This window comes from Balaenoptera ricei, chromosome 15 (genome assembly GCF_028023285.1).
Source record: "Balaenoptera ricei isolate mBalRic1 chromosome 15, mBalRic1.hap2, whole genome shotgun sequence".
NCBI classification, from domain to species: domain Eukaryota; kingdom Metazoa; phylum Chordata; class Mammalia; order Artiodactyla; family Balaenopteridae; genus Balaenoptera; species Balaenoptera ricei.
In genome coordinates, this window is record NC_082653.1 from 34051815 (window position 1) to 34123903 (window position 72089).

Here is a 72089-nt window from a genome sequence, read left to right on the forward strand (position 1 = left end):
AAAAACAGTGGGTGCCTAATAAATGTTAATGGGGGTAATTAACAGCTTATCAGTTGCTCTTCAGGTACTCACATTTCTTGCCATCTGACCTGTATTACATAAGGCCAAGAAAAATCTGTAATTTATTTTACAAAAATTAATATTAGCCCAGAGGCAACATTCTATTTCTAGTAAAGATATCAGATGTAATTGGATCCTTTCTAGCACTAGTTAAATAGAGTCCAAAATCAGGACCATTTAGAACAACATGAATTTTAATAATCAGATTTTTAGGACACGCTTCTTAGTATTTACTATTGCTATTGTAATATTTACAATCAATGCTTTATTTTTTTAAATTAATTTTTATTGGAGTATAGTTGATTTACAATGTTGTGCCAGTTTCTGCTGCACAGCAAAGTGAACCAGTCACACATATACATATAAGCCACTCTTTTTTAGATTCTTTTCCCATATAGGTCACCACACAGCACTGAGTAGAGTTCCCTGTGCCACAGAGTAGGTTCCTATTAGTCATCCACCTTATATATAGTAGTGTGCATATGTCCGTCCCAATCTCCCAATTCACTCCCCCTTGCCCTTTTCCCCCCTGGCAACCATGAGTTGGCCCCCTATGTCTGTGACTCTCTCTCTTGTCCTGCAAACAAGTTCACCTGTACCATTTTCTTAGATTCCACATACAAGCAATATCATATGATATTTGTCTTTCTCTGATTTATTTCACTCAGCATGACAATCTCCAACAACAAATGCTTTAAAACAAAATGTACACGCCCTACTTTTTCTTCAAAAGTTTATACATATTAAAAAAGAATATATTTTTGGCTTTTCCATATACAACCAATAAATGAATGATTACCCATTAAGATCTGGTTCATATGAGGAAATTCCCTGGCGGTCCAGTGGTTAGGGCTCCTAGCTTCCACTGCAGGGGGCCTGGGTTCGATCCCTGGTCAGGGAATTAAGATACCGCAAGCCGTGCAGCGCGGCCAAAAAAAAAAAAAGATCTGCTTCATATGAGAGAGGGGACCAAGATGGCAACATAGAAGGGTCCTGAACTCCCTCATCCCTCATTTGGATACACCAAATGTACAGCTACACACAGAGCAATCCCCTCTGAGAGAAATCCAGAAACTAGCTGAGTGATTCCTACACATCAGACAGATGAGAAAAGCCACATCAAATCCAGTAAGAGAGGCTGAGACACTCTCCACTTCATCCTTGGCACGGCACTGTACAGTTGAGAGGGAAATGCCAACCCCAACTCCCAGCCTCTCCCTGAGGAGCACAGGGTTTGGACCACAACATAGCACCCCAACATTTAAGAGTCCCACTCAAGGAACGAACGGGCCTCCTAAAGACCTAGCTCTGAAAGCCAAGGCGGTTTAGGTCCGTGAGACCCACAGGACTGTAGCAAACAAAGTAGCAGTTCTTAATGGCAACCAAACACTTGCTGCTGTGGCCACCCCCCGGGGCTCAGTGCAGAAGTAGCAGAGAACAACACCCATCTCCCAGCCTTTCCCTGAGGGTGTGACTACACACTTTACAAGGTGCTGCTTGAGCGCTAGGCTTCTAATTTAGCACACATTTAGGGACTGGCTGTGATCCAGGGCCACGGGAGTCTATGAGCACTTTCCCTACTTTCCACCTCTGGTTTGCCCCAACATTATCCGATTGCCAACCTCTCCGGAAGGAGCTTGTACACATGTCTGGCACCCCAGCTGCCACCCAAGGAATAGAACCCCAAATCTAATAGCCAATGAGAACTGCATTCACGAGTCCCACAGGACTTTAGCAAAGAAGTTTTTATATGGGTGCAGGAGCACCCCCTGAAGCTATACATCTGGGTTCAGTGTAGAGGGAGCAGGCAAAATTGCTCACCTCCCAGTTTCTCCCTGGAAAGGGCATAACTACATACTTTCCCAGCTGCTGCCTGAGGATCCACTTCTAATCAGCCTGCATCTAGGTGTGACAGCAATCCTCCCCTTTGGGATATTGATGGGTCTTGGCACACCCTCAATTACTGGGAGCCACTAAGAACAAAGTCAGGGGTAATTAAGAGCTTATCAGTTGCTCTTCAAGCAGCTTGGAGATCAGAAAGTCTTGAGAGACAACCAAGAGCTCAGACTGGGCTAATCGATGAGGTTTATCTCCTATATGAGACCATTCTGTCAAGACTGTGAGAGGTGGCTATTGTACCTAATGTGCAGGCACCAAGACTGAGAGTGAAGGAAAATAAACAGAGGAATATGTTCTAAACAAAAGAACAAGCAAAATCTCCAGAAACAGATCTTAATGAAAGAGATAAGTGATTTACCTGATAGAGTTCAAAATAATGGTCATAAAGATGCCCACCAAGGTCAGGAGAGCAATTCATAAATAAAGTGAGAACTTCAAAACAGATAGAAAATAAAAGTACCAAACAGAATAATTGAATAATGAATAATACAATAACTAAACTGAAAAATTCGACAGAGGAGTTCATAGCAGGCTCGATCAAACAGAAGAAAGGAGCAATGAACTCAAAGACAGGCCAGTGGATTTCATCCAGTCAGAGCAACAACAAGAAAAAAAGAATGAAAAAGAGTGAACATAGCTCAGGAGACCTGAGACACCATCAAGTGGACCAATATACACATTATAGAGGTCCCAGGAGAAGAGAGAGAGAAAGGAGCAGAAAGCTTATTCAAATAAATAATGGCTGAAAAGTTCCCTAACTTGGAGAAAAAAAAAAACAGACATCCAGATAAAGGAAACTCAAAGAGTACCAAATAAGATGAACCTATACTGACACACATTATGATTAAATTGTCAAAAGTTAAAGGCAAGGAGAGAGACTTAAAATCAACAAGAGAAAAGCAACTTGTTACCTACAAGAGAACCCCCATAAGACTACAAGTAGATTTTTCAGCAGAAACTTTACAGGCCAGAAACAAGTGGGATGATATATTCAAAGTGCTGAAAGAAAAAACTGCCAACCAAGAATACTATATGCAGCAAAGTTGTCCTTCAGAATTGAAGGACAGAATTTTCCAGACAAACAAAAGCTGAAGTTTATCACCACTAGATCAGCCTTACAAGAAATGCTAAAGGGAGTTTTTCAAGCTGAAATGAAAGCTACTAATAAGCTATTTAGTAACATGAGAACATATGAAAGTATAAAATTCACTGACAAAGGTAAAATATATAGTTAAATTCAGAATACGCTAATATTGTAATAGTGGTGGGTAAGTCACTCATAAAGACAAAAGTATTAAAAATAAGTATAACTACAATAATTTATTAATGGACACACACCATGAAAAAGACAAAACATCAAAAATACAAAATGTAGGGGGAGTGTAAAAACGTAGACTTTTTGTATGTGAATATATATCCAAAGAAAATGAAATCAGTATCTTGAAGAGATATTTGCACTCCCGTGTTCATTGCAGCATTATTCACAATAGACAAGATATGGAAACAACCTAAGTGTCCACCAACAGATGAATGGATAAAGATGTGGCATATATATACATTGGAATATTATTCAGCCATAAGAAAGAGGGAAATCCTGCCACTTGTGACAACATGGATAGACTTTGAGGGCATTATGCTAAGTGAAATAAGCCAAAGACAAATACTGTATGATGTCACTTACATGTGGAATCTGAAAAAATCAAACTCATAGAAACAAAGTAAAATGGTGATTGCCAGGGGCTGGGGGGTGGGGGAAATGGGGAGATACTGGTCACAAGGCACAAACTTTCAGTTATAAGATGAATACGTTCCAGCAATTTAATGTAGAGCATAGTGATTATAATTAACCACAATTATATACTTGAAAGTTGCTAAGAGAGTACATTTTTAATGTTCTCGCCCCCAACCCAAATGGTATGTCACAGGTGGAGGTGTTAGCTAATGCTATGGTGGTAAAAATTCTGCAATATATAACTGCATCAAATCAACACACTGAACACCTTAAATTCACACAATGTTATATGTCAATTACAACTCAATAAAACTTCATACAATTTTAATGTACCTCTATGCTAAAAAATCTTCTAACTGGCACCACCGTATATTTCCAAGTACCCTAATCCAATGGAGAAGTAAGATGGACATTACATAATGATTTTGTCTTTACTTTTTGATGGCCACTCATTAAAGTCCTATTTCACATAGCTCTCCTGGTGACTGGATGTCTAGTAGTCACAGAATTACCCACTCATCTGCTCCAAAGGTGGATATCCAGTTTATAAACAAGACACTCTTGATGTGTGTGTATACACAGAAGTGTTTCTCAAGGAGTGGGTCCCGGTCCAACAGCACTAGTGTCACCTGGAAACTTAGAAATACAAATTTCCTGCCCCATCGCAGACTTAATACTTAGAAACTCAGTGGAGCCCAGCAATCTGTGTTTTAATAAGCCCCCCAGGGGATTCTGGTGCACACTAAATTTTCAAACCACTGAATTAAATCATCAGTACTCAAAGATGAAGTAAATTACATGAATGAGAAAACATAACAAGTAAAGGTTAACTCTGAGTTAACCTGGTGCAAAAGTCCACAAGTCAATTCCAGGGGCAGCTATATGGGTGCACAGGGCCTTGGCAGTGCAGACCCCCACACTGAATGGAATGAGATGGGACTTGAAAACTGGTTGAGTTTCAAGTAGGAGATGGTTCTAACAACAGTGACCAGTGGAGACCAGCCACTACTGAATCTAGTCTGTGCATATATTGTGTTCTCTTTGACCAAACTTGACTGGTTGCATGTTGAGTGACAACTGTTTGCAAGGACACGTTCAGTGACGTGCCAATCCAGGCATGTTTTCTTACAAAGACCATGTGTCACAATCAGCTGAAAGCCAATGAATGCGGCATCACTGAGAGCATCATTCATGTAAGTCAGACGGATCATAGTAGGAAATGCTTTTATTCTTTAAAAGCAATTGTTTTAAGAAAAAGGAATCAGAACTGTAGTTGTTGGTAATCACACTGGCCATTTTTAGAATAGTACATGCTATTAGGAAAAAGCAATTTCTTTTTTTTCTTCTGAGATGCTCCTTGCTGGATGATCTGCATCTATTCTATAACAACATGAACAATACACACGATGAGCATGTTTAGTGAACAAGACTCAGACTCTCAATGGGCAAGAGCCGTGGCTTCCTCTAAACACTTTTCTTGGCTGCAGATAACCAAATAATTTAATTACACTGTTTCAGAGCTTAGAAAGGCTAACCACCTAGTCATGCCAGAGCTCAACAAACCAGCATTAATAATCACCAAAAAAAGGCACTTTAAAATACATTTGACAAGGAGTGACACTAATGCTATGAGGACTGGTCTAAGCCCTGCACTAAACTTTGTTACAGTTCATATGGACAGTGTGTTCTGTCTGTCTCCATGTGGATGTGTGTGCACATATAAATATATGTATGTATACGCATATACCAACATCCATATACATGTATCTATCTATCTCCATAAGTCTCTGGGGAGGGAAAAAAACATTTGTTTCCTTTAATGGTACACAAAAATTCTAGTCACTTTATTTGGAACAAAGAATGAGAGTACTGGCAAATTAATTCAAAAAAGTACCCTACAACACCTTTCTACTGACAAAAACAGCAGTAAAATAAATACTCAGAGCTTTTCTACGTCATCAACTATTAAAATAATAGAATATAAAATTTTTAAAAGTTTATTCCACTGGAGGGAAAAGGGTGGACATTTTTGGTACTGTAAGTCTCACACACATTCATATTGCTTAGGTTGAAGAGAACATAATGAACAGAGGAAATTTCTTCCACAAATTCCTTCGTTTCAGTACTCAAGTTTCACTGATGGTGTGTTATTCCACTTGGCTTAACATATAAACAAAGTTTTGTATAAATATATTTCTTTGATCTCTAAATTCTCAAGATATTTGCGCAGAGCACTAAAAGTACTTAAGAAGATTTTTGTGAAATAAACACAATTGGCTATATACCAGTCTACTGCTTACCCCAGGCTTGGGTATTCTGGCTCGAGGTTTTGACAGACGGAACCAATCTGTGTCAGAGGTGGACAAAAGGCTTACTTGTCCTTCCCACGAACAGGGGTATAGACATGTTCTCATTCTTAGGATATGAAAACACAATTAGTAATGGCATTTAAAGTTTACTTACTAACTGCATAATGTCTGAGAACAAAAATCAGAGCAATTTTTGAAAGGTTGAGTCAGACTCTGGGCACTTCCGTTTTTTAGCGGCTGGCTCTTCAGTCTTGTGTGATTCTAAAGTGCTGGTGCTGGATTTGAGACTGGGGTCTGCTTTAAGGTTGTCCATGGCAACAGTGAAGCCTGAGAGAAGGTACCCCCCACCTCCACTCATCAGTAGTTTGGGATGACTTCGATCTGGCAAAACCTAATCAAGACAGAAAGACAGACATTCATGTTTTCCTAAGCAGATAAAGCCATGTTAACAATACACATGCCAGAAATGAGAATTTAAACGACACAGATTCGCCTGAAGAGCGACCAATTTAATCAGACCAATTCCTAAGGAGGTCCATCTTTCACATGACAGTGCAGATAAAAGCGCAGAAATTCATTTAAGTGATTTTCTTTTGAAATATAAAACTGAAACCATTTCTCTTAAACCTGAAGCAAGTTTCTGGTGGTGAAAGGGCAACTGGTTTGTGTAGTGCTCTGGGTCTGGTTTTCTCCCTCTTTCTTCATGGTCAACAGTGGAGCTGGGTCCATGGAGAAGTAGCTACTGGACATATACCCAGAGCCTTCCTTCTCCAACACTCTATTAATTCTGTCAAAAATTCTTCTCTCCTGTTCCCAGAGCTAAATAAGATGACTACCATGAAGCACAGGGTTTCCCAGGTCTGCAGAGTGTCCTGGATTAAGTAAGATGTCCAGGAAGCAGGGCAGGGCCTGTGACAGCCATGGAGGTGCACCCCCAGATCTCTAAGAGGGAACTGGCTGTGAGCTGAAGCAACAGAAAGCCTCTAGCTGCTGCTTCTTTGAGATTCACACCCAGGAAGGCTATTCCAAGTTGATAACTGAGCATGGGTACCACAACTGGACCATTTCTGTCCAACACAGAACTCCTTTAATGGGCAATTTTTGCTCTGGGGTTCCTCGTCATCCTGGCTGAGACTTTCTCAGAGCAGCACTGCATGCCCTTCCTCCCCTCCCATCCTTCCTCCCACTTGTCACAGCCATCAGACCTGTATCACGGTCTGACAGCTCTCCCTGCCTAATCCCGCTCCCTCTTATCTTTCACAGGCATTTCTCTTACACTTTTAATTCTGTCTTCGCATATACATTACAGAGGACCTGAACTGACACGGAGCCCACCAGGAACTCTCAAACACTTGCTGCAAAGACATCCCAGCAGAAAGGAAAGGGTCACTTTCTTGTCAGCCTAGGGATTTTGCTATTATCAATTATTCCCTCTACAGTGATCTCAAACCACAGTCGTTTGCATTTTAAATGTCTCTGGACTCAGGTATCTGAGTAATAGACCATGACGTGAAAAAAGAAAAAAGGGTCAGGAAAGGTCAGGGCACTTTCTCTGAGTTACAGACGTGAGACTCTTTCATCTCTATAGATAGAAACAGGGAGATCCCTATTTAACAGCTTCTGGCACTACTGTGCAGAGCCAGCGACCCAGGAGAGCAGCTCCCAGGGACTGGCTGTGAGAACACATACCTGGTAATTTCTGAGCCAGGTTTCAGACAGCCTGAGATTGATGACCCCTCCTCTTTCCCGCAGTTTTGTGTAGCATTCCAACAGAGGCTAAAGGCATAAACAGAGTTTTGTTAATAATTATTTTGAGGGTGCAATTTGAGAAACAACATTCAGATGCAAGAATTCCTGTCCACTCTGTTTCAGTATTACCTCTTTATATTGACAGTAGACCACGAATGGCCTTGAAGGAGCCACAAAGTCCAGCAAAGACAGCAGCAGTGGAGTGGGATGGAAACGACTAGCTACAATTAAACTGCAAGGAAAATGTTAGACAAATTATTTCTCTATGTCCCCAAAGCAGAGCATAGGTTTTAAAATGCATTTAAAATATCACGTATTTATTTGCATGACTCACACAAGGAAGCACTTTAAATACAACATTCTAGAGATTCCAACAATAAAATCATGAGCTATTACTTTCTAGGAAACACAAACTGGATTATAAACTCTCGTGGTGCTTGGCAACTCTAAGTGGCCAACTTAGAGTTGGCAACTCTAATAACAGTCTTGATTTAAAAAAAAATCTGGAAGCAAATCCAACATTGTAATACTGGCTTTGCAGATACCTGAATCTGCCTTTCCTGTCAGGTTTTCCTTAGCCCATGCCCTTAGGCAGTATCACATCAACTGGAATGCCCCCCAACCTGCACCTAGCAGGACTACACAGCCCAATCTGATGTGCCATCATTGGAGAAATTTCAATTTCTTCTAAAACTCTGAAATCAGCATAATCAATTTCCCATCTCTGCCAGATGCAGCCTCCTTTCTTTAAAAACCCAAGACAGAATCATCATGTTTGCCCTCACTACAACCAAAATAGACAAGCAGACAGAGAACACTAATCTGCTTGAGGCAGAGCCCACGAGCACCAAGATGTCGCCTGTGTTCTTTCATCAACACACCCGTCTGCGTTTCTTTCACTCAGCAGAGCAGCAGCTTCTAAATGTCTTTTCTTCTGCTCTTCTTGTCTCCTCTGCTTTTCCTGAATCTTCAAGAAGAAAAATAAGATACCAACATACTGAGGTCATTCAGTCGGGTTTATGGAAACACTGGTCTGTCAAAACATTTTAACAATATTTATCAACTTGGACTAAGGCAACAGAAGGAGATCATTTATAAGGAAGCTGAAAACACATAAGAGAGCCCTTTGGTTATAAAACCACCATGCAGCCACCTATACAATGCTTCTGTATCCTAAAGCTCCATCCCAAAGATTAAATCACACGTGTGTACACTCAACACACACTTTTTCTCTGTCTGTTTTGATATCTGTTATCTTGGGAGCTGATGCTCCAAAGCCAAATCAAATCTCAGGGCTTACATGAAGTTAAATGAAGCCCTGAGGAAGATATTGAGGGTAGTGGGAACTCTTAACATTCTTACATAATCCTTTTTGTTTCCTCTCTCTTTAGGCTCTTTAGAGTCTGGATCTTGAGATACAATTTCCATTGTTTCTTGTTCTTCTGGGTGATTGCTCTCTGGGGCCTCTGGCATGCTGTCTTCGTTCTCTTGCTCTGAAGTCTGTTTTTCCTCCAGTGTACCATTACTTTCTTCAACCGAAGCACTGTCTTTTGGCTCTGAAGATAACATCTCAGCAGAAAATGTTCCATTTAAGAGACTGTCCACTTGGTTGAGGGGGAATTCATAAAGACCACTGAGGAAAGATTTTGGAAATCCAAAACATGCTGTTGCTGCCCGAACAGGTCCACCTCCAGGGTACAGCTGAATAATGGAGCCAAAACCTGAACAGACAAAAGAAACAAATATCTGCTCAATGGAGGCGGCTCTAGACTATGCAACCCTCGGGGTACTCCACAGTAAGGAGACTGAAGGTCTCTCTGCTTTACGCTGTTCAGAGGTTGAAGGTGATGCACCTCCTCTGGGGGTCCATCTGGAGTCCATGCATATTCCCAATGGGGGTAACATAATTCTAAACAGGTACACAGGAAGTCTTAAAGAAGTGTACCCCCCTTGACACTACAGTAAAACCCTGTGATCATACAAATTTTGTATGTCACATGATTGGTGATTGGTTCTCAGCATCCCCCAAGTCCAATCTTTTAACAGGGCAGTTAAAAGTTCTTATCTTCAATGGGGTCATAAAAAGGGCAGTTAAATCAGGCTGTGTTGTACTCTTCTAGTACAGAATACATCCCTAGTATTCTTCCCACCCTATACTCTCAATTCAGGCCAATAAAATGAGCACCAGCTATCCAAGAGTTTAACTGAAATCACGGTCCTGGAGGTCCTAGCCAGTCACAGGCTTCAGAACCATCTCCACTGACACAGAAGCTGGAAAGGACACTGCGTCGGGAGTGCCAGCACAGCTCAGGCTGGGAGATGTGGGCTACGGAGGAAGGTCCCAGAGACTGGAGCTGTGCAGGCACACCCAAGTCATTTCATTCGCTTCCAGTAACTCAACCTCACTTTCCATGAGTTTGAATATTTTAGACCCCTCGACTCAAATTATGGTAGGGTTTTAATGAACTTGAAAACCTTAAATCTTACCTCCCATTCGTTCCATCATTGCACCCAGCACCAAGCCTGCACATGTTTCCATCACAATCATTTTATTGCCAGCACGGATATTTCCCAATGTCAGCATCTGAGCTAGTGTATCGTATCTCATGTGGCTAAGGAAAAAAAATGATTCATTCATTTATAGCTAAGCAAAGTCTGCTATTTTAATCATAATTTTTCAAGTTTTGTTTGTTTCATAAAAATGATGTTGATAAGATTATTGATTGCTTTGGAGGCAATAGTAAAAAAGGACTTACAATTTATGAAGTAGGAGGACACTTTATGCAGATCAGCAAGATTTTCATTTTACTTAAAATCATGACTTTCTTAAAGATATACTTTCCCCCAATTATACTTTTGAAAGGAAACAAAGCGTACTTAATTTTTCCAGGTTCTCTTGCATAATACATAACTGAAAGAATGCGGGTGGATGGCTTCACAACAGTAATCATGGCTTCATATCTGGGGGAAGGAAAAACAGAACATCAGTTTTAAAAAGCTAGTTTAAAAATATTTTATTTTTAATAATATATTTCATAAATCTATAAAAAGATTTTATATTTTCATTTTTTTAAAAACAAAAATTACTTACTTCTTTTTCTTCTTTTTTATATATTTATCTTGAGCAAATTCTGTCTTGTCTCGGAATGTTGTACTATTTTCAATTAATTGCTGAACTATTTCCTATAAGAAAAGGAGCAAGCAGATTTCCTGAAACTTTATTTTCACAGCACAGATAACTTCAAAGGTTTCTTACCCCAGAATGTATCCAAAGGTCTGATTCTCCAGGCCCTTTTCCACAGAAGTCCAAATGGGTGAACTTTGTATTTTTATACTCTATCTAGAATTTGTATTAAAATGTAAGTACTTTAAACTCCATTTAAATCAAAGTAAAAGAACAGACATATACAATAAAGGGAGAAAAGAGGTAAAGAAAACTGTCAGGCCTGAAGACACTGGCTGAAAACATTAATGAAAATGAACAAAGTTAAGCTCTGAGATGCACTAAATTATCAAATTCCCTTTTGCTAACACTATTAGTAATGTCATTCACTTACATTCCTGCCTGTAAGAAACAAAATCTTTGATATACTGAATTGCAATATACACTTCAAGCTATTTTTAACAGAAGTGTACAGTATTTTTACATTTTACCTTAGAAGTCTGCTTTAAAATGCAAGCAATTTCCTAAAGACCAAATGAAAACAAAACAAAAAATCCTTTGAATTTTACCTCGCCTTTAATGCCTTTGTCCTTTAAAGCTTTTATGTCATCTTGAGTAAGTTTCTGAGATTTCCCATCATCAATTATATTTCGATTATCAGTGCCCGCTTCTTTGGTCTCTAAGGAAGAAAATTGCTCTATGACACGTATGATCTGAAATTATTTAAAAATCTTTCCTATTCTAAGTTCGTATCCACATCCAGCCCATCAGCCACTTAAATCTGGCCTTCCAGTTCCACTGCCCCCACCCCAATCCACTATCCTTTCTTGTCACGACTACTCCAAGCCACTCACTCATATTCTTGTTCCCGCTCTTGTCCCCTTACAATCTACCTGACACCAAAGTTCTCTTTTTAAAATGCAAATTGGCTCATCTATTCCAACGCACAAAACCACAGTGGTTTCCAGTAGCAATTCAAAGATGATCCGCAAGGTTGTATATGACCTGGCCTCTGGCTACCTTTCCAGGGCTCATTTCTCAACCCCTGTACTCAGCCACATTGCCCTTCTTTCTGTTCCTTAGACACAGCAGCATGGTCTCAATGCGGGGCTTTGGCACTTGCTGCTCCCTCTGTCTGGAACGCTCTTGTGACATCTCCAAGTGGGTGGATCCTTTCCATCACTCAGGGCTGAGCTCACCATCTCAGCCAAGTTTCACATCTTTCAATCAGCTTTCAGTACACCTCCCTGCTTTATCATCTGCACAGCACACATCACCACCTGAAATTATGCTGTTTGCTTATTTTTGGTGTCCCCCACTGCTAAATAAATTTTATGGGATAGTCTATCTAAGGAACTGCTGAAATTGCACTGCTTAATCATGTCTGGAACATATCTGGTGCTTAATAAAAACACGAATGTTGATTTAAAAGTATTTAATAAACTGGTTTGAACCAGAACTTCAATAGTGTTTTAATTATTTAATTTTAATAATTAAGTATTTTAATTTTATTAATAAAATATTTAAGCACATTTATTTTGATAAAAATTTAAGTATTTAATTTTAATTAGCAATAATACTAAAATTATGGGGTCGTTACTCTAACAGGCAAGGCACTGTTAAGAACTTCCTATGTGTCATATGATTGAACACTCACTACAGCTTGGGCATTAAACATGTTTATGGCCCTATTTTACCGATGAGAATATAAAACTTAGAGAAACTAAATAACTAGGTCAAGGTTACAACGTAAGTGATGAAGCTGGAACTTAAACCTAGTCAGTTGAATTCAAAGCCAGATCTCTTATCCTTACCCTATATGCTAACTACCTCAAGAGCTGGTAACTTCTAGACACCAACAGGGCTCCACACCCACTCTTACAATGAAGCTGCAAGGATTCATGGCATCAAATACCTGGCCCAAGGTCGAAGAGCTGGTTAATGACGGGCAGGAGTCAGAACCCAGGTATCTCAAAGCCAAAGGCAGACCCTAATTCATTCCACCAAGCTACAGTTCTTAGATTATGAGTTTAGATTTCTCTGGGGACAGCCTGGGCCAGCATTCTAGAATTAATTCGAGTTGACAGGTTTCTGAGTAGCCAGCTCAAGAGCATCTATTTCATACATCCTAAGTAGTACAGTGCACCTGAAGTAGGCTCTTCCTTCTTCTTCTTAGGCTGAAGACTTCCTCCACTGGTAACTTCAAATGTGGTTCCATAACTATGGCCAATGACGTTATCCAGATAGAACCACTGTTTTTCAAAAGTTACTTTTCTGGGGAAGAAATGCAATCAATTAGCTGAATCTCATTTGTATTCAGTACAGGAACGATTCGTTCAACCTAGGTTATTTCATAATCAGTCTCTCTAAAGGATGATCAGCAGCATTATCTCTGACCATGAACCGACAAATGAACTAGAGAGGATTGGGTTGGGGCCAGAAACACAAAACACTGCACAAAATTAATAAAGAAGCCACAAAAACACTGAATTTGGAATGAGAAACAAAGACAGAAGACATTCCTCTTCTGAGGCATTGGTCTGGCTCCAATTTGCACTGTTTGACAGGATGTCCAAACTCACAGACTTTGGATTTCCTGAGTAGCAAGATTGCCATGCCACTGAGACACACACTGTGACGCCTCTTGTAACTTACACAAGAAAATCTCAAAACTGAACAATCATTGGGATGACAGGGATTTAACAAATTCCCTGGCCTAACTGGCCATTTTCTTTGAAAATCATCCAGGAAAAGCAAATGATATATACATATGAACATTATTGACAATCTACACATTTGTAAACAGTGCCTAACACTGATGAGGCTCTACTGAGGCCCAGGCAATCTTAGCTTTTCCCATTACCCAGATTTTTGTCTTCTTACAATTTAAAAGGGAAATCCCACAAAAACAAAAAACTTTCCTTTCAAAAGACAAAAACTAACACCCACTGAGTGTCAATCAGGGGTTAGGTAGTATGTGCCAGGTGTTTCATACTTTTTGATTTAATTCTCAATTATGTAATCCTGGGACACAGCTCTTTCCAGATGAGCAAACTTGAAACTGAGGGAAAAGTGTCTTGCCCAAGATTCAGTTACACAGTAGGAGCTGGGATTCAAATCCAAGTCTGCCTGACCTAAAAGACTGGTTCTTTCCACTGCACCACACGGTCTATCCAGCAAAGAACAAATGGATCTCGGGAAGCCCTGCTTAGCTTCAGGACATGGCCCATATCAACAGAACTCTGAATTCTGAAAGATGTACACTGGTTAACTTTCTTTATGCCCCATCCTACACCTTCTCTTTCTTTCTCTGTGCCCCAAGAGGCCGACCATGACAGAATGCACAGACCACATCACACAGGCTCCCTTGCTGAAGGCTTCCCACAATTCTAGACCCTTGGATGCATCACCAGTCTCTACTGGTTCTCTAAACCTTGTCACATCTCTGTATGTGTATGTGTCACATCTTCATTAAGTCTCCTTAATTGAACCACCTGAGTGAATTTCTCCAAGGTCCTAAGTATCCAGGCAGGGCCAATTCTTGCTCTTTGCTGGGCCCTCAGTGATTAACACATAACAGACACTCTAAATATTTGCTGACATGAATCCCCTCAGAGAAGCTGAAACTCAGCTCAGCCCAGATGTGTACCCTCCCCTGCCTCATCCTTTGAGTAGCCCAGTGCTAGCAAAACACTGTGTCTGAGCTGGGTTGGGTTTACCCTCTGGCAGCTGGTCTGATATGCAAAGAAGGGTATGTCACTCAAACTGATTGGCCTGACAGGAGGTCACTGCCCTAGTCAGGAAAGTGGGACCCAGTCAGAAGGACATGGAGCCACACCTTCCTTGGAGAAGAGGGGGATGTGCAGAGTCTGCTCACAGAGGCAGGATTGCTTCTGCTCAACCAGATGAGTGCAGCCCCGAGGAAAGAGTGAAGGGAGAGTCTGGCCTGGGATGTAGTTGAGCTCAAAGAGTCATTTTCTAAACAAAATGGAAACTAATGCTATGGCTTCTGCCAAGAAAACTGTTGAAAAGTGTTTCAAAATAAATGTCTAAAGAATACTTTTTAGAAATAAAGATGTTACTGTCTGTCTCCTTGGGAACGAAAAGCTCTTATCTAAAAGAGCACATTTGTAAGAAGCACACTCAAACAACCACATTTCACGATAAAGCAACTTAAAAGGACAATACGAGAAGGAAAAACCAAAGGTTCACCTGCACATGGAATCGTTCATCGAACATATAACCTAAGGACTTTGCTGCACTGCTATACGTCAATTAAAAAGCTTAAATAATTAGTATTAGCACTTTACACATTTCTAATCAGAAATTCTGAAAAGAAAAAAGCACTCGTTTCAAGAATACAAAATAAAGTTGTGATGAGGGGGGCTCTGGGAGGCAAGAATGAGACTAGAGGGTGAAGGGTGGGTTCTGTGAGAAGACAGGAGAGACGAACTCAAAACCTGGGGAAAGAACCCCAGGACAGGGGGTGGGGTGGGGGCCTGGAGAGAGGGGCGGAGCACCTGTGGGCCAAGAATGGGAAAAGGACCGTGGAAAGAGTAAGTGAGATGCTTAAGATAGAGGGCCAGTATGAGATCACGGAGGGGGGTTCTGTAGGAAGACAGAGGAGTGAGGGAGATCTCGAGGGCCAAGGATGGGATTCTGGGGGCAAAGGCCTCTGTGGGAAGATCCGAGAGGAGATGACGAGAGAGGACTGGGAATCCAGAATGGATTGGGAATCCAAGAATGGAACCCTGGAGGGAGAGGGTGTCCAGAAGATGGGGGCGGAGAACCCCTAAGGCCAGCGACCTAACTTACTTTCTCCGCTGGACTTGCACTGCTTTAAACACATCTTCCCGTTTCAGCACCACGAAGTCGCCGTCGCGGATGCGGTGGTCCCCGGGATGCGGTGGCCGTGGGCCCGGTTGCTCCTCAGAGCCCTCCATGACGCTCAGCCGGTCTCCAAGCTCCGCAGCGTCTCTCCAGTTCCCCGCGCTCTGCCCCTGGCCCTGGGCTGTAGCCGCTAGCAGCCTCACCTCCCACAAACCAAGAAGACTCAAAGCCCTCCGACCGGCACCGCCCCCACGTGCTGCGCGCCGCTTCCGCTTTCTGGTAAGAACCTCAGGACAGCTTCCGGGAGCCTCAAGGCTTCCGTCAGGCCAATCTTCTTGATTGGCTGCCCTCCGTCACGCCCCTCCGGTCTCGCCGCAGCTTCGGGCGGAAGTTGCGTCACAGAAGCGCCAAAAAAGAACTTGGAAAACTGGGCTTTGGTTAGCCGTGCTGTTGTGGCGCCCTGCTCTAGACGTTTTCCGGCTCCCCTGTGCGGCCTCGGTGGAGAAGCTGAGGTCCCCAAGCCGCTCCTACAGACGAGCTTCGATCCCGCGCGGGGACGTCAGGAGAGCTGAGGGTGAAGAGTCTGCGGGGCTTGGGCAGGGTCACCTGAGGAGCTCGGACCGCGGAGTCTCCTCTCTGCCCCGTCGTGCTTCCCCCCATGAACTAAGAGAGTTTTGGGACCTCCATCTTTTGCAAGTAAGAACTTAGTCTTGAGGAGACGTAAATGAAGTGGGGTATTAAACCAAGCATAGAAGCCCGACGGGTGGCTTTTACCCATTCTCCAGTCCTACCTCTTGCATTTATGTTGGAATTTTTACTACTTGTTCTCACCATATTACCTCGTTTGAAAAAGATACGGCACGTAGCATTGTCGAAGGAGCACTTCATCTTGGGAATGTGGAGACGAAGTTTGAGCTCAGTACTGTCAACAGACAACTTTTATCTTGATCAGTTCGCTTAATTTCTCTGGTCTTCAGTTTCTTAACGTATGGTGTGGTCTAGATGATTATCAAAGCCCTGTTAGTGCCCATAACATGAACTTGTTATTAACTTATTTACGAATTTAAATCGCTTTAAATAAAGATGCGGATACTCTGTCTTGTAATGAATTGCACTACAGTCTATGGATATATTCTTATTTATTTTTATCCTTAGGATATGAACTATTTTCTTTTATTGAGGTATAGTTGATTTATAATGTTATGTTAGTTTCAGGTGTACAACATAGTGATTCAATTTTTATAGATTATACTTCATTTAAATTTTTTTGGGGGGGCTGTGTCGGGTCTTAGTTGCGGTGCGAGGGCTCTTCGTTGTGGTGCGCAGGCTTCTCTCTAGTTGTGGCGTGCGTGTTTTCTCTTCTTTTCAGTTGTGGCGCGCGGGTTCCAGAGCGTGTGGGCTGTGTAGTTTGCGGCATGCAGGCTCTCTAGTTGAGGTGCGCGAACTCAGTAGTTGTGGCGTGGGGGCTTAGTTGCCCCGCGCCATGTGGAATCTTTGTTCCCTGACCAGGGATCGAACCCGCGTCCCCTGCCTTGGAAGGCAGATTCTTTACCCTGGGCCACCAGGGAAGTCCCTATTTTTAATTTCTTGAGGAAGCTCCACACTGTTTTCCATACTGGCTGCACCAATTTACATTCCCACCAACAGTGTACTAGGGTTCCCTTTTCTCCACATCCTCCCCTACATTTGTTATTTGTTGTGTTTTTGACGATAGCCATTATGACAGGTGTGAGGTGATATCTCATTGTGGTTTTGATTTGCATTTCTCTGATGCTTAACGATGTTGAGCATCTTTTCATGTGCCTCTTGGCCATCTCTAAGTCTTCTTTGGAAAAATGTCTGTTCAAGTCCTCTGTTCATTTTTTGGATATTGAGTTGTATTAGTAAACTATTTTCTTCAGCAGACTTTATTTTTTAGAGTAGTTGTAGGTTTACAACTATTGTTGTAAAAATTGTACAGAAAGTACAGAGTTCCCATATAGGTCCTCTTCCCTTCCCCCACCCCCAGTTCCCCCATTATTAGCATCTTGCATTAGTGTGATACATTTGTTGCAATTGATGGACCAAAATTGATACATTGTTATTAAAATCCATAGTTACATTAGGATTCACTCTTTTTGTTGTATAGTTTCGTGGGATTTGACAAATGCATGATTTCATGTCCACCCTTACAGTATCATACAGTATGGTTTCACTGCCCTGTGCTCTACTTATATGAATTATTTTAAAACCCATTTAAAAAAATTTTTTTTTGGCTGCGTTGGGTCTTCATTGCTGTGCGCAGGCTTTCTCTAGTTGCAGCGACCGTTGCATTGCGCAGGCTTCTCATTGCGGTGGCTTCTCTTGTAGAGCACAGGCTCTAGGCGCACAGGCTTCAGTACTTGTGGTGCATGGGCTCAGTAGTTGTGGCTTGCGGGCTCCAGAGCGCAGGCTCAGTAGTTGTGGCACACAGGCTTAGTTGCTCCGCAGCAGGTGGGATCTTCCTGAACCAGGGCTTGAACTCGTGTCCCCTGCATCGGCAGGCGGACTCTCAACCACTGCGCCACCGGGGAAGCCCCTTAAAACCCATTTTTAAAGATCACATATTTTGATTTATTGCTTCTCAACCAGGAACTATCTTTATGGGTTTGAGTTTAATAAAAATGAGTATCTTGGGAATTCCCTGGTGGTCCAGTGGTTAGGACTCAGCGTTTTCACTGCTGTGGGCCCGGGTTCGATTCTTGGTCAGGGAACTAAGATCCTGCAAGCCACATGGCAAGGCAAAAAATAAAAAAATATTTTTAAAAATGAGTATCTCACCATGTACAAAGTAGAAAAAAGCAGGAAGGGATAAATAGCCCCCAAAATGATATTAGCAAATATGGATATGCTTTCAGAAAAACTTTATTGCATTTCAACAAATTTATCTAAAAATTGCAAATAACCCATCTATCAGTATTGGTCTAGAAATGATCTTGCTTTCATTGTCGTTTTAGCACAGTCGTTCTAAATCTGGAAAATTAACTTTTTTTCCATTTTGGCCCCTACAGGAAAAGAAGGGTTGAAACATGTATGTACCCGTCCCACTTCTGTGCTTCCCCAGAAAGATCTGTCTTAGATGCCTGTGTAAGAATATCCAGGGAGTTCCCTGGTGGTCTAGTGGTTAGGATTTGGTGCTTTCACTGCCGTGTCCTGGGTCGGGAAACTGAAATCCCACAAGCCACGCAGTGTGGCCAAAATAAAATAAATAAATAAATTTTTAAAAAAAGGATATCCATGTATCTCTGATAAAAGTGGATATGGCACAGCTGGATTGTCTATATATAAGGAGCTATGATGATATATTCCTAATGTCACAGGTCAGGATAATGTGCAGCCAGTGCTGCCCTGTAATAAGTCTCACCACACTACAGAGGTATCTTAGAGTTAATTATCTGTCTTATTTTCATTTCTATTGTGGGAGTTCCATGAAAACAGGTATGGTACCTTTCCTTATACCTTTTCTTATTTTTATCCCATGATAAATCCCATGACAAAAATAAGAAAAGGCATAAGCATTCAGTATACTTGGTTAAACATCTGTGGTATGCCTTAAAAAGAGATGAGGATTAGAAGAATTACTGCAGAGTGTTTGGGGTTTGTACCATGCTGTGCAACATTGCTGGTCTCAAACTAGAATATATATTAATTTTTCTTAGTAATATGTTAATACATTTTTAGGAGCACTATTTCTCCTATAGTTGTGATGAGGACTTTCCTAATCTCTATCTTTTAAAAGACATGAATGGAGAGTACAGAGGCAGAGGATTTGGACGAGGAAGATTTCAAAGCTGGAAAAGAAGAAGAGGTGGTGGGAGCTTCTCAGGAAAATGGAGAGAACTAGAGCACAGACCTGACGTGAATAAAGCCACAGGAAAACATCCTGGTAGGGGAGGCCAACAGTAGTGCAATTTTTTTTTCCTTCGTGAAGGAATCTGTTCATGCCTGTCATGAAAAGCAGTTTAACTCAAATTTGTCTGTCTTTTATTTGACATTACCCTTAAGGTAATATTTGGATGTTAATATCCAAAATTCTTACTGAAATCTGTAACTTAGATATTCTATTAATAACATGTCAGGGTCTCATTGTTATAAGGAGAAGCAAATAGGAAAAAAAAATGTTCTGTTTCTATTAACCTAGTATTCTGTTTTTGTGGTTTTGTTTGTTTGTTTTTTTCAGAACAAACCCCACAGTCTTTGCTACTACAATCAACGTTGGATCAATTCACACCATATAAAGGCTGGAAGCTTTATTTGTCAGAAGGTAGAGTTAAAAGTGCAAAAAGTACCATAAGTCTTATTTTCCTTAACTTTTTTTGGATGCTACATCTCATATTACTGTTCATTTGGCTTACATATATATATATCTACCCTCTTCTTTAATCTTAGTTCACCCAAACAATTGAATTATGTTTATGTTTCAAGAGCATAATTTTTCATTTTCTATTGGTCAGAAAAACAAACCACACTAGGTATTTCTGAAAGAGGATTTAATACAGGGAATTGGGTATACAGATAGAAGACTGAAAGACCAAAAAGGGAACACTGAGATAAACTCCCAGATAGTGTTAACTTTGGAAAGCAACAACCACCCTTATGCCTGAGGGAACAAAAGATAAGTAGTGCTGAGGTTATCAGAACCTAAGAATTCAAAGGAGGAGCCACAGCATAGCTGTGGCTTTGACCTTTGAGGGGCACCCCACAAAGCTGTGCTTGGACCTCTGAAGGATATCTTTCAGAGCTGTGCTCAGACCACCAAGGCGAATTAAGCAGGTTGCTGCTGGTAGTTCTGGCAGGAGAGTGGCATGGTTGGTGCTTAGTGCTGGAGGCTAGAACTGTAGCTATCCTCTGTAGCTGGAGAGATGCTGAAAAGAATTGGAAACAAGAATAAATTCCTTCCTGCCTGCCGCCTGCCAGTCTCTAAAGTTGCCTCTAATTGGCAGAATCTTACAGGAGTCTGGGAAATGCCTTGTGCAGATCTTGATCAAAGAATCACAAAGCTGAAAATAGAAGAGTAGGCTTGGAACCAAGAGACAATGACCAACACAGTTTGTGTAGAAACATAGTTAAGGAATCTCCTTTTTGTAATCCAGAACATCAGTTAACATCATACATCTGTCTGTATGGGTTTGGAGAATCATCTTTCCTGTGCTCTGATAGTATCATATGCTTGTTATGAGATATGGGTTTTGTGTTTATGTATATCTGTGTTTTTTTTTACCCACTGGACTGTACTGCTTAAGGGCAAGGATCTTGCCCCATACCGGGCAGTCAGTATTCATTTTGTGAATGAATGAAGTGCTTTACAAATGTTTTCTATATTGAGAGTCTGTTTTTCTCTGGTATATAGAAATGTTATGTTTCATAGTTGATGTGTCTTTTGTTGCTTTAGGATGCATTAGCCACCAACACCCACAATACTTCCCTAGCAGTTAGCTCAGAATACTAGAAGTGATCTTTGGACTGGTCCTAAAAATGGAGTTCACAAGTTGCCTTTGGCCAGTTGTACTTCCGAACTGCTTCATTGTACTGTTTCTCTGTGGGAGACCAATTCAAAAATGTTATAGAACTTCACAATGTGGAAGATAACTTTATAGTTTTGGGACCAGAGTCGAGTGGTAGTCTGCCTCTCCTGATCTCAGGAAAGGATTTGACAAATGGCTATTTGGACTAGTAGGATTTTCTTTGCAAAGAATTAAGAGTTTAGTTAGTGTGCTAAGATTTGGCTTTAAAAAATTTTTTTTAAACCTCAACATATTTTATTTATTTATTTTTTAACATCTTTATTGGAGTATAATTGCTTTACAACGTTGTGTTAGTTTCTGCTGTATAACAAACTGAATCAGCTATACGTATACATATATCCCCATATCCCCTCCCTCTTGCATCTCCTTCCCACCCTCCCTATCCCACCCCTCTAGGTGGTCACAGAGCATGGAGCTGATCTCCCTGTGCTAGCGGCTTAAGTTTTCGCTTTATTATGTAAGCTGTTTGAACTAGTAGATCTTACTAGGTGTCACAGCTCAATGTAAAGATTTTCAGATATTGGTGCTTTTAGAGAGAGACACTTCCTATCTGCATTTTAGATTATGCAGAGCTAAACTTGTTTTAGAATCTTATGTTTACATTCTATACCAGTTCTTATCTAAATGTAATCAGACTGTACAGCAGTTAGAAGTCATCTACCATGTATATACTATTTCTTCTGTCTCATGAAAAATATACTTGTACGTGTGTAATTTTTATTAGTGCTGATGCCATATTTGTTGGATTAGTTTACAGCGACAGCTCTCCTTTTATTGAGAAGATTCAAGCATTTGAAAACTTTTTCACAAGGCGTATTGATTTATACGATAAGGTAAAGTTCTTGCATAACAAAGCTACTAGTCCACCTTTATGTGTCATCTTATTGAACCATGTATTTGAGGTGCTAGTGATTGTGGTTATAGACACTGGACTGCCTTGGTCCAGCTGCTAGCTTCCCACTTACCAGCAGTGTGGACTTTGGTGAATTACTTTCTTTTGTGTGTTTTCTCATCTATCATTAGAGTATGAGAGTATTATTAATACCTACCACAAAGGGTTGTTAAGAGACATAAATAAGTTAATACATTTTAAATATTAGAACTGTGCTTGGCACAAAACTTGTAGTACTTATTATCACATATTCTTTTTTTAATTTTTGAATGTTATTTTATTTATTTTTTATATAGCAGGTTCTTATTAGTTATCTGCTTTATACATATTAGTGTATACATGTCAATCCCAATCTCCCAATTCATCCCACCACCACCACCCACCCCCGCCACTTTCCCCACCTTGGTGTCCATATGTTTGTTCTCTACATCTGTGTCTCTATTTCTGCCCTGCAAACTGGTTCATCTGTACCATTTTTCTAGGTTCCACATGTATGCGTTAATATACGATATTTGTTTTTCTCTTTCTGACTTACTTCACTCTGTATGACAGTCTCTAAATTCATCCATGTCTCTACAAATGACCCAATTTCGTTCCTTTTTATGGCTGAGTAATATTCCATTGTATATATGTACCACATCTTCTTTATCCATTCGTCTGTCGATGGTCATTTAGGTTGCTTCCATGACCTGGCTATTGTAAATAGTGCTGCAGTGAACATTGGGGTGCATGTGTCTGTTTGAATTATGGTTTTCTCTGGGTATATGCCCAGTAGTGGGATTGCTGGGTCATATAGTAATTCTATTTTTAGTTTTTTAAGGAACTTCCATACTGTTCTCCATAGTGGCTGTATCAATTTACATTCCCACCAACAGTGCAAGAGGGTTCCCTTTTCTCCACACCCTCTCCAGCATTTGTTGTTCGTAGATTTTCTGATGATGCCCATTCTAACTGGTGTGAGGTGATACCTCACTGTAGTTTTGATTTGCGTTTCTCTAATAATTAGTGATGTTGAGCAGCTTTTCAGGTGCTTCTTGGCCATCTGTGTGTCTTCTTTGGAGAAATGTTTATTTAGGTCTTATGCCCATTTTTTGATTGGGTTTCTTTTTTTATTACTGAGCTGCATGAGCTGATATTATCACTATATTAACATTATATGCTTCCTCAAAGTATGTGATTGAATGCTCATACATGGTAAAAAAGCAATCATTATTTTCATACCTTAATATTTTATAGGATGAAATAGAAAGAAAGGGAAGTATTTTGGTGGATTTTAAAGAACTGACAAAAGATGACGAAATAGCTAAATTGACACCAAATATAGCAAATGAATTAAGGGATACACCTGAGAAAACCCTGGCTTGCATGGGTCTGGCAATACATCAGGTAAGTGTTGATTTTGTGAGACTGTTGTCAAAATTTTAAAGGAAGATTTCACAGTAACAGTACCTTCTCTAAAAGATTCTTAGTTTCTACCAACAGACCTTTGCTAGAACTGAAAGGTTGCTATCCTGTCAGAGGAAGACTTCATAGGCATGGTGGGGTTTAGGGTGGGTCTTAAAGTGGTACTGAGGACTGGACATAGAGCAGAAGAGGTCAGGGTATCCAGGCGAGGGTTTATTACAAAGATTCGTTGCAAAGATGTATACACTGCTAGTGACCCAAGGCTGGGAACCTTGGCTGTTGTCTTCAGACTCCTCTTGCTCATTAGTTTTTTTTTTTTAATTAATTAATTAATTAATTAATTTATTTTTGGCTGTGTTGGGTCTTCTATGCTGCGCACGGGCTTTCTCTAGTTGCGGCGAGCAGGGGCTACTCTTTGTTGCGGTGCATGGACTTCTCACTGCGGTGGCTTCTCTTGTTGCGGAGCACAGGCTCTAGGCGCACGGGCTTCAGTAGTTGTGGCGCGCAGGCTCAGTACTTGTGGCTCACAGGCTCTAGAGTGCAGGTTCAGTAGTTGTGGCACACGGGCTTAGTTGCTCCGCGGCGTGTGGGATCTTCCCGGACCAGGGCTCGAAGCTGTGTCCCCTGCATTGGCAGGTGGAGTTTTAACCACTGCGCCACCAGGGAAATCCCTCTCATTAGTTCTTCATGTCTAAACTACCACATCCTTTCACTTCTATTTCTAAAATATCTCTTAAATCCACCTCTTTTCCATGCTTACAGCCTCTGTCGTAAGACTTCATTATCTTTCCTTAACTGTTGCCATACATGGTAAAACACGATTTGTCCTTGGAAACTGTGGTGACTCTTTCCTGCCAAATGATATCCAAACCCTTTGTGTGGCATTGAAAGCCTTCCATAACCTGGTTCAACTTCCTCTCCCTGCTCTCCTAAATTCACTGCCATCCAGCTAAACTAAGCTCCCTCTAGGATTCTTACACGTGCTGTCCATTTGGCATAGAACGCCCCTTGCCTCACATGTCCAAATGTCTTGGGCCTAACTCAGTTGTCACTCTGAAACCTTTCTCATGACCCCTTTTCAAAACTCACATGGTTTTTTGTCTGTAAATCTTTATTGTAGCAATTATAGCTGCATATTTGCATCTCATTTTTTCAGACTGGCAGCATACTGATTTGTATACAAGTAGATGTTAAATATTTATTTTACTTAATGTCAAATGCCAAGGAAGTAAATATTGGTTATTTCAAAAGTCATCTTTATTTTCTTTATCTTAATCACTGAATTTGGAGAAGTAGAAAATATTTTTTCACCAGAATCCATCCAGAATAGCTTTGGGGGGCTACTGTAAGGACTTTTAATACTAGGTTTAGTTGACACAGAAGGGAGCAGACAGGGATGCTGGAGTTTTCCAGTCCAAGGACAGCAAAACCCCAGGTTAAACATAATCCACTATAAAATAAGTAATCATAATTAAATATCAGAATTTTAAAGGGCAGTTAGAGTTCTGTTAATATGCTGTTCTGAACTGTTTATATTCTTTTTTTTTTTTTAATCAATCATCAATTTTATACACATCAGTGTATACATGTCAATCCCTATCACCCAATTCAGCACACCACCATCCCCACCCCACCGCAGTTTTCCCCCCTTGGTGTCCATACGTTTGTTCTCTACATCCGTGTCTCTATTCCTGCCCTGCAAACTGATTCATCTGTACCATTTTTCTAGGTTCCACATACATGCGTTAATATACGATATTTGTTTTTCTCTTTCTGACTTACTTCACTCTGTATGACAGTCTCTAGATCCATACACGTCTCAACAAATGACTCAGTTTCGTTCCTTTTTATGGCTGAGTAATATTCCATTGTATATATGTACCACATCTTCTTTATCCATTCGTCTGTTGATGGGCATTTAGGTTGCTTCCCTGACCTGGCTATTGTAAATAGTGCTGCAGTGAACATTGGGGTGGATGTGTCTTTTTGAATTACGGTTTTCTCTGGGTATATGCCCAGTAGTGGGATTGCTGGATCATATGGTAATTCTATTTTTAGTTTTTTAAGGAACCTCCATATTGTTCTCCATAGTGGCTGTATCAATTTACATTCCCACCAACAGTGCAAGAGGGTTCCCTTTTCTCCACACCCTCTCCAGCATTTGTTGTTTGTAGATTTTCTGATGGTGCCCATTCTAACTGGTGTGAGGTGATATCTCATTGTAGTTTTGATTTGCATTTCTCTAATAATTAGTGATATTGAGCATCTTTTCATGTGCTTCTTGGCCATCTATATGTCTTCTTTGGAGAAATGTCTATTTAGGTCTTCTGCCCATTTTTGGATTGGGTTGTTTGTTTCTTTAATATTGAGCTGAATGAGCTGTTTATATATTTTGGAGATTAATCCTTTGTCCATTGATTCGTTTGCAAATATTTTCTCCCATTCTGAGGGTTGTCTTTTCGTCTTGTTTATGGTTTCCTTTGCTGTGCAAAAGCTTTGAAGTTTCATTAGGTCCCATTTGTTTATTTTTGTGTTTATTTCCATTACTCTAGGAGGTGGATCAAAAAAGATCTTGCTGTGATTTATGTCAAAGAGTGTTCTTCCTACGTTTTCCTCTATGAGTTTTATAGTGTCCGGTCTTACATTTAGGTCTCGAATCCATTTTAAGTTTATTTTTGTGTATGGTGTTAGGGAGTATTCTAATTTCATTCTTTTACATGTAGCTGTCCAGTTTTCCCAGCACCGCTTATTGAGGAGACTGTCTTTTCTCCATTGTATATCTTTGCCTCCTTTGTCATAGATTAGTTGACCGTAGGTGCATGGGTTTATCTCTGGGCTTTCTATCTTGTTCCATTGATCTATGTTTCTGTTTTTGTGCCAGTACCATATTGTCTTGATTACTGTAGCTTTGTAGTATAGTCTGAAGTCAGGGAGTCTGATTCCTCCAGCTCCGCTCTTTTCCCTCAAGACTGCTTTGGCTATTCAGGGTCTTTTGTGTCTCCATACAAATTTTAAGATGATTTGTTCTAGTTCCGTAAAAAATGCCATTGGTAATTTGATAGGGATTGCACTGAATCTGTAGATTGCTTTGGGTAGTATAGTCATTTTCACAATATTGATTCTTCCAATCCAAGAACATGGTATATCTCTCCATCTGTTGGTATCATCTTTAATTTCTTTCATCAGTGTCTTATAGTTTCCTGCATACAGGTCTTTTGTCTACCTAGGTAGGTGTATTCCTAGGTATTTTATTCTTTTTGTTGCAATGGTAAATGGGAGTGTTTCCATAATTTCTCTTTCAGATTTTTCATCATTAGTGTATAGGAATGCAAGAGATTTCTGTGCATTAATTTTGTATCCTGGAACTTTACCAAATTCATTGATTAGCTCTAGTAGTTTTCTGGTGGCATTTTTAGGATTCTCTATGTATAGTATCATGTCATCTGCAAACAGTGACAGTTTTACTTCTTCTTTTCCAATTTGTATTCCTTTTATTTCTTTTTCTTCTCTGATTGCCGTGGCTAGGACTTCCAAAACTATGTTGAATGATAGTGGTGAGAGTGGACATCCTTGTCTCGTTCCTGATCTTAGAGGAAATGCTTTCAGTTTTTCACCGTTGAGAATGATGTTTGCTGTGGGTTTGTCATATATGGCCTTTATTATGTTGAGGTAGGTTCCCTCTATGCCCACTTTCTGGAGAGTTTTTATCATAAATGGGTGTTGAATTTTGTCAAAAGCTTTTTCTGCATCTATTGAGATGATCATATGGTTTTTCTTCTTCAATTTGTTAATATAGTGTATCACATTGATTGATTTGCATATATTGAAGAATCCTTGCATCCCTGGGATAAATCCCACTTGATCATGGTGTATGATCCTTTTAATGTGTTGTTGGATTCTGTTTGCTAGTATTTTGTTGAGGATTTTTGCCTCTATATTCATCAGTGATATTGGTCTGTAATTTTCTTTTTTTGTAGTATCTTTGTCTGGTTTTGGTATCAGGGTGATGGTGGCTTCATAGAATGAGTTTGGGAGTGTTCCTTCCTCTGCAATTTTTTGGAAGAGTTTGAGAAGGATGGGTGTTAGCTGTTCTCTAAATGTTTGATAGAATTCACCTGTGAAGCCATCTGGTCCTGGACTTTTGTTTGTTGGAAGATTTTTAATCACAGTTTCAATTTCATTACTTGTGATTGGTCTGTTCATATTTTCTGTTTCTTCCTGGTTCAGTCTTGGAAGGTTATACCTTTCTAAGAATTTGTCCATTTCTTCCAGGTTGTCCATTTTATTGGCATAGAGTTGCTTGTAGTAGTCTCTTAGGATGCTTTGTATTTCTGCGGTGTCTGTTGTAACTTCTCCTTTTTCGTTTCTAATTTTATTGATTTGAGTCCTCTCCCTCCTTTTCTTGATGAGTCTGGCTAATGGCTTATCAATTTTGTTTATCTTCTCAAAGAACCAGCTTTTAATTTTATTGATCTTTGCTATTGTTTTCTTTGTTTCTATTTCATTTATTTCCGCTCTGATCTTTATGATTTCTTTCCTTCTGCTAACTTTGGGTTTTGTTTGTTCTTCTTTCTCTAGTTCCTTTAGGTGTAAGGTTAGATTGTTTATTTGAGATTTTTCTTGTTTCCTGAGGTAGGCTTGTATAGCTATAAACTTGCCTCTTAGAACTGCTTTTGCTGCATCCCATAGGTTTTGGATTGTCGGGTTTTCATTGTCATTTGTCTCTAGGTATTTTTTGATTTCCTCTTTGATTTCTTTAGTGATCTCTTGATTATTTAGTAACGTTTTGTTTAGCCTCCATGTGTTTGTGTTTTTTACGGTTTTTTCCCTGTAATTCATTTCTAATTTCATAGCGTTGTGGTCAGAAAAGATGCTTGATATGATTTCAATTTTCTTAAATTTACTGAGGCTTGATTTGTGACCCAAGATGTGCTCTATCCTGAAGAATGTTCTGTGTGCACTTGAGAAGAAAGTGTAATCTGCTGTTTTTGGATAGAATGTCCTGTAAATATCAATTAAATCTATCTCGTCTGTTGTGTCATTTAAAGCTTCTGTTTCCTTATTTATTTTCATTTTGGATGATCTGTCCATTGGTGTAAGTGAGGTGTTCAAGTCCCCCACTATTATTGTGTTACTGTCGATTTCCTCTTTTATAGCTGTTAACAGTTGCCTTATGTATTGAGGTGCTCCTATGTTGGGTGCATATATATTTATAATTGTTATATCTTCTTCTTGGATTGATCCCTTGATCATTATGTAGTGTCCTTCCTTGTCTCTTGTAACATTCTTTATCTTAAAGTCTATTTTATCTGATATGAGTATAGCTACTCCAGCTTTCTTTTGATTTCCATTTGCATGGAATATCTTTTTCCATCCCCTCCCTTTCAGTCTGTATGTGTCCCTAGGTCTGAAGTGGGTCTCTTGTAGACAGCATATATATGGGTCTTGTTTTTGTATCCATTCAGCAAGCCTGTGTCTTTTGGTTGGAGCATTTAATCCATTCACGTTTAAGGTAATTATCGATATGTATGTTCCTATGACCATTTTCTTAATTGTTTTGGGTTTGTTTTTGTAGGTCCTTTTCTTCTCTTGTGTTTCCCACTTAGAGAAGTTCCTTTAGCATTTGTTGTAGAGCTGGTTTGGTGGTGCTGAATTCTCTTAGCTTTTGCTTGTCTGTAAAGCTTTTGATTTCTCCATCGAATCTAAATGAGATCCTTGCTGTGTAGAGTAATCTTGGTTGTAGGTTCTTCCCTTTCATCACTTTAAGTATATCATGCCACTCCCTTCTGGTTTGTAGAGTTTCTGCTGAGAAATCAGCTGTAAACCTTATGGGAGTTCCCTTGTATGTTATTTGCCATTTTTCCCTTGCTGCTTTCAATAATTTTCCTTTGTCTTTAATTTTTGCCAATTTGATTGCTATGTGTCTCGGTGTGTTTCTCCTTTGTTTTATCCTGTATGGGACTCGCTGTGCTTCCTGGACTTGGGTGGCTATTTCTTTTCCCATGTTAGGGAAGTTTTCGACTATAATCTCTTTAAATATTTTCTCTGGTCCTTTCTCTCTGTCTTCTTCTTCTGAGACCCCTATAACGTGAATGTTGTTGCATTTAATATTGTCCCAGAGGTCTCTTAGGCTGTCTTCATTTCTTTTCATTCTTTTTTCTTTAGTCTGTTCTGCAGCAGTGAATTCCACCATTCTGTCTTCCAGGTCACTTATCCGTTCTTCTGCCTCAGTTATTCTGCTATTGATTCCTTCTAGTGTAGGTTTCATTTCAGTTATTGTATTGTTCATCTCTGTTTGTTTGTTCTTTAATTCTTCTAGGTCTTTGTTAAACATTTCTTGCATCTTCTCGATCTTTGCCTCCATTCTTATTCCGAGGTCCTGGATCATCTTCACTATCATTATTCTGAATTCTTTTTCTGGAAGGTTGCCTATCTCCACTTCATTTAGTTGTTTTTCTGGGTTTTTATCTTGTTCCTTCATCTGGTATGTAGCCCTCTGCCTTTTCATCTTGTCTGTCTTTCTGTGAATGTGGTTTTTGTTCCACAGTCTGCAGGATTGTAGTTTTTCTTGCTTCTGCTGTCTCCCCTCTGGTGGATGAGGCTATCTAAGAGGCTTGATGGGAGGCTCTTGATGGGAGGTGGTGGGTAGCTGTTTATAGTCTTAACTTCATATTCTCTATAAAAGAGTTCTGCTTCAAGAAGATATCTTGTTTTCAAACTTTTGAGTAAATGTCTGTCTTGTCTAGGTGTTAACTAAGGATCTTGAAAGGCATGCAGCTGAGTTACAAGCCCAAGAAGGATTGTCTAGAAATGGGGAAACAATGGTAAATGTGCCACACATTCATACAAGGTGAGGAATTTGCTGATATTGAATTATTATTCAGAAAAAGGCATTAAAGACTATTTAAGAGTGAGAACCTAATTTTATAAAGCCAAAGAAATCAGTAAAAAGCATATGAGTTTCTTGCTAACTCATTGGTCATCACACCCAAGTGAACCTGCTGAATTTGAAGAGATCGTGATAGAAATAAGCTTTTTCTGCCTAAATAAGTTGATTTGTGAACCTGCAAATTTTTGTAAGCATTGATTTTGGATGTATGCTTATTAAGACCCTGCTATTTACCTTTAATAATCCATGTGATACACTAAGTGGTGTGATTAAATTTTGTTAAATTTATTAGATTTCTATTAAACACAGAGAACAAATGGAATTTTTTCTTGAATTCAACTTTTTATTGTATTATAAGATTTTAAATTCTCATTAGAAGAGATGAATAAAGTAATCATCAAGGTTGTTTGTTTTTTTTTCCTTAGAATTTAAAAAAGACATTTCCTAACATTTCTTGAAAAAGAAGTTGGAGACTCAGAAGTTGCTGAATCTGAGACTTTCCTTTTGGCATTATTTTTTTCCTTTTTCCCTAGAGAACAGCCAATGAGACAAGAGGAAAAGGGAAGATTTAACTTTTTTTATTTTTAAGAATGACTTAGTACTTGTAAAATTCCTGATATATATGGGGGTGATATGGTTTGAGAATTCCATAATTGCTTCTAAAAGGGACTTGTGAAAATGCAGACAACCTCAGCTTTCTGCTCATTGTAAATGTATAGATAAATATGTTCCTGTTTTTGTTTTTAGGGTATACAACTATGAGCCCTTAACACAGCTCAAGAATGTCCGAGCAAATTACTATGGAAAATACATTGCTCTGAGAGGGACAGTGGTTCGTGTCAGTAATATAAAGCCTCTTTGTACCAAGATGGCTTTTCTTTGTGCTGCATGTGGAGAAATTCAGAGTTTTTCTCTTCCAGATGGAAAATATAATCTTCCTACAAAGGTGATACCATGTTCTTTAACTACTTCCTTCTTTATCTTGGTAAAGAAGGCAAATCAATTTACAGAAAACATTTCCCAGTGTTTCTAAATACAGAGCTTATTTTTATTGTTTATTTTCAGTTTTTTAATTATAAAATACTTAAAGGTACAGAAAATAAATATTTGAAACATCTCTACCCACCACTCAGAATTTACATTTTTCCAGTTCCAGCTGTATCTTGAAAGAGGTAAAGCATTACTGGTACAGCTTTTGTCTTTTTTTACCCCTTGCTTGTACCATTCCCAGAGACAGTCATTATCCTGAAGTTAATTTGTATTCTTTCCATTCATATTTTTATATTTTGACTTAATAGGTACACATATTGTTTTCTTTCCTTTATTCTGCTGTTGGAAAGTGATGCATTCCTTTTTTGTTAACTTTTTTTTTAAACTATAAATTTTAAAACTATAGAAAAGTGTAGAGAATAATGTAACTAATATCTGTATACTACCATTATGAGTTGGCAAATATTTAGCTAATTTTTTTAACAAAAAATATTAAGTGTTATAGAGGTAAAGTCTCTTTGTTTCCCTCCTCTGTTCCATTAACTTTGTTCCACCCCTAGAGCCACTATTCTGAAATCAGCATGTATTCCTCAAGTCTACATTTTCATACTTGACTATATATGTAGGATTTGTTTTGTTTATGTTTACGTAAATGATATACTGAATGTAACAAATTACAACTTTTTTTCATTTGGTTATTTTGGAGTTCTACCTATCTTAATACATATCTAATTCTTTCATTTGTTGGGTGGAGTAAATGAATAGCCACTGTTTATCCATGCTTTTGGCAGACATTGTGCTGTTTCCAGTTTTTCATAATTTCAAATAATGCTGCAGAGAACATTCTTGTACATGTCTCCTTAGCAGAGGAATTTCTCGGTTATATGCTATGCTTATTTTTAACTTTTTTAGATGTTGCCAAAGTACTTTCCAGAATGTTGGTGTCAACTTACACCCCTGCTGGTGGTGTCAAGTGATTACCATTTCCCCATATTTTCATTAACACTTGGTATTGTTAGGTTTTTAAATTTTTGCCAGAGTGGTGGATGTAAAATGGTATTTCATTTTTAATATGAATTTCTGTGATTTCTGTTATGTTTGAGCATCTTTTCACATCTTTATTGGCCATTCAGTTTCTTTCTTTATTGAATTTTCTATTCATTTTTCTGTTTATACTATTGATAGGAGTTCTTTATGAATTCTAGATACTGAGCATTGATTTCTTACATTATAGATATTTTCTCCCAGTCTTTAGTTTATCTTTTAACTTTGTGGTACATTTTTTTTTTAATTTATTTATTTATTCATTTATTTAACTTTTGGCTGTATTGGGTCTTTGCTGTTGCACGTGGGTTTTCTCTAGTTGCTGAGAGCAGGGGCTACTCTTTGTTGCAGTGCGCGGGCTTCTCACTGTGGTGGCTCCTCTTGTTGGGGAGCACGGGCTCTAGGTGCACGGGCTTCAGTAGCTGTGGTTCACGGACTCTGGAGCATAGACTCAGTAGTTGTGGCGCACGGGCTTAATTGCTCCGTGGCATGTGGGATCTTCCCAGACCAGGGCTCGAACCCGTGTCCCCTGCATTGGCAGGCAGATTCTTAACCACTGTGCCACCAGGGAAGTCCCTACATTTTTTGTTTTAGAGTTTTATCAATACATTTTGACATGGTTAAATTGATCAGTCTTTTTCCTATGACTTTTACATTTTCTGCATGGCTTAAGAAGGCCTCCCTCACTCACTCATTATAAACATCTCTCTTACATTTTCTTCCAATACGTTTAAGTCTTGTTTTTTCTATTTAGATCTTTCGTCCATCTGAAATTTAATTTTTTGAATGGCATGAAGCTAAGGATCTAATTTTATTCCTTTAGGTGGAAAGCCAGTTGTCACCATTTATTAATTAAGCCCTCTGTTTCTACTGATGTGTAATACATCATCTGTAGTACACTGTGCTCCTGTAGACATGTGAGTCTGTGTTATTTCACTGGTCCTGTACCAGGTCTACACAATCCTATTTACATTGACCTTATTAAAACTTTTGATAAGGTAGGAAGACTTGCCATACCGATTCTTCTTTTCCAGAGTTGCCTTTATCATCCTTAGACTTTAATAAGTTTAACATTTATTACATTTTTACTCAGATTGAAATTCCTAAGGCTTCCTCTTTTAGGAAGAACAGAGTATGTTAGATTCAGCTATTGGTTCTGAATAATCAATGGTGTTGGTAAATGGGTGTCACCTACTATTTCGGCTTAAGATTCAGGACTGCCTTTAGGTCAGAGAAGTCAGATTTTTTTTTTTTTTCCTTTGGCTCTGCTCGTTTTGTGGAATCTTAGTTCCCTGACCAGGGATTGAACCTGTGACCTCAGCAGTGAAAGCACAGTCTTAACAACTGGGCCTCCAGAGAATTCCCTGGCAAGGACAGAATGTAAATCCTGATTTAAATTGGATATTTTCTGTAAACATTATTTTGTCAAGGTATTTCCACGCCCTCTAATACAGTAGGTAGTAACGCTGACTTGATTACTCGTGTCTGAACCTCAGTGAATCAAAGTGATTAGAAAGACAGTTGTTCCAGTCACTATTGCTGCATAACTAATCACCCTATGGCCTAGTAGCTCAAAATAACAACAATCATTTTATTATTTCACATGGTGTCTGTGGGTCAGGAGTTTGGAAGAACTGGTTGTCTGGGTACTTCTGGCTCTTGGTCTCTTATGGAGCTGGAACAACAAGCGACTGGACTGACTGGGCACTGGCCAGCATCTCTCCTCCGCGTTATCTTTCTGTGTGGGCTGGTTTTGGCTTCTTGCACACAGTATGGCAGCTCAGGACGCTCATTCTGCTCACATGACTGCCAATAGCTTCAAGAGACAGAGGTCCAGCTGACAGGCAGAAATGGCTTTGCCTCTTTTGAGGCAGCCTCAGAGGTCAGGCAGCATTACTCTGTCACATTCGGTTGGTTACAAAGTGAGTCACAAGCCTGTCCACATCCCAGGAGGGGGAAATTAGACTCCAGCTCTTTATAGGGGAGTGGCAAGGTTCTAGAAAGGTTTGAAGGGAGATACTATTACAACCGTATTTGGAAAACACAGTCTGCCACAGTCTCTGTATTTATAAATGCATCTTGAGGTACAAACAGCAAACAAATGACTTACGAAAACTTGAACACAACTGACTTACATGTTGAGGACTGCCTGTGTGGTACAATAAATATTATACTATACAAACAGTGCAAAAGGAGGTTAGATAGGAGAATTGGGGATTAAAGAAGACCCAGGAAAGGCTTTTGAAAAGGAGAGGATTGGGGCTGGGTATGTGGGACAGGATACAAGGGAATGTTCAAGGATTGGGAGACTACTTGGGCACAAAGGAAGGAATAAGTGCTTGGTGTGACAGGTGTGTAAAGAGACTTGCATACCCACAGCAGAAAGAATAAGAGCAGTCATCAAGAGGGACCAGCTGAAAAAGTGCCTCAAAAACAAAATCAGTACAGAAGGAAATAGAAAGTCATTGCAGCTTTTAGTTCATCTTCCTTTAATACCATTCTGGGACCAACTTTTAAACCAATACTAAATGAAGCATTTTAACTTGAATTTTCCTGAGATATGATTGTAGTTTATCAAAATTTAAATGCGAATTAATCTTGTTGCAGTGTCCTGTGCCTGCATGTCGAGGGAAGTCATTTACTGCTCTCCGAAGCTCTCCTCTCACAGCTACGATGGACTGGCAGTCAATCAAGTAAGCAATCAGACTATTAAATAAAAGGCAGGTTTTAGAGCTCTCATACTGCCAAGTAAATCTACAGTATTCCTGTATTATACTTTGATTCTTATCTGTAGATTGTGATAAAGTATATAGTAAAAGGTTTACTTGGTGCAGAGTTATGTGTTGGAGTGACAATTGTCTTTATTTGAGATTCGTTTTCTATCAGATTCCAGAAAGGATTTAATGTGCAAGTATTATGTCCTTTTGCTATTGGGAAATCATTTTATATCTCATTTATGTGACTCATTGAATTGGATGTATATATAAGCAAAGCTGTATGTTTCGTTCCATAATGTGATATCCTAGAAATAATATTGTTTTGAAGTTTTAAAATAGAGAATCCCTTAGAAATAGATATGTTTCATTTTATGTTCACAGTATCCATGAGACATTTTCTATAGGTGATTAAAAAAAACTGGGTTTTTTTTAAAGTCAGATAGTTTTCTCTATGTGTGTATATTTTTAACAATTTATTCCATTTTTTTCTGGCTGTAGTCCCATAACTTATCCCTAAATATAAAATAATGGGTAGTTTTGAAGTCAGGGTGCTATCCAGGAAACTTGGCTGAAACAGATGGTCTTTGAAAACTAAGAACATAGGGGAAAAGTGAAGTAGATTGCTACCAAGCCCTGTCCTAGCTTGACCTCCTAATGCCCTATAAAAACCAAGACCAATATATACAATAATTAACTGTGCACTATGCTGAGATCTTTACAGACACTCCATTTTATAAAAGATGAAATGTTTAAAACTCTTGAGTGTGATCATGTGGGGGAGCCTGGTTTCCAGCCCATGTCTATAGCACTTTCACCACTGAAGGGGGTGGTGAGGGCCTTAAAGGTGCTATAAGGTTCACAGTAGATGCATAGAAGATTCGGAGTGACTTAATTATTTGAACAAAATTTCTTTGTTTTCAGGTAAAAATAGACTAAAAATAGGCTTAAATATTTTAACTGGATTTGAATGATCATCTCCTAATGTTAGGAAATCAAACTTAGGGGTAGATGACTGAGAAAAGGAGGACATTTAAATCCTTTTCTTGAGTTTTTAAAAGTAAGGTATTGCTCAGGTTCATTTTAAATGAGTTAGTTATAGTAAAACTTTGTTAATGCAATATTAGCTTACATAATTAATTGTTTTATTCTATTACTATATAGGTATATAAAATGATTTTTTGCCCTAGAAGAAAGGCCTCCTTCCTGCCATATACAGTAAATTCAGTTTCAGTTTTTTCTGAGCCCTAGCTTGGATGGCCATAAGGAGTTAAGTTATTGTTTCTCAACTAGTGCATTGAAATGTTTGGATGAGTCAAGGTGACAGCTTTATTGTGTATATCAGAATCGGAAGCCTTAACAGTTGCAGCAGTCCCAGTTCTAGAAGTTCACCTGATGAAGACAGTCACAGTATGTGCAGAAATAGCTTGCTGAAAGTATGTTTTCACAGTGTTGATAACCAAAAATGGAGAATAACCTAAACATCTGAAGAAAATATTATAAAAAGGATGATACTATGAATTATTGTGTAGCCACTAATTATGATGATGTAGGAGAGTGTTTTGAAATGACATCCAAAAATGTTTACAATGAAGTTAGTGATAAAGCAGGTCACAGAATGTTCTCTACTGTACAATACTGACTTTATTTAAAAAAAAAAAAAAACACTGGTAAATACAAAAACATGTTGAGAATATACTGTCTGGGAGGTGAGATGAAAGTAATTGTTATTTTCTTCTTTCTGTTTATCTGTGTTTTTAATTTTTTACAAAGGTGACACATAGAAATATGTGTTCTTTTAATAAGAAAAGTCAAAAAGTATACTGTTTTTCCTTTTTTTTCTTGGCTGCTTTGGGTCTTTGTTGCTGCGTGCGGGCTTTCTCTAGTTCTGGCGAGTGGGGGCTACTCTTTGTTGCAGCGTGCCGGCTTCTTATTGCGGTGGCTTGTCTTGTTGTGGAGCACGGGCTCTAGGCATGCGGGCTTCAGTAGTTGTGGCTCGCAGGCTCTAGAGAGCAGGCTCAGTAGTTGTGGCGCCCAGGCTTAGTTGCTCCACGGCATGTGGGATCTTCCCGGACCAGGGATCGAACCCGTGTCCCCTGCCTTGGCAGGTGGATTCTTAACCAGTGCACCAGCAGGGAAGTCCCTAAAAATATACTTTTTTAAAGCAAGGTGACCTTAGCATGTTGTGTCACTCTGACACTTCTCATTGCAGTTCGCCAGTGTTTAAATATGCATTGAGGGTGAAAGTAGTGGGTAACCATGGAGCAGGGTTTGTACTTACATTCATCATTTAAGTGATTAAATTAAAAAGTTTTAAAGTAATGTGTATGTTTTTAAAAAGTCAATCAGCATAGAAGGCCACAGTTCCCACAACTTCTTGTTGCCTTATACATAATTCTAGATAACATTCTTATGTCTATTCCTTCACTTTACTCATCCACTCTGTGAGCTGAGGATGTTAGAGACATGGTACCTGCTGTCCCTTCTCCCCCTTCCACCTCTAGACTTTTTTCTGTATGACGTTACATTTAAATTGTCAAGGTTTATTTCTGTTTTCTAATGAGAATTATCTTCCATGTTTTATTCATAGGTCGTATCTAATGAAACCAACAAACAGCACTTACATTTTTATGATAACGTAAATATTGTTCAACAAAGAATCAAGTCAGGTGATCAGATGCCAAGAGAAAGAATGTAATTTGTGTCACTGGGTTGTTTTGTTTTGTTCGCTTTTTGCCCCTTAAAGGAAAATGATCCAAGCATCAAAATCAAAATGGATTCTTTTCTTATACTCCACTGAATTATCCCATATTTTAATATGCTTCATATTTGGACTATAACTTTGTTGTTTAGCACTTTTCCTACTCTTCGTCATCTTTTTATCCATGGTGTTCTGAAAACGTCTGAGTCTATCTAATCGTGTCTTCATCCTGCTTGATACTGATTGGCCCTTCAACTCTAGAATATCTATTTTCTGTGTTCTCTCTTTGGGCTTCTTATCAGGTGTATCCATTCAGTTGTTTGTCCTTCACCCTTTGTTTTCTTTATGCTCTTTTCTAGACTTTTTTGGCTTTTGCTTGTATCCCTTCTATAAGTGTTTGATTTTTGTATACATGTCTTTAATTTTTCTGATCTCACACTTGTTTTCCAATAGTTTCTTTTTCATAGCAGCTCATTCTTGTTTTATGATGGTAACATTTTCTCAGAAACTCTTAAGCAGTTTTTTCTTTGTTTTTAATGCTCTTCTCCTTCTTTAATTATTGCCATTTCATCCTCAAATATCTGATGAGGAATGAGAAATTATTTGGAGTAGGTAGGATAGGTTTCCTTTGCTATTTTTTAGGTAGGAGTTTTTCTTCAAAAAGCCTCATCCCTGGATAGAGGGTAGGGTTTTGACTACCAGATTTTGCTTTATGAATGTGTTTTTGAATTTGGCTTGGGCTCCTCAAATGCCAGAATGAGGAGGCTTATGCTGGAGCTCTGATATCCTCTCTGGACACCTTAGTTCCCCTCATAGAGTAGATGGCTCTGTTTCCTTAAAACAGTGCTCTGGTTTTTGCCAGGTGGGAAAGCCTGATGGCTTTCCTGGGATGCCCTCATTCTTCTCCTACCCACCTATCCACCCACCTTCCAAATAATTTCTGAACAGCTATTCTGTGACTTGTCTTTCAGTTGATTATCCTGTTTTGTTTCAGCCATCTGCTCCCACTCTCCATTCCTGCCACCTCCAACTTAGAAGCCTCTCTAGGGCTGAGAACATTGGCTCCCACTTCTCTTGTACCCTTGCAAATTTTTCCCGTGTGTATTCTGGAATTCATTTTATTTTGTCGATCAATACTTTCCCATTTGCTGTTTTATAAAATTTCATTAATAGCTCTTATTTGTTGATGGCACCTCTGCATGCCCCAAAACTTCTCTTCACTCTTTTAGTGACTGTTATTTTGGTGGACACTTTAGAGGGAAGGTAGGCAAATGCATGTGCCCATTCTGCCATCTTTAATTGGAAATTGCTGAAGTAGTTTTAGATATACCATTGAACTTTTTCTTTTTTTTTTTTTTTTTTAAACTAACTGCCCTTTATCTAGCTCAGCACCATGTGGACCCTGAATAGTTAATATGTTGACAAAATAACCCAAAGTCAGTATATGTACTGACTGAAAATTGTTTAACTTTTTAGAATCCAGGAGTTGATGTCTGATGATCAGCGAGAAGCAGGTCGGATTCCACGAACAATAGAATGTGAGCTTGTTCACGATCTTGTGGATAGCTGTGTCCCAGGAGACACAGTCACTATCACTGGAGTTGTCAAAGTCTCAAATGCTGAGGAAGGTGTGGTATAACTTTCCTCAATTCGATTGTCCCTCAGTAGTTTGTCAGCATTCATCTTTTCCCTTTTTAAGATACTTCTGAATTTCCATTAATTTAAAGAACTTGATTCTTATATAGGTGAAACTTTTCCTCTAAAATAAAAGTTTATTTATAGCTCACCATGCCTTTCTTCTACATTCTACTTGAATCTTTGTAGGGAAAATGAAAATACCAATTATTGTGTATCATACTTTGAAATTTACAGGTTCTCGAAATAAGAATGACAAATGCATGTTCCTTTTGTACATTGAAGCAAATTCTGTTAGCAATAGCAAAGGACAGAAAACAAAAGCTTCCGAGGATGGATGTAAGCATGGAACATTGATGGAGTTCTCACTTAAGGACCTTTATGCCATCCAGGAGATTCAATCTGAAGAAAACCTGTTTAAACTCATTGTCAAGTATGTATGAGGTTATCTCAAGTTTTATTTTATCATGTGCATGTTGGGAGTGCTCTTGGCTACCAGTAACTGAAAACTAGTCAAAATGTTTGCAAATTACAATTCATTAGACATCTTTAGACCTGTGCAGCCAAGTCATTGAAAGAAGGAGACTAAGGGGTGAACTGCCTACATAATATTTAAAGAAGGGATAAAATTTCATTTTTTCAGTTCAATTCAAAGAATCAGAATAAATAAGGCCATATATGAATATATGAAGTATTATGTTGAATATAAAGAAGTATTTTACATTTGTCAGTTGTATAAATAGGAACAAACAAAAAGGACAAGGTGGAAGAGATATAATCCAGCTAATCACCCATTTTTGTACAGCCTGTAAGCTGAGTGGTTTTTACATTTTTTCATAGCTGAAAAAAATTAAAAGAATATTTCATGACACACAAAACTACATGAAGTTCAAATTTTGCTATCCATAAGTAAACTTTTATTGGAACACAGCCACACTTGTTCATTTACATAGTATCTGACTGCTTTTGAGCTACAGGGGCAGAGTTGAGTAGATGCGATAGAGAATGGCTCACAGATATTTATGTGTTTGTACCTTTACAGATAAGTTTGCTGATCTCTAGTTGAAACAATAAGGAAAATTTACTATATCACACAATCTGGTTACTTAACAGAAGAGTCATGGGACAGTGAATTACAAAGTCATTTCAACTACTTGTGTGTAGGGGGTCGTTTGTTTACTTTTAAAAAGCAAGAAATAGATTCACATCGAAGTCACTTACTATTGATAAGTATTTCAGAATATTTTTTTATTTCCGTGTTATTGCCCTGCAGTAGAGAAGAAGCAGTGTAGAGGCGTTTTTGCTTTAGTGATGACGAGCCTTTTCTAGAAGATAAACCTGAGTTAGAATCTTGCTTCAGCCACTTCCAATGTGATCTGGGGCATGTTAATTTCTCCTTCATTTTTATCTTCTTAAAGTAGAAATAATAATACCTGCCTCAGAAGGTTGTTCTGAAGATTAAATGAGATTTCATGATGTACTTAACATAATTAACACAATGTGCTGTTATTTTGAAATATTTTGACAAATTTTTGGATAATTTTGAAGAAATAGGAGAAAATGAGAGAGACCGAATAGTAACTGTACCAAACAGGTAAAGAACTGAGGTTTTGAAGTTCATTGTATTAGAAAAATTGATCTTGTCACACTTTTCTCTTCACCTAGGCTTTGGGCTTGAGGAGAATTTAACAGTTTTTCTTTCTGCCTTTAATATGTTAATTAGCAAGCTGGGAAAAGTATAGCGTTCCTCAGAGGTTCTTTGTCCTTAAACCCTCAGAGATGTCCTTTGAATAGATGGCCATCCAAACCCACCCTGGGAGAGAGGGTGCTCTGAGCTAGGGTGGCGATGTGATCTGGGGATAAATGATGGAGTGGTCTGTAGCAAGTGGCCAAGGAACACCCTGGTTGAGGACCAAAACACCTCTTTGATTGGTACCTCTTACCGGTCATAAATAAAAATGAACATTTGCAGTGGTCCTTCTTCTGTCATACTTAAGGAAGATAAGTTAGTATGAAAAACCTGGATTTCCTTCCTACAGTTTGCTTTTACCTTTTAGTTCTAAGTTTGTGATTCCAACATCAAAACTTGAATTTTTCATGGTCCTCCATTTGTGAATCTTGCAGGGGTTGGCAAACTAGGCAGGCTGCTTGTTTTGGTAAATAAAGTTTTTATTAGAGCACAGCCCCACCCATTTATTTACAAATTATTGATTGTTGACTTTGACAAAAGTTGGATAGTTGTGACCCAGACAGTAAAACTGAAACTATTTACTTTCTGGCCCTTTAGGAAAAATGTTGTCAACCCTTGCTAGATTAACAAATTGAGGCCTGTGAAAAGAGAATGGAGAAGACAATAGAAGGCTGTTTTAGTTTAGGTTTCTTCAGAAGCAATGATTTGCATAAATGTAGTTTCTTTGGGAGGTGATCCCCAGAAATACTGGGAGGGGAATGAAGAAGTGAGACAGAGAAGGGAGGGCAGTTAGTGTATGATACCTTAATGGAGGCTTAATAAAGGCTTAATCCTTCTGAGGCCTCTGGGACACTTGACTGTAGAGCTAGCCTCAGTATTTTTCCATCTAAGGGCCTAGATTTGGGGCTGCTCCTGAGAATATTAGACACCCTAGCACTTCTGGCCTGCCCAGCCTGCCTGCTGATGATGCTTCTGCGGCCAGAGAAAGCCCTTTGGCAGACAGGTGCAGGTGCTTGGTAGGAGGCCAGCAGTGATCATGCAGGAGCGCGCTGAACAATGACTGCCAAGGGGAAGTGGCAGGACACCAACTTCTGTGTTGACATGTATTAACAGGGATAATGATTCACAGTTAACTCTGATTATATCTCTTCCTCCCTGTCCTTTTTGTTCCTGTTTATACAATTGATAAATGGGAACTACTTCTTTATGTTCAACATAATACTTTATATATTCATATATGGGCTTATTTATTCTGATTCTTTGAACTGAAAAAATGAAATTTTATCCCTTTATTATGTACTCAGTTCACCCTTTAGTCTCCTTCTTTCAGTGACTTGGCTGCACAGGTCTAAAGATGTCTATTCATGTAAAATATAATATAATTCTGTATCCTAAAGCCTAAAGTAGAAGACCATGATTATGATCTTTTTTTTTTTTTTTTTTTTTTTTTTTGTGGCGGTCCATGTGGCATGAGGGATCTTAGTTACCTGACCAGGGATTGAACCCGCGCCCCCTGCATTGGAAGCGTGGAGTCTTAACCACTGGACCGCTAGGGAAGTCCCTATGATGCATTTTAAAGGCTAGTAATATAAATGCTTTACAAGTGTCCTGTCTCCCTTACACAGGCACACTTTTTAAAACATTCTTCCCTTTGTAGATTCACCAAGAATTTTGATAAATTTACTGTTAGAATAAAATTTCTTGAGTTGTTTGAGGAGATGTACATTTTTTATTTTTTACTATTTTGATGCTAAAGAAAGCAAGTTAAGCAAATTGTAAAGTAGATCTTCTAGTGTATCACTGAAATGTAAGTTAGAATTTATAAGTCGTATTCTGTTTTTCAGCTCGCTTTGCCCTGTCATTTTTGGTCATGAAGTAAGTATTTTACTTCATCTTTGCTCAAAAATACATAAATTTGGCAAAAATAGTATATAGAGATTTCACAAAAAATAGTCATTTCTGTTGGCTAGTTATTCATATTTTATTTTTATTTATTTAAAGCAATAAAGTTTAGTATTTTTTTAAATTAATTTATTTATTTTTGGCTCCATTGGGTCTTCATTGATGTGCACGGGCTTTTCTCTAGTTGCAGCGAGCAGAGGCTACTCTTTGTTGCGGTGCGCGGGCTTCTCATTGCGGTGGCTTCTCCTGTTGCAGAGCATGGGCTCTAGGTGCACGGACTTCAGTAGTTGTGGCACGTGGGCTCAGTAGTTGTGGCTTGCAGCCTCTGGAATGCAGGCTCAGTAGTTGTGGTACACACGCTTAGTTGCTCCACGGCATGTGGGATCTTCCTGGACCAGGGCTCAAACCTGTGTCCCCTGCGTTGGCAGGCGGATTCTTAACCACTGCGCCACCAAGGAAGTCCCTCATATTTTAATATGAATCATTATTCTCCATAAATGGATGATATGAGAGATAAACTACAGTCCCTTGTAGGAATGGTCTTTTTTTAAAGTGACTCTGGACACTGTAAATGTTAAAGCAGAACTAACAAAGATTTCTCAGTTTTGTGGAATGGATTCAATGCCTGGCAAGGTAGGTCTTCACTCAGTGACTTTTAAGATACCTGATTTTATATGCTTTCTAATTTTCACTTTTTAATCATTTACATTAAAGAAGTTTATATTTTTAGACTTACTTTTCTTAGGAAAAGAAAAAAAACAAAGTTCAGTCATGCTTTTAAAAAAAAGAATCCACACACAAATGTTGTAAACATAGGAGGAGCACCCCTTTTGCTAGTCATCTTTATGTTTTTCTCACTTGTTTTTGTTTTTTCTCTCCTTTCACATCTGAGCTTGTTAAAGCAGGTTTGGCATTAGCACTCTTTGGAGGAAGCCAGAAGTATGCAGATGACAAAAACAGAATTCCAATTCGAGGAGACCCACATGTCCTTGTTGTTGGAGACCCAGGCTTGGGAAAGAGTCAGATGCTACAGGTAGGAAATCAGACATTTAGTATTTGACCTTTTGCTTGTAAAATGCATGAAAAATTCACAAGTGAATTTTCTTTAAACATGCAGTGTTTGTGTTCCAGAGGGTATTATTTGTCGGGTAGTGTGAGTTGGGGTTTGTGTGAGTAATATATAATTTGTATCTGGCCATCCTTTCAAATCGAGCCAGTCTCCTGTCACTCAGGCTGCACAAGCATGCTGCTCTGTTAAGATGTCAACTATTGTGAAATATTAACCATTTCCCTAACCCCCTTTTTTGTATCCAGCATTGCTTTGCTAGTCTTTGTTGTTGTGACCTCACCTATGAAAAGAATAGTTAAAGAAAGTAAAGCAGGGTCACCCGTTATCTCTTCATACAACTACATAAACACTGTATTGGGCTTTAAGAATAGTCTGATAAAGGGAAGAGATCTGTCCTATCCATCTCCACTGCTTCTTTCTGAGTCTAAAACAAGGAAACTTCTATGACCAGTCTGTTGTTGGTCCCCAAGATGATTTTGGCTGTGCCAATCAGAGCCTAGTAGTTCTCCCCTCCAGGGCTTATGCTGGCCCTAGAAGATGCAGCTGGTTGGAGTGCTTGTGGTTTCCTTGGAGTGACACCTGGTAAGCCAGCAATGCATATCACTATCACCTTTGGAGCTTTTCGAAAATACCGTGGCCTTCCCCAGTATTAAGAATTAAGAATCTCTGGGTTAGGGTCCTAGCATCTACCTGTTTATAAACACAGGTTATTCTGAAGTGCAGCCAGGATTGAAAACTCTCGATCTCATTGTATTATAAACCTACTGTCCTTCATGTCAGAGGACATGCTTATTTATTCCCTATGGCTGAGTGTTAAATCAGTTATCATTTTAATTCCTAATCTGATATTTATTTAATCCTGTGTTTCCCAGTTTTGTTCATTTTGGCCAATTGGGTCAACTTTTTTTAAAAATTCTGTTCTGAACCCATGCTATAAGTCTGACAACTGAGGCACAGAGTACCCAGTTATAGGTGAAACAGAGTTGATAGTAAAAATGAAAACAGTATACTTGGGTAGAATATGCATGTAAAAGTGCATGTCGGGATCTGAATGGCATGTAAGTCTGCTAGCCCCACTAAGCCAAGGTTTTTAAAAATTAGGCTAACACTAACAGTTATGAGTTGTTTATATTTTTAAATTATGTTTTCCTTTGACCATTTAGCAAGCCATCATACTCTCAAACTAACAACTAAGGAATTACAAGTAACAAAAATAATGATAGCTAACATTTATTTAGCTAGGCACCGAAGCATCACTTGGGTTATGTGCTACACAAGTCCAGAGCACACTATTGACATAGATAACAGTGTATAGAGTGCTGTCTCCTAAGGTGGTGGGGTGCACAGCTGTGTACAGCGGCCTTGCACGGGGCATGTATTGTATGCCAGGTACCAGGTTAAGTGTCTTGCATATACGATCTCATTTATTCCTCAAGGCAGTATGTGATAAAATGTAAGGAAGCTGAGGCTCAGAAGAGGTTCAAGAGCAGCACCACCAGTAGATGCGTGGTAGAGCCAGGACTTAAACAGGTCTGCCTGACTCCAGAGATCCATGCTTATAGCTGTTGTGTCCTTTATTCTGTCGTGCCGTATCTTGTTTACTCAGAAGGTGAGCACTAGTGAGCCATTTTATTACCTGATGTTTAAAGAAGCATTGGAGTCTCTGAAACTAAACTTAGTACTTACATTTTTTCTATTTGAACTTGAAAATGAAGCATAAAATGGAATTGTGTAGAGTATTCACATGACCACAGACTTCAAAATCAGGCTGCCTGGGTTTGATTGAATCCTGACGTCACACCTTCATAGGTGTGTAAGTTACTCTCTTCAGACCTTAGTTTCTACACCAGTAACAGAAGTGCTACCTTCGTCTTACTGTGGTGGTGAAGATTGTACAGTAAAGCTCTTAGAAGAATACCTGGCATATAGCTAATATTTGTGAGCAACTACTATAGCTATTATTTCCCTTTTACTTTGGTTGATTCTCTTAAACTCTTTGTTTCATTAGGCAGTGTGCAGCGTTGCTCCACGTGGTGTGTATGTTTGTGGTAATACCACAACCACCTCTGGTTTGACTGTAACTCTTTCAAAAGATAGTTCCTCTGGAGATTTTGCTTTGGAAGCTGGTGCCCTGGTACTTGGTGATCAAGGTAAGAGGCCAAAGCAAATAATAATTTTAGGACTTTTTTTTTTTTTTTTTTAAGCCTTTTCCTTTTCAATTAATTTCTTTACAGTCTGTTCCAAGAGTCATTTGGACAGCACCGTCCCAACCAGTGAGTTGAGAATGAGTGCCAGAAAAACTAGAAATACACATCTCATCATTTTGTTTGTTTGTTTTTTCAGGATATGATGGATAGTTTATAAGAAATCTAGTTGGAAGGCTCAGCAGGAAGAGATCGCCAGTTGGGCTTTGCTACCTAAATTTCTCTTTGTGATGCTTTAACCCTATTGGGAAAACATATTCCTGTGCATGTATCAGGCAGTGCCTAGGTTCCAGTCCAGCTGAGGTCATTCATTCCTTCCAGTTTGCCAGTGACATCACATTTCTAAATCCAGTACCTGTCAGCCATGTTTGACACAGCTGATCACTGCTGCCTCAATGAATACTGTATCTCCTTGGTTTCAAGGACACTGCACTCTTCTGGTTTTCCTCTTACTTTTATTCACTGTTCAGTCTCAGTCTTTACTTGTTCTTCGTCTCCCCAGCGTCTTAACTGGTTGGCTCCTCAGGATACTTAGTTTTTGTACTATTTTCTTCTCAGTCTGTACTTACCTTCTTGATGATCTTATCTAGCTTCATGACTCTTTACCTACGTATATCCTGAAAATTTCCAAATTTATGTTTCCTCTCCCTTGAACTCCAGGCACATATTTCCCCTTGCCTATGCAGTATCTCTACAGCTTTCTCAAACTTAGCATGTCCAAAACCAAAGTCTTGATCTTCCCCTTTAACCTATTCTTCTTACAGTTTTTTCCCATCTTAGTAAATGACACTTCCATCCTTTTATTTGCTCATATCAGAAAACGTGAAGACATTCTTGACTTTTTCACATACCTCACATCCAGTCTGTCGGCAAATCTTGTTGGCTCTACCAGATATAACCAGCATCCAACCACTTCTCCACTGCTGCTACCCCAATCCAAGACACCATCATCTCTCACATGTATCATTACTGTGATCTCCTAGTTGGCATGCCTGTGACCACCGTTGCCCTTCCTATTGTTTTTAACAAGGCAGAGCAATCCCATTAAAACTTAGATCACATTATTCTTCTGTTCAAAACCCTCCAGTGCCTTCCCATCTCACAGAGTGGAAGCCCAAGTTTGATAGTGGCCCAGGCACCTTTTAATCACCTCTTTTGCCTTGTTACCTGCTACTTTCCTCTTACTTCCTCTTCCCCAGCTACACTGGCCTCCTTGCTATACCTTGAATACCACCAGCACTCCAGGCACATCACATTCCTGCATTGCAGCCTTTGTACTTTGGAACCTTCTTACCCCAGATAGTCTGCAAGGCTTATTTCCTTTCCTCCTTCAAATTTTTGTTCAAAAGTCCTGACCCCAGTGAGGCCTTCCCTTAGCACCACATTTTACACTGTAACCACCACCCCCCACCACCAGCAGACCCTGTTCTCCTACCCTACTCTACCTTTCTTTCCAGAGCATTTCTTACCTTCTAATATACCATATGGTCTACTTTTTTTATTGTCTGCCGCCCAATACTGAATAGAATGTAACCTTCACAAGGACAGAGAATATTGTCTTTGCAGTGCTATATCCCGCGTGCCTAGAACATAGTATTGATATATAAAAAGCATTCAGTAAATATTTGATGAATGCATAAATTCAACAAACATATATCTGGTTATTATATAGCTCATTAGAAGTGACAGTATTTTTGCTAGGTTACTAGGTGAAGAAAATAATAAATAGGAAGAGGTTACTCATTGTTAAGGTGTCACACTTTCCATTAAATAGAAGTTGAAGGTGATACAGGGTTTAGCTGTGCAGATAGCTAATGTGATTTAATAAGATGCACAGTGTTAAAAGTCCATGGCTGTGGCTTCCCTGGTGGTGCAGTGGTTAAGAATCCGCCTACCAATGCAGGGGACACGGCTTCGAGCCCTGGTGCAGGAAGATCCCACATGCCGCGGAGCAACTAAGCCCGTACACCACAACTACTGAGCCTGCGCTCTAGAGCCTGTGAGCCACAACTACTGAAGCCTGTGCTCCTAGAGCCCGTGCTCCGCAACAAGAGAAGCCACTGCAATGAGAAGCCTGTGCACTGCAACGAAGAGTAGCCCCCGCTTGCTGCAACCAGAGAAAAGCCTGCATGCAGCAATGAAGACCCAACGCAGCCAAAAAATAATAAAATAAGTAAAATAAAGTAAAAAAAAAAAAAGGTCCATGCCCTTCTCTTTCAAATCTATGTAGATAAGCCAAGCACTATGATGGTAAAAATATCACTGTTAAAATACAAAAGAATATTAGTCAGCAGAGACCAGATTCTAGAAACAAATAGAATCCTACTAAATAATAAATAGGATCCTACTAAAATCTTTACTGAAGACTTTCAGGGGAAAAAAATGAGAAATAGAGCTGTTTTATAATATTTCCCTTCTTCGATATCTAATGAAATGACCAAAAAATTGTTTGGAAAAAAAAGCAACAAGATATACCAATTGTAGCCAAACAAGAAAAAGAGTAAAATTTTCACAACTTAAACTTTATGCTTTAAAACCAGGGGTTGGCAAAGTTTAGTCCACAGGTCAACCCACCTTCAGCCTATTTTAGTGTAGTCCACAAGCTATTTTAAAGTATTGTAAAGGACAAACAAAAACCCAAGAATATGTGACAGACTATATGTGGCCCACAAAACATAAAAAATTTCATCTGCCTGTTTATAGGAAAAGTTTGCTAGCCCCTGCTTTAAACTTTGAAAAGTGGCAAAGAGGTAGCCTGACTTTGTTCCTACCCTGTCCACACCTCTGAGGAACTGTACTAGTAATCTTGAGAATTTCCAATAATACCATCAATTCCAGAGAGTCCTGGACTGATTGATCATAGAGTAGATATAGAAGCATTTAACCATAGCAAAGCCCTTAGGACATGACCACCAAATTGCTCATGGTATGGGGAGAAGGGGAGGAAAAATATTACAAGGTAATGTTAGAGGGCCTCCAGTAACCTGCGGTTTAGACGTAATACAACTGGCACATAAAATGTTTTATCTAGGATGGACCTAGATACGATCATACTAAGTGACATAAGTCAGACAGAGAAAGAGACTTATCGTGTGATATCACTTAGAGGTGGAATCTAAAAACTGATACTCCTTACCACCCCTCCTCCCCGTTCAGTGGTGGGTCTTCATATGATGTTTAAAGAGGTTAAGTGTACAGTTAACTCTACAGTTGTACAGTCAACACCTGGCATTGCTGAGAACTGCACTCTAGACTTCTGACTTTAGAGGCTTTGTGTTCCTTCCCAAATCATGCTGTCCACTGTTCCCAAAGGACCCAGCTCAAATAGCACCTTTTTCTTGAAACCTTTCCAGATTCCCCTTCCTCTTTTAACTCCACCCCACCCCCAGAAAATTCATATGATTATGCATATCTATTATAGTTGTTAAAATATACTATCTTAAATGTGTATATATTTTATCTCATCTGTTCAAATTTAAGTCTTTAAGCTTTTTGAGGGTCACTCATATCTTCATTTTTGTAACCCTCACAACATAGTGCCTTGCCTAAGGAAAATGCTAAATCAGTAAATATTATATAACAGTTAAATAAGATAAATATTTTATTTGCTGTAAAACAAGCACAAATTTTGTACTGTATGACATTTTATAATTTTAACTGTTGGAAACTAATGGAAATATGCTTTATTGTGGAATAATTTCTATCTTGTCAGGTTTGAAACTTGACGAAAGGAATATTTTTTGTCTGAATTATTTTACTGTGGTTGTAGGTATCTGTGGAATAGATGAATTTGATAAGATGGGGAATCAACATCAAGCCTTGTTAGAAGCCATGGAACAGCAATGTATTAGTCTCGCTAAGGCTGGCGTGGTTTGCAGCCTTCCTGCAAGAACTTCCATTATTGCTGCTGCCAATCCAGTAGGAGGACACTACAATAAAGCCAAAACAGTTTCTGAGAATTTAAAGTAAGTCTCTTCAAATATTTATACTTTAATATATTGAATCCCTATAGATATGAAGACGACAACTTAGGACATAAATGGAGAGTTCACAGAAGTTGCAAGTTTCCAATAAATGGACACGTTAAAACAGTGAAGTGCTGGGACCTCCCTGGCAGTCCAGTGGTTAAGACTCCATGCTCCCAATGCAGGGGGCATGGGTTCGATCCCTGGTCAGGGAACTAAGATCCTGCATGCCACACAGTGAGCCCAAAATAAAATAAAATAATAAAACAATGAAGTGCTATTGACATCTACCAGATTGGCAAATGTTTTAAATATTAATCATTATTGGCAATGGGGTGGGGAAATGGGTTCTCACGTACATAGTTTAGCATTTTGAAGGACAGCTTGACATGTCTATCACTATTTTAAATGTATATTCTGTTTGTTCCAGCCAATTCTTTTAGGAATTATACTCACAGAAATAGGCACAAGAGTGCACAAAGATATGTTGACAGGGTGGGTCTTACGGCATTGTTTATCACTGCCAAAGATTGGAAATAACTTGAAGTGCCCCCATCGATAGGGAAGTGCTTGAACTATATAATAAGACTGTACTGTGGAAAGTAGCAATTAGGAGAATGAAGGTAGCTTTGTATGTACTGTGATAGGGGAACATGTCTGTGCTTTATGGTTAAGTGACAAGAGTACATTACACACTTACCTGTATATGTGTATCCCACTTTTTTTCCAAAACCAATGTTTCTTTCTATCTGTATGCATGTATGCTTTCTCTTCTAATTTGTTCTATACGGGTTGGACAAAATGTATGGGGAGGGGAAAATAGACTCAAATGATGCGTAAGTGAGAAAAAGACAAAAAGATGCCTCATGTGAAAAATTGGAACTTTAAATTCTAGTGGGAAACAAAAAGCTAATTTTCTAATATTTAATAATAAATACTTTTATTGTAGGAATGGTACATAGTAAAAAACACAATTGTACTTTGAGATTCTGGGTATTTCTGTACTACCACCACCAAAAAAGCCATCTGTTAGTGTTTCTTAGTAAAATGACAAAGCCCTGTATTGGAAAGATCAGAAAGATCTTATTGAACAAGGATCCAGGGAACTTGGATTCTGGTTTTTAGTGGTACCACTAGGATGTTGGTCAAATTCTTTAACCATTCTGGGTTTCAGTTTGTTGGTCTCAAAGGAGTTATCTGGTTGGTAAATTTAGAAATGACTAAGTAAAACACAGCACTTTTACTATAATGACTAATAGACATATAAATACCCCTTTTAGAAAAAGTGGTATTTTTGCTTCTAAATAGGCATAGGTACTTTGAGAGACTCAGTGTTTTGGTGAGACAGAAAATATAAAAGATTAAGAACTACTCATCCAGATAACCTTCGATGTATCATGTAGCATTCTACCTTACAAGTTCAATGGTCCTAAATCATAAGGAGTGATATAGAACATAGAGAAGAATTTAGTGGTTTTGATGGTGTGAGAAAAGACTGCATCCTCAACATACCGATATAGGTACATATAAGGCTGTGTACATGTGACCTGGTGTGTCTCTGGAGTTGGTGGGTATATTGAATCCAGAAGCTATTGCTTGTTTCTTTAACCTGAAGCTTCATTTTCTTTTTTTAAGTTCTACCTGGAACTTGATTGGTAAGCAAGTGAGTAAACAGTTTTCTAGGTTTTCTGTTTGTTTTAATTCCAATCACTGTTTCTTCTTTCTTTCACACCTTTAGAATGGGGAGTGCCCTACTATCCAGATTTGATTTAGTCTTTATCCTGTTAGACACCCCAAATGAGGATCATGATCATTTACTCTCTGAACATGTGATTGCAATAAGGGCTGGAAAGCAGAGAGCTGTTAGCAGTGCCACAGTAGCTCGTATGAATAGTCAAGATTCAAATACTTCTATACTTGAAGTGGTTTCTGATAAACCACTATCAGAAAGACTAAAGGTATGTTTCTTCTCCTTAATCGTTCAGTTCAGTTTTGTTTGAATGTCAGAGTTCAGTGTGTTGCTTTTTGTAGAGCAGTAGTATGTGAACTTTCATAGCAAATACCTTTTATATTACAATACTAGAGTTTATATAAAGTTCAGTTGAAATAATCTAAGTCAACTAGACCGAGAGCTAGAACTATAGTGTTTGGCTTATTTGGTCTATTTATCTAAACAAGTGATTTTAGCAGAAAGATTTTATTTGCTACTTATCCTTGTAATCTTGGGCCTTTTTATCATGCTTTAGGTGGTTCCTGGAGAAACAATAGATCCAATTCCCCACCAGCTATTGAGAAAGTACATTGGTTATGCTCGGCAGTATGTCTCTCCAAGGCTATCCACAGAAGCTGCTCAAATTCTTCAGGATTTTTACCTTGAGCTCCGGAAACAGAGCCAGCGGTTAAATAGCTCACCAATCACTACTAGACAGCTGGAATCTTTGATTCGTCTAACAGAGGTTCGTTGATTTTAAGTTCACATTCTTTTGGCTTAGAAAGGGAGTAGAGGGTAATAACATTTCTCTCAATTTTCTGTGTAATGATTTGCTTTTCTTCCTACTGAGAGACATTAGAAATGGGTGGATACATTTTTTTTAAAGGGTTGTCATATATGTAACATATCGAAGTTTAACCATTTTTTTCAAAGCAGGACCAGTTACTTATGCAATGGTTTTTTTTTCCTTTAATGACACTTAGGAGACTCTTGAAGTTTGAAGATTGCTTAGGTTAACTAAGGTTTTGGGGATTCAAAAGTGAGCATATGGGAACATGGAATGTGTCAAATATCTTAGGAGTATTTGATTTTATACATGACAGGTCTGTAAGTGCCTGTTTTTCTAACAGCAGTAACATCTATTCACAATTATGGAATGCTAAGAGAACTCTGGCAGTTAAAACTAGCTGGATCAGAGTTTGAGCTTTTTTGCTCCTAGAATCTGATTAACTCATCTTTGTTGTTTTAACAAATTAGTTAGGCATGATTTCCTGAAAGTACAAGGCAAGTCTATTTCAGAATCAAATCTTCTAGAATGAACATTCAGAAAGATGTTCAAAAAATTTTTATCTACTAAAATCTATGTTAGTAGATAAAAATAGATTTTAAAATGAGTGATAATTTTCATACTCAAGTGTTCAGATAATTTTTTTAAATTGTGACTTTTCATACTACAGCCCCTCCTCCCAAAAAAGTTTAGTGTAAAATGAATAAATGAAATAAACTTAGACATACTATACCTGCTCAATCAATGTTAAATATATTTATCTTTTGTTATCTGAAGATGGTTGTTTTCTTTCAAAGGCACGAGCAAGGTTGGAATTGAGAGAGGAAGCAACCAAAGAAGATGCTGAGGATATAGTTGAAATTATGAAATATAGGTAAGATTACATTTTAAATGCTGTTTTAAGTGAAATACCGGTCATCTTTTCGTCTCAAATTATATATTTAACTGGGACAAGCAAAATTATTTTTATTTAGCCCATTTGATCACTTATTTTCCTCGGAACAAATTGTACTTTACTGGTTTAAAATATTCCTGTGTAAATAATCTTTACATTAAAAAAAAGGTTTCTTTGAATGGGTAATACGTTCACATAGTTCTAAAATCAATTCAAAAACATACTTTGAGAAGGCTTGCCTCCATCCCGTTTACCATCCACCCTTCCTCTCCACCAGGACACCCATTACTTTTCTTGTAAATAGCATATGACTTACTCTGTTCTGTACCTTTTTTTTTCAATTGAGATATAATTGACATATACCATTATTAGTTTCAGGTGTACAACATAATGATTTTATATATATATGTGATATACGTATATCAAAATGATCACCATAGTAAGTCTAGATAACATTCATCACTGCACAGTTACAATTTATTTTCTTGTGATGACAACTTTAAAGATCTCCTCTCTGGGGACTTCCCTGGTAGTCCAGTGGTTAAGACTGAGCTGCCAATGCAGGGGGCGCAGGTTCTATCCCTGGTCAGGGAACTAAGATCTCACATGTTGCGTGGTGCGGCCAAAAAAAAAAAAAAAGAATTGACAGCTTTTAATTTTTTATTGCTGTCCCCAGAGTAACTAACTGCCTCATAATGAATAAAATTATTAACAATTAATGACTACCAACCCTTTCGACCAATTCCTAACATATTACCCTCTATGTCTTAATATCTTACTGGTTTAGCATCACACAGCACTTGAACCATCAATTTTCTCTTTTACGTGACTCAGTACTAGGATTCGAGGGGTCTTGTAGGTGAAAATTTTACCAGGCTGGCTTCATTGTGCTGGAGACCCTCCAGTTGATCATTTATAAGCAAACAGATAGGAATTACTAGACTTTCTCATACAACATGCTGCCAGGGCTCAGTGTACCAGCATATGAAGTAAAGGTATGGCCACAAAAACCAGTTGCCTGCCTGACTTCTAGTAGGTCTAACTTCCTGGGAGACGAGACCAATAAGAAACTGAGAGTCCTAATAGAGATCCTTTTTTCATAGGAAAGTAAGTCACTGAACCCAACTAAAATTCTAGAAATCGTGGATTCTAAAATTTTTTCCTAATTGAAAACAAGCACCAACAACAGGGACTTCTCGTTTAATGACAAGAAGCTGCCTCTTTGCTCACAATCTTGAGTATGTGTATCTTTCTCTTTCTGTGCATTCTACCCTTAAGTGCTTCACCTTTGGGAGTGGAGCCAAGATTGCCACTCCTGGTTTTCTTTTCTTTTTAATGCTCTCTCGCCCTTTCTTTGGGTTTTCTGGTGCCTGGCTCTACTGAAGAGTGTCATGTGCTTCTACCTCATAGACTGTTGGCAGTCAAGCAAATCAAGGGTCAGATTACCCCAGCCACTCTCCTTCACCTGTAGCATTTGGTTTTTGAGGCTTTACCCTTTGTCACTTTCCCAAGGCCTCAGACCCCAAACTTTGCCTCAAGCAGCCAATCTGGTGTTTCTCTACAATAAATCCACAGGTCTGTGGACACCATGGATTAGTTCTCATATCTGAGCATTATACTTAAGCAAGGTATATTATGCTCTAATTGCCTTTTCAATAAAAATACTACAATGCTCATTTATGAATATTCTGCATGTCTGAATACTCATGTCAGACAGTGTTTACATGTGCTTTTCCTTGTGGAACTTGTATTTGTTTCTACTTCTCAAAGTTGCCTTGCTGGTAAAACTGAATTAGCTTCAGGCTGTCCATTTTCTTCAGGGCTCCTGAAAAAAGAGTTCTCATTATTAAGTGTAAATAGCACCCACATGAGATTTCCAGTTTGTTTCCCTGAATTGCTTGAGTGTTTATTAACTTTTATAAAAATTTTCTGGAAAAAAAGAGACTAGTTTGATTCCAAATGATTGGAGTTACCTGGCATTATTTCCATGGTAGAGATCAAGACCCAGTTAAACACGTTGAGACTAGATAGTGAATTATGTGCTTTGTGATACTTAACATGCTTTCTGTTCTCAGTCTAAACTCTGAGAGAAGGGACCTTATCTGTTGCATTTACCACCGTACTCCCAGGGCCCAGACTGATGCCTAGCACGCAGTAGGCCCTCAGTAAATGTACTGCATTAATGGTAAGGTTGATCTCAGTAATCATTTTTCATTCATTAAACCTTCCATTTGAGAGTTTCTTTTGTTTTTGTTTTGTTTTTTGGCTGCACCGTGTGGCATGCGGGATCTTAGTTCCCTGACCTGGGATGGAACATGTGCCCCCTGCAGTGGAAGCACAGAGTCTTAACCCCTAGACCACCAGGGAAGTCCCCATTTCAGAGTTTCTGTCTCTTCAACTTTTGAATGTTTGCCCTTAACATGGTTTGGAACCTGTAAAATTACATTTTACCTGGGAAGCAGAAGCCTAAATAAGAAAAATCTAAACTGTGACAGTACATCACAATTATCAGAGCACATAACTATCAAAACCACATATTTATGGGCAACAGTTCACATAAGCTTTCTCTTAAAATTGGAAATAAACTAGGAAGCAGAAGAGAACAGAGCCACCTTCAAAGGTTAAGAGACCACTGTGAGAGTTTTTTCTGTTTAAGGAAAGTAACTCATATTTTACATACTTTTCTTCAAATCACAGATATGCCACTCATTAGCTGTGTAACTTTGGCAAGTCACTTAATCTTCCAAGACTTTGTTTCTTCATCTATAAAATGGGAATAAGAATAGTCTCTAAGTCATAGGGTTGCTGGAAGGACTAAATAGGATAGCACATGGTAAATAAATATAATTAAGGTAAATATTAGCTATTATAATTAACATAGTAGCCTAAAGCATTTGTGACAACTGTTTTATGAGAAATGAAGTATATGGTAAATTATATGGTAAAGTAGTTAATCATAAATAAGATTATACTATATTTCTAGGGGAAACACACATTCATCAAATTGTTTTATCAATTATTACAATCTTGGATGACTCATATTCCTATTTGTACAGTTCATTCTCTTTCATGTGGGCTCCTATCTATTCAGGGAACAAAATGAAGCTGTGTTTTTAGTAACCCTTTAAACTCATTCCTGTGAGCTTCTTAAAGGCAGGGATTGCACCTACTTTGTTCACCACGATAAGCCTACTGCCTCGGAAGTGACCAATTTATATTTGATTAATTAATTCCTGATTAAATAACATCTTTGCCTAAGAGCCTGGCTGTGAGACTACATATGTCTCATTTACAGGCAGAGAATTCAGGCAGGGAATCAGCAACAGGGCTGGCTAATTGTACGCCTAACTAGTACTTTCAGACTTCTGGCTAAAATTTACTGTCAAGTACATATTTCTTTCCTTGATGATACTGTGAAAATAGGAGGAAAGCAGCAGAGAGCTGGAGTAATAGGCGTATTCTTTAATATCTAACCATCATTACTGCAACTCAGCAGAACCTTTCTAGTTCATTTTCCAGAGTATTTTTCAACACCTTTTATTTGCCAGATGCTGCACTAGGAGCTGGAACACATCTTTACCAAGTAAAGCCTAAATTTAGTATGTTTAGAATTTCTTTTTTCATGAATCAAAAAGAATGTTCCAGGTATTTATATTGTAGCCTATCAACTTTGTATTTTTATGCATTTCTCTTTGCAAATATAGGGAGTTTCTTAAAAGTGGTAACTGTGTCCAAAGTATTTTTATCCCCAAACTGTTCATACACAGTGAATTACACAGTGGCCACTCAATAAATACCTGTTTAAATCCTTGTTATGTGAGCCTCAGGACTACTTCCACATTTTTCTTCTTATAACCTGGAGGCCTGGGACAAAAATTTCTCTAGCTGTGCCACATTGGGTAACTTTGTTTTTCTTCCCTCCCATAAGCATGTTAGGAACTTACTCTGATGAATTTGGGAACCTAGATTTTGAACGATCCCAGCATGGTTCTGGAATGAGCAATAGGTCAACAGCAAAAAGATTTATTTCCACTCTCAACAACATTGCTGAAAGAACTTACAATAATTTATTTCAATTTCATCAACTTCGGCAGATTGCCAAAGAGCTAAACATTCAGGTATGATAAACCAAATAATTAGTAAATCTTTTTATAATAATTTCAGGAGGCCTTTATTAATATAGTAGAACATTTAAATATCAAAAGATTTGGATTAAAAGAACAGAATAGGTGTTTTTGGAGTATTTAAAAATACAGGCTTGTTTTCTTTAAGATATAAAATTAGTTGCTCAGAGCTTTAAAAAAACAGTTTTTATCTAAAATTCATACCTACTAAAGAGTTTTCAACATCTTGATAGGGGAAAACATCATAGCAAGACTCAGTTTCCATGTCATCCTGACAATCCCTGTGGGCAAGTCATCCTTATAAATCGTTGAACCTCAGTTTTCTCATTTGTTAAATGGACATGATTCCACCTGCTCTACCTACTTAAAAGTTTTAGTGAAAATGGGTGTAATAGCACTTTAAACACGTAAAACAGTTTATACGGAAAATTGCTCACTCAATTTCAAAAGTTAGTCTAATTTTTGTTTTGAAGCTAAGCTAAAAGAAATATAAAAGATTCTCTGCAAACTGGAGTTATTTTTGACTAGCTAGGCATTATAGAATTTTTATATGTAGGCAGTTTTTTCTGTAAGAAGTACAAATAATTTTATTTGCATAAGAAACTTGACAGTTGTATATTACTGTTTGAGAGATTGATTTTAAAAATCATATTTTTGTATATTACTTAATGAGCTAACTCTTTTGATATTTTTTTCCAGGTAGCTGATTTCGAAAATTTTATTGGATCACTAAATGACCAAGGTTACCTCTTGAAAAAAGGCCCAAAGATTTACCAGCTTCAAACTATGTAAAGGAGCTACCAAGCCAGGCCCTCCTGGGTTTATTATGAAGAATATGCACCAAAAAAAAAAAAAAAAAAAAATGTTATCTGAAAAATGACATCCCAAAAGTAATGTAATAGGAAAAGAGTGTTGAACTAATTTAAGAAGTGATAAAGTCATGTGTTAATTTTTTACTTCTCCAAAAGGCTAAAAATAAATTGTTTATATTTTATCTAAATGATGTAATTAGAAATTATTTATAGTTTTATTTTTGACCTGTCTTTCATTCTTATAAATATTTCATAGTTTTGCATATCACATGTGCATCTGGGTAAGCATTCACAAAGTTACATTTAAATATTTAAATAGTTCTGACACACAAAATTGAATATCTTTTAGAAATAAATTGAAACAAACTTTCAATTCCCAAAAAATTTGGAAATTTTTATATTGACTTTTTTTTGACTTTGGTTTATAACGTTATGTAAGTTTCATGTGTACAACATTATAATTAGACTTCTGTATATACTACTGCAAGCTCACCAGAAGTCTAGTTTCCATCCATATATTGACATACTAAGCTTAACATCTTAGCTACTGAAAAAAATTTTAAATAAATAGCTGTGCAAGACTAATATTTTTTTCAAAGTATGTTTTATTTATTTATATTAAAAAAATTTTTTTTTTTTTGGCCATGCTGTGCATCATGCGGGATCTTAGTTCCCCTACCAGGAATCAAACTCGTGCCGCCTGCAGTGGAAGCGTGGAGTCTTAACCACTGACCACTGGACCGCCAGGGATGTCCGTTGTGCAAGACTAACATTAAAACCTAGCAGCGTCTGTTCCACTCTTCCACATGCCCTATTTTTCTGTTCAGTATCAACTATTCTCCCATTTACCTCCATTTTTCTAAAGGACACGCTAGTAATGCTAATTCTTTTTTTTTTTAATTGAAGTATAGTTTTACAATATTGTGTTAATTTCATGTGTACAGCAAAGTGATTCGGTTATACATATATATGTATATATTATATCCTTTTTTTTCTATTCTTTTCCATTATAGTATATTGTAAGATATGAATATAGTTCCCTGTGCTATATAGTAAATTCTTGTTATCTATTTATAGTAATGCTCATTCTTGAGTTTTCAGTTTCAAAAATTATATTGACTTTTTACCTTAGAAGATAAGAACGTAGTTCTCTTAAATCCTTCTACATACATACATAAATATATACATACATACACACTTCCCCATTTCTTTCCAATTTAGTTATATATCATAATTTTTAGTTAAATCTGTATTTGGCTTTAATCTTATTATGACTGTTGAATATGTTCATCTCCTTTCTTGTACAACTTTTTGTTTTCCTTAGAATTAATAATTTGTTTTTCAACTACTTAGCTTTGACCCCCAAGGCTCCACTGTAAGTCTGAATCTCCTCTTAGAATACGCAGACAAATCAAATAGTCTATTTTAACTTCTTGGAGACACCTCTTCTGGAGTCCTCCAGCCTTTTCCATTCTGAACTACACATCTGTCATCATGAGATGTCTCATTTTCTCTCCCATTTCCTGGCTCCTATGTCTTTCTTGTTTTACTCCTTTATTTTGGTGGAATCCATTTTCTAGTAGCTTCCTGAGGAAGATTTTATAAGGCACATTCTATCCTTAGTCATGGATTGATAGTTTGGGCATAGAATTTTAGTTTGGAAATCATTTTCACTCAGAATTTTAGATATTACTCTATTGCTTTTAGTTTTCAGTTTTGCTGTTTGGAAATCCAAAGCCATTCTGATTTTGATTCTTGGTATGTGACCTTTACTTTCTCTTGACAGGCTATTTGTACCTTCCCTTTTCCATGGTGTTTTGAAATTTTATAGTGTTTAAAAACTCTATCCTGCTGGTTTCTTATGCCAAAAATGTTGGAGTTATCTTAACTCTCTCTCTTATCCCCTAATCAGTCCATCAACAAATCCTCTCAGCACTATCTTCAAAATGTCTGAAATCTGATTACTTTTCATTACTTCCAGTTCCACTATTCTGGCTCAAGCCATCATCTGTTGTTCAGCTTCATAAGGACAAGGACTTTGCTTTATTCACCACTACTGCCCTAGCATGTAAAACAGATTTTGACCACATACCCCTATGAGGTAAACACACATGAAGTGGGTGATTATACCACTTATAAATGAGGACACAGAGTGGTACAGAACTTAATCAGAGTGGTTAAGCAACTTAAGAATATAGAAAAACAACATGAGAATAAAAGAGAAAGGAGTTTCTAGTTACAAGAAGGAGGCATTCTCCCCTGTTTCCCCTGGGAAGTTGCTCAAAAGCAATGAGGAAACTGAAGAACAAAAATATATAGTCCATCTTCTATGAACTAGGAAACAACTTGAGACCCCAAACCCCAACACTAGGAAGAACTGTCAAGAGCTGTTAGGATGACCCAGGCAGCCTTGCATGAGGGAGGAGGCAGAGATGATGCCTATGGCTGAAGATTTCCAAAGGAAGCAACGAAGTGTTTCTCAAAGTGTACTTTGCACACCTCTTGGAGCAAAAGGTAAAACCCCACCTTTGCAATAGTGTGAATATGGCATACAGATTGGTGGCAGCAGCTTCTAAGGAGAGGTTAAATGAGAAGTTATACAGATGCCACTTTGAAGGAGAAAAAAAAAATCTGGCTGTCCTCAAATTTCTCCAAAACAACACTCATCACTGAAACATGTAGAGCAATGCCCACACACAAAAAATTTTTTTTCTTTTTTTTAATTTTGGCTGCATTGGGTCTTTGTTGCTGCGCGCGGGCTTTCTCTGGTTGGGGCAAGAGAGGGCTACTCTTTGTTGAGGTGCGTGGGCTTCTCGTTGCGGTGGCTTCTCTTGTGGAGCACGGGCTCTAGGCACATGGGCTTCAGTAGCTGCAGCACGTGGGCTCAGTAGTTGTGGCTTGCGGGCTCTAGAGCGCAGGCTCATTAGTTGTGGTGCACGGGCTTAGTTGCTCCGCAGCACGTGGGATCTTCCCGGACCACGGCTCGAACCCGTGTCCCCTGCATTGACTGGTGGATTCTTAACTACTGCGCCACCAGGGAAGCCCACAGAAATTTTTAAAAAAGAATTTTATACCCAGATGTTTAGGTCAGGTTTCTTACTTGCAAACCAGGAGTCAACAAACTTTTTCTGTAAGGGACCAGATAGGAAAAACTTTAGGCTTTCTGGGTCATATGACCTCTGTCACAACTATTCAACTCTGCCATTGTTACACTACATAAACAAATGAGTGTGGCTGTGTGCCAATAAAACAGACACTGAAATTTTAATTTCATAAAATTTTCATGTGTCTAGAATGATAATTAATTTTTTTAATCCATTGAATAATGACAGATAGTGGGTCCAATTTGGCCCATGAACTGTGGTTTGCAGACTCTTGGTTGCAAACAGTAGAAACTGACTCACTTGATTAAGCAGAAAAAGGAGGTTTTTGAAAGAATTTTAGTTAGCTCACAGGATTGTTGGAAGGCTGGTGAGTTAAGAGGATAAGCTTCAAGGAGCAATTTCTAAAATTGGCCTTAAGAGGAAGCTGCTACAACCCTACTGCCTCACAAGGCACCAGAGGGAAGTGCCGTTGCCTCCATGTCCCATGAATGTCACTTCTGTACCAGGGACATGGGGAAACCAAAATACAACTTACAGCAAACTAGATGAATGGAAAATTAAAACCAAAAAAAAAAAAAAAAAGGCAATGTACACCGAACGTTTAACTGTAGGACCAATAAATGTGATTATTGCCATAGAACAGAATGTAAATATTAAGTCCTGATTTTAAAAAAGGAAGGAAGGAAAAGGTAGATAGTAGTGTAAATATGATGTCTTTGTGGGATAGAGGGTTAAAAGGTATTTAAAGATGATCTATTAATAGTATAAAAAATACATTTCACAAAAGTCAGCACAGATAACATCAAACAAAGTAAGGTGATAGACAAGAGAGAGAAGGAAGAGGAAATATACTACATAAATAGTATACACATATACTATATGTTTATATAATATATACTTATGTAGTATAAATATACTATGTTCACATACATTGTTCAAAGAGGAAAATAATAGATACTGTTTAAAAGGTCAGATGTTAAAACTATTAGATGAAATTACAAAAAAAGATGATATAAACCTAAATTATCAGAAGAAACTCTTCTGTGTTTCTTAGATCCTCTGTTGTCTACTTGGCATCCATTAATCGCAAGGCCAAACTAATGTCCAAAGTTGTTTACATCTCTGCTGGGATCCAGCTTTCTCTGATTACAAACCTTCCAACAACAAACGCCAGTATCTATGTTTCGTGCCCAATAGGGGACATCCTCACCTCACCAGTTCCCGCAACCACAGCAATAAACACTTAGGCTTCCCCCTTGCTCCCGCCTTCTGACCAGCCTTGATGCTTCCCCCTGTGGCCCTTTGTGGTGTGGTATTGCCCCCTTCTCTTGGGAAGTGTAAGTAATAAATTCTTTCAAAGGCAGTTGTCTCATGTCTGTCAGCTTACCATTCCTGATTAAATAAAATAAATCCCAGGTACAAATTTTAGAACAGAAACATACAAAGCAAAACAAGAAAACATATCATGGAAAGTTTTAGAAGTAAGAAAAGAGCCTAACATATTCATGACAGAAGTAAACCTAAACCTAAATACGTCAAATCAATAAATGCAAATGGACTAAACTCACATATTGAAACAAAAGTCTTTCAGATGGGATTACAAACTCTTGTATGCAAGATATACCTAAAACAGTCAATTAGAAAGTTGAAAATAAAAGTATGGACAAAGGTGTACCAGGAAAATACAAACAGAAAGCAAGGGTGTCATCTTAATATAAAAGAAGACTGAAGTCAAGGCAAAGCTTTATTAAAGAATATTTTCTATAATTCTAGGCAGAGAAGTTCATAAAATTATATAATAATTATGGCTATGTTGCAAATAGCATTAGGGAGCAGAAACTATAAGAGAGACCAGGAAATGCAGAAGTCAAGTAGTAAGAGACTCTGGTTTACTTCTCTCCGTTCATGGTAGTCAAGTGGACAAAAATTAAGAATAAAGAAGACATTCTCTAGTAACACCATATACAAAAATAAACTCAAAATGGATTAAAGACCTAAATGTAAGACCAGAAACCATAAAACTCCTAGAAGAAAACATAGGCAGTACACTCTGACATAAATCATAGTGGTATTTTTTTTTTGGATCTGTTTCCTAAAGCAAAGGAAATAAAAGCACAAATAAATAAATGGGACCTAGGGACTTCCCTGGTGGTCCAGTGGTTAAGACTCCACACTCCTAAGGCAGGGATCACAGGTTCGATCCTTGGTCAGGAAACTAAGATCCCGCATGCTGTGCAGTGTGGCCAAAAATATATATATAAATAACTAAATAAAAATAGGGACTTCCCTGGCAGCCCAGTCGTTGGGACTCCACGCTCCCAGCATGGGGAGCGGGGATGCGGGTCCAATCCCTGATCAGGGAAATGGGATCCTGCATGCCCCATGGGGAGGCCAAAAATATATATGTATATATAATGGAATACTACCTAGCCATAAAAAAGAATGAAAATTTGCCATTTGCAACAAAATGGATGAACTTTGAGGATATTAAGCAGAATATCACTGTAGATTACAGTTGAGTGGAGGGTGGGTTGTAGCTATTGGAGTCAGGTAATAAATAGAGTTTGGGCCCAAGTCCATCTTACAGTGGACCAATGGGTCCCTGAACCTACCCTATAGTTACCTCAGTTCCTGAACGCCTAATTGGAGCAGACATACTTAAATTAAAAAATCTCCACTTGGCTCCCTAATTTTTGGATCAAGGCTATTCTGATAGGAAGGCCATATATTATTATCATAGTATTGTAAGGCCAAAATAGTAAACCAAAGGCAATGCTGCATTGCTGGAGGAATCACAGAGATTACTGCCACCATTTCTTTTGGAAGATAAAGTGCACTATTTAATTCACCTTATTGTAGAAGATGTCTTAGAAAGACAGCAGTAGAATGTTTTAAATTACTCTAATTGCAGCTGCAATTCCAATTGTAACCTCTTTACTAGAGCAAATCAGCATAGCCCCTAGAACTTGGCAGGAAGCTATACATTTGGCAAATGCTATGTTCTCTATCTCATTAATAAGAGAACACTGGCAGCAGTTTGCTTTCACCTGTCAAGAACAATATTTCTTCATTGTCTTATCTCAGGTCCGTGACAACTCTGACTCTCTGTCATAATTTAGTGTACAGAGACTTTGACGATCTCCCCATCCCATGGGATGCCAATTCTTGTCCATACACTGAGGACGTCATGCTGATAGAATGATAAGTGAGCGGACTATACTGGCTACCCTAGATACCTTGGCAGGTCATCCATACCATAACCTTGGAGGTAAATCCCACAAAAATTCAGGGGTCTGTCTCCTCAGTGAAGCTTCTGGATTCCAGTAGTTAGGACCATATCAGAATATACCCTGCAAAGTGAAAGACAAGTTGCTGTACTTTGCACCCCATTACACTCTGAAAGAGTCACAATACTTGTCCTGCTTCTTTGGATTTTGGAAGCCAGATACAACACACTAGGTGTGCTACTTATACAATAAGTATAATCCATGATACTTTTAGTTTTGAATGTGGCTCAGGGATACTGTGATTTATGAATTATATATTCATCCCTGTTTCTGGCACAGAGCTTCCCAAACCTTTGGAATTTCCTGAGCAATAAGCAAAAAAATGGGAACTTTTTTTTTGCCATAATACTTGGTCTCTTGTCCTCAGTTCCTGAAATCACTTCAGAGCCATACAAGTGAAATGGGTGTCTTATCACCTTTCCATCATTACGGTGTTTATGTTACTGAAGTGACTTTTGGAAAGCACCTAAGGGTTACTAGGGAAGCAACTACACAATCGGGGGTTGGAACTTTCAGTCCTACCTCCTGATTTCCAAAGAGGGGAGGGAGTCTGGGGGTTGAATCAATGGCCAATGGCTAATGATTTAATCAATCACGACTGTGTAATGAAGCCTCCATAAAAGTCCAAAAGGAGAGGGTTAGGGGCGCTTCTGGATTGGTGAACATGTGGAGATTTGGGGTGAGGACATGGAAGCTCCACATCCTTTCACCATACCTTGCCCTATGCATCTCGTCCATCTGGCTGTCCCTGAGTTATATCCTTTTACAATAAACCAGTTATCTAGTGAGTAAATGGGTTTCTGGGGTTCTGTGAGCGGCTTTAGCTAATTATTCACACCCAAAGAGGGGATTTGTGGGAACCTCTGATTTATAGCCAACTAGAAGCACAGGTAACAACCTGGGCTTGGGATTTGGATCTGAGGTAGAGGGCAGTCTTATGGGACTTCACCTGTGGAATCTGATACTATCTCCAGGTTGATAGTGTCAGAATTGAGTCAAACTGTAGGATACCCAGCTGATGTCCAGAGACTTGCTTGGTGGTGTGGGAAAATTCCACCCCCCACACTGGAATTTGGTCCAGGACCCAAATAGGCTCAGAGCAAGAGAAGGCTCGCCCGTTGGTTCAGGCTGCAGTGCAAACATCTTAGTGATGTTGGTGCTGTAAGTTTCTGTGTCAGATTACTCGATGGAACCTGGTCCCAGCAGGTCCTCATAGGCCAATCACGACATAGGCCTCCAGGACTGGCAGAAGTCCTGGTTCTCTTCAGCCAATAACTACTCCTCCTCTTCAGAAACAGCTCCAGGCCTTCTACTGAGCCCTCATCTACTGGCCACAGGACACTAAGAGATATTCTCCGATCCACCAAGCCATAATGTTGAGTGGGTGTAGCGGCATTCATCATAAAGTGAAAGGGGTGTATGGAAGAACAGGCTTGAATTGGTCGCAAAGGCCCAGTATGTTTTCAGGAATGTGACTCACACTCCCAGTGAGTCTGGTCCTGTCATACTGCTCTCTCCCTTCCATATCTGAGGCTTCATGGGGTAGTTCAGCTGAGAAAGAAACATTTTGAACCTGGCTTACAGGTGGTTCTGCACGACATCTGGCACTAGCCAAAAGTGGCGTGCTGCTATATTACAGAATCTCTAAGGAGAACACAGTGTTCTGAAGAACACTGGGAAAAGGATTTTTTCCCCAGTGGGCATAACTTCAAGCATACATCATGTGGCTTAGCCAGTCAAGAAACAACAGTCAAGAAACAAGATGGTCAAGCCTGTGCTTAACTTAGAGCAAAAGCAAAAATACGTGAAATGGCTTACAATGCCTTTCATATCTTGCCCCATGTTCACACTCTAACCTCAACTCCTACTGCTCTCATTCCTCTCACTCACTCTGTTTCAGCCACACTGGTCTCCTTGCTGGCCCTTGTACAGACCAGGCACATTCTACCAGAGGGCCTTTGCACATGCTGTTTCTCCTCTCTGATCTGCTTTTCAATCAAAGGGCCACATGGGTCATCCCCTCAACTCCTTTGGGTCATTACTCAAATATCACCTTCTTAGTGACATCTTCCCCAGACATTGTTTAAAATTGCACTTCCCCAACCCTATCTTCCGTCTCTGTTTCTCTGTTGACAATCTAATATACTATATAGTTTATTCATCTTGTTTATGTCTATTTCCTCATCCCACTAGAATGTAAGTTCCATGGGGATAGGAATTTTTAACTATTATCTTCACTGTTAAGTCCCCTGTTCCTATAATAGTACCTGGCACTGACAGTCACTCAATAAGTATTTGCTGAATGAATGAACATCAGTCTGGGGAAGAGGCTTGTGAATAAGTTTCTAAGAATGTACTCTGAGTCTGAGAACACCTGGGTCCACATGAATGCGCACAAAAGGAGCTTTGCAACTAAACAGATATCACCTATTCCGTGGATGCCAGCTAGTCTCTTTCTCCAGCCACCCCAGCCCTTGGCCAATGAGTTCATGAACAAAGTGACCATGGGGCCGGGGGTTGCAGTTAGGCATGTGCTCAACAACATGAACTTCACTTCACCAAGACTGACCTAGACTATCACCATTGCTGAGGGTCTAAGTTGACAGCAGAGCAGCTTATCTGAGACAACACAGTGCCAAACTTCAGCGGGATGAGCTTGCCACTTGGTGGCAGATCAATTACTTTGGGCCGCAAGAGGGCAGCAATTTGTTTTCTCTGGAAGAAGTGAGCTTATTTTGGATAGGTCTGCTCTTGCTGCCTTACTTCTTTCAGCAATGCCATATGTGAATTTATTAAACTTATTTACCGTCATGATATCCCACATATTACTTCTCACTAAGGAAGTCATTTTACAACTGAAGAAGTAAGGCAATGGGTTGAAGTTCATGGGTACTGTCTTTACCATGTACCCCATCACCTAAGAGCATCTGGCCTGAGGGAACACTGGAATGGACAATGAAAAATCAGTTACAGTGCCAGCTAGTTGATAATACCTAGCAAGTCTGGGGTACTGTCCTACAGGATGAATTATTTTCTCCAAGCCAGTGACCACTTTATGGTGCTGTTTCTTACACAGCCAGAACACATGGGTCTAGGAACCAAGGTGTAAGAGAAACACCTTGTCATTGTTACTTCTAATGATCCATTCATAAAGTTTTTGCTTTGCATGCCCATAAAATTGGGCTTTACTAGCTAGAGGTCTTACTATCCAAAGGAGGAATACTTCTACCAGAAGACAGGACAATGACTCCATTGAACTGGATGTTGAAACTACCACCTAAACATTTGGGATCTTGTGCCTATGATGTAGAAAACATAAAGAGAATTAGTGGGCTTCCACTTGATAATTAGGAGAAAACTGGGTCACTGATATAAATTGGGGCATGGAAGACATTTCCAGAACTTAGAGGGTCTTCTAGGGCAGTTCCTAATATGTTCACATCCACTAATAGAAGGTGGTGGAAACTATAGGCAGGATCGTTACGGGCTCAGTTGCCTCAGGATGAAGCTTTGAGTCATCCTACCAGGTAGAGAATCCAGACCAGCTGAGATGCTGACCGAGTAAAAAGGGAATACAGAACGGGAATGGAGGAAGATATTTCTAAATATTAACTAGAACCTCAAGACCAGTTGCAGAAAGAAGACCTGTATTTGTACATTAAGCAATTTGCCTCCCCCCTTACTTCCCCTATTATTTGAAATAAAATGTATTGGTAGTAGTCAACTTGATAATTTAGTCCTTTGGATAGAGGTTATCAAGCAGAGTGTAGGAATAAACACCACACAGTGAGTGATAGATCTTCATAGCTTCCGTTTATAGAGAAGGGAAATATAGTTTTTGCGTTGGAATGTTAAGTTGCCATTGTTATACAGATGTTTATGAATGGGTAGAATGAACATGTATGCATATTGACTAGCCAAAGAGGTGGATGGTAGTAAATAAAGTGATTTTGATACCTGACACCCAATCCATCCTCCTAGTGTGCTTTCCTATAATGCAGAGGTTGGAAAGCAAAGAAACGTTTCCCAAAGTTTTTTTTTTTTTTTTTTTGGCTGTGCCGCGTGGCTTGTGGGATCTTAGTTCTCCGACTAGGGATGGAACCCTGGGCCCATGGCAGTGAAAGCACGGAGTCCTAACCACTGGACCGCCAGGGAATTCCCTCCCAAAGTCCTTTTGCCGCTTGAATTCTGAGTGTGAACTGGAGTCCACTGATTAGATTTGGAAGGTAGAATTGGAGAACCATCTTCCTCCTGCTTGCTGTTTTCTGCTGGCACATGTAGTTGAGGAGACATTTAATTTAATTTCTCTGCAGCAGCATTCTAGCAGTTGTTAAGAGGCAGTTGTGTGACGTTGGCAGGCCCCAATTCTCCACCTTTCTTGTTGTGGGGGTAGAAGCTCCCCTGGCAAGCCAGACCTGTAGTGTTTTTCTGGGAGTCAGCCCTGGAGACCCAGCATGCAGCCCACTCCTCCAGCCCTTCCAACAATATTACAATCATCTCTGTTTTACAATCCTTCTTTTTAATGTGCCAAGAATGGTTTGCATTTCCCGTAACTAAATCCTCACTGATATACCTTTATCCAAAGCACTCTACCCAGCTCACCTACTATATACTTAAAAAGTTATGAGGCAATATTAATTCACAAAAACTACCTACTAGCTTTATTTGAAGTTATAGAGGTCACTATCAGAAGAACTAAAAAAAGCTATACCAGATTTGCTCTGGAGCGTGGGCCTAGGGGTAGAAAGGTAGAGTGTACATATTTATTTTCATCATCAGCTTTTCTACACAATGGAATTAGTTACCGTGTATATATATATATATATATATATATATATATATATATATATATAACTATATATATATATAACTTGATAAGATAGACATAAAAATAAATGAAAAGGTTAAAAAAATTGAGTGAGATTTTGACATTTAAATTGAAACTATTCTTAATACACAGACTTGCAAAGTCACTGAATAATTCATTAAGGCTAGAGAACCTTAGACTTACCTCCATATACGAATAATAATTTCAACAGACCTCTTCTAGATATATTGAAAACACTGGATAGCCTGAAAACTTCTTTCTCAAAGATGGTCTATTATCTAAAGTATTGAAAATGGCTCTCCTTCTCAGTCCTGAGAAGCACTGTATTCACAAATTTGGCAGAAAAAATGTCATGCCCCCTCCATGACATCCACATCCTAGTCCCCAAAATCTGTGAATATGTTAGGTTATACGGCAAAGGAAAATTAAGATTGTTGGATGTGGGAAGGCGCCTATGCTAGCCCGATGGTGGAGTCGCGGAATTGCCTGGGCCCACCTCTCCATGCAACCAGCCCTTATGTCCTCTCCATGACCACCTCCAGCTGCATTTTAGAACAATATCCCAGTCATTATTATTCATAAGTAAGTTAAGTACCTGGTGAGGCCACAGCTGAGTAATAGACAATTAAACAATGCAGGCTGAAATGCTTCTGTAAGTAGTTTGCTTACACTTAAAGAGGCAATGGGAGAAGAGAAACAACTGAATAAATAAGAGGCCGAATATTCGTTCACTTGGCTGGACTCCTCTCTCAGGGAACAATAAGATGTCATTGAAATATTTGCACCTGAAGAATGAGATGATCAGACTGGCATTTGAAAAAGCCTGGTTCAGTGTAAAATGATTGTGAGAGGATCAGCTTGGTACCTGGGAGAACAGGAAATGAAAAGGACTCTTTCTTAATCAGGCTCTGCCTCAACCTACCCAGACCAACAACACCTTATGCTCTTTGATGACAACTTTCAACATGCAGAGTGCTAACATTCCTCTTTAGCTATAACCTGGTGGTAGCCTAAGAATTGCAGTACCTGGATCGATGATAAAAATATGGATGGCACATAAGACGAAGAAAAGAGTTGTTCCAGCATCATATAGATCATCTTTGTTCCATGGTACTGCATTTCCCCCTTTGCTGAAGATCAGTTGACTATATTTATTTAAGACTTCCTATATGATGTTGAAAAGGAATGATGAGAGGAGACATCCTTGCCCTGTTACTGATCTTAGCAGGAGAGCTTCTAGTTTCATCCCGTTAAGTAGACATTAGCTATAGTTTTATTTTAAAATTTATCAAATTGAGGAGGTTCCCCTCTATTCCTGTTTTACTGGGAGTTTTCAATCATGAATAGGTGTTGAATTTTGTCACATGTTTTTCTGCATCTATTGATATGATCATTTGATTTTCTTCTTTAGCCTGTTGATGTGATGAATAACTTTAATTGGTTTTCAAATGTTGAGTATGCCTTGCATAACTGGGATAAATTCCTCTTGGTTGTGGTGTATATTTTTTATAGTTTTATGGATTTGTTTTAAAAAAATTTTGTTGAGAAGTTTTGCATCTATATTCATGAGAGATATTGGTTTGTAGTTTTCTTTCCTTGCAGTATTTTTTGTCTGTTTCTTTGTGTTAGGGTAATGCTGATCTCATAGAATGAGTTAGGAAATATTCCCTCTGCTTCTATCTTCTTAAAGATATTTTAGAGAATTTGTATGATTTCTTCCTTAAATGTTTGGTAGAATTCACCAGTGACTCCATCTGGGCTAGAACTTATTTTTACAAATATATTCTCAGTCTTTGATAAAGATAATTTTGTAGATCTATTCAAGAAAACTTAAGGTGCTTAAAAAAGATTGTACATATTAAACATACTTCCACACCCCCCCAAAAAAAAATTAAGATTGTTAATCAGCTGGTCTTAAAATTGGGAGATTGATTATTCTGAATTATTTAGGTAGGCTCAACATAATCAGAAGGAATTTAAAAGTAGAAGAAGGAGGCAGATGGAGTCAGTCAGAGGAAGATGTGACTATGGAGAAAAGGCACAAAGAGATGCAACCCTGGTGGCTTTTTAGATGGAGGAAGAGGGGCATCAGGCAAGGAATGTGGGTGGCCTCTAGAATCTGGGAAAGGCAAGGAAACAGATGCTACCCAGAGCCTC

At 38.7% G+C, this 72089-nt stretch overlaps 2 protein-coding genes across 3 annotated transcripts; one reads left to right on the forward strand and one right to left on the reverse strand.

The window, feature by feature from the left end:
* Nucleotides 1-3339: 3339 nt before the first annotated feature.
* Nucleotides 3340-16014, reverse strand: TRMT6 (tRNA methyltransferase 6 non-catalytic subunit). Its single transcript, XM_059896134.1, has 11 exons — nucleotides 15728-16014; nucleotides 13059-13186; nucleotides 11482-11591; nucleotides 10841-10932; nucleotides 10627-10710; nucleotides 10237-10361; nucleotides 9112-9470; nucleotides 8631-8716; nucleotides 7879-7981; nucleotides 7690-7776; nucleotides 3340-6391 (listed from the first exon to the last, which is right to left on the reverse strand). The coding sequence occupies exons 1-11, from the start codon at nucleotides 15853-15855 to the stop codon at nucleotides 6182-6184; spliced, it is 1512 nt and encodes a 503-aa protein (XP_059752117.1). The 5' UTR covers nucleotides 15856-16014; the 3' UTR covers nucleotides 3340-6181.
* Nucleotides 16015-16169: 155 nt separating this feature from the next.
* MCM8 (minichromosome maintenance 8 homologous recombination repair factor) lies at nucleotides 16170-58864 on the forward strand. 2 transcript variants are annotated; one of them, XM_059895923.1, is made up of 19 exons: nucleotides 16170-16438; nucleotides 19500-19646; nucleotides 19941-20024; nucleotides 22036-22118; nucleotides 23414-23563; nucleotides 30328-30431; nucleotides 31218-31416; nucleotides 35112-35197; nucleotides 39396-39547; nucleotides 39792-39987; nucleotides 43089-43119; nucleotides 44039-44179; nucleotides 46224-46365; nucleotides 50189-50384; nucleotides 52123-52342; nucleotides 52631-52840; nucleotides 53680-53756; nucleotides 57706-57895; nucleotides 58601-58864. In XM_059895923.1, the coding sequence occupies exons 2-19, from the start codon at nucleotides 19502-19504 to the stop codon at nucleotides 58691-58693; spliced, it is 2499 nt and encodes an 832-aa protein (XP_059751906.1). In that variant the 5' UTR covers nucleotides 16170-16438; nucleotides 19500-19501; the 3' UTR covers nucleotides 58694-58864. The 2 variants fall into 2 exon arrangements, with proteins under 2 accessions (XP_059751906.1, XP_059751907.1); XM_059895924.1 differs by lacking the exon at nucleotides 57706-57895 and having other exon boundaries at nucleotides 58601-58680.
* Nucleotides 58865-72089: the final 13225 nt, after the last annotated feature.

Coding starts and splice junctions, on each gene's coding strand:
- TRMT6 (XM_059896134.1), bottom strand. CDS start 15,855: ATGGAGGGCTCTGAGGAGCAACCGGGCCCACGGCCACCGCATCCCGGG. Junction 11,592..13,058: donor GAAGGAAGAGCCTACTTCAG/GTGCACTGTACT, acceptor TTTCTTCCTTAG/AGACCAAAGAAGCGGGCACT. Junction 7,982..8,630: donor AGTGAAAGAAACGCAGACGG/GTGTGTTGATGA, acceptor TTTTCCTTGCAG/TTTAATTGTAGCTAGTCGTT.
- MCM8 (XM_059895923.1), top strand. CDS start 19,502: ATGAATGGAGAGTACAGAGGCAGAGGATTTGGACGAGGAAGATTTCAA. Junction 52,841..53,679: donor CTTTGATTCGTCTAACAGAG/GTTCGTTGATTT, acceptor TTTCTTTCAAAG/GCACGAGCAAGGTTGGAATT. Junction 53,757..57,705: donor GTTGAAATTATGAAATATAG/GTAAGATTACAT, acceptor CCCTCCCATAAG/CATGTTAGGAACTTACTCTG.